This window comes from Pinus tabuliformis, chromosome 3_2 (genome assembly GCF_031772625.1).
Source record: "Pinus tabuliformis cultivar Carrire ecotype Pingquan chromosome 3_2, CPIR1, whole genome shotgun sequence".
NCBI lineage: Eukaryota > Viridiplantae > Streptophyta > Pinopsida > Pinales > Pinaceae > Pinus > Pinus tabuliformis.
This window is the reverse complement of record NC_142302.1, coordinates 1,222,229,270-1,222,301,358: the sequence shown is the minus strand read 5'-3', so window position 1 is coordinate 1,222,301,358 and position 72,089 is coordinate 1,222,229,270. Positions and strand designations below refer to the sequence as shown.

The 72,089-nt window shown below is 39.8% G+C and overlaps 1 protein-coding gene across 1 annotated transcript; it reads left to right on the top strand.

Moving 5' to 3' along the window:
- Window positions 1-22,324: 22,324 nt before the first annotated feature.
- Window positions 22,325-65,051, top strand: LOC149185139 (putative inactive purple acid phosphatase 2). The gene is made up of 2 exons (XM_089417777.1): window positions 22,325-23,359; window positions 63,392-65,051. The coding sequence occupies exons 1-2, from the start codon at window positions 22,625-22,627 to the stop codon at window positions 64,592-64,594; spliced, it is 1,938 nt and encodes a 645-aa protein (XP_089273903.1). The 5' UTR covers window positions 22,325-22,624; the 3' UTR covers window positions 64,595-65,051.
- The last annotated feature ends 7,038 nt before the right edge of the window (window positions 65,052-72,089 follow it).

Below are 72,089 nucleotides of genomic sequence, written 5' to 3'. Positions count from 1 at the left end.
ACCAAAGTACTATGGTCCTTACAAGGTGTTGCAAAAGATTGGTACTATAACATACAAATTGGAGCTTCCTGCATCTCCCTTAGTGCACCCATTTCTCCATGTTTCATGCTTAAAGAAGGTTATAGGTGACAAGCTCCTAGTTCAAACAATATTTCCAGAACTTGACACAGAAGCAAAAATCATATTGGAACTTGAAGAAGTCACGGAAACAAGAACTCGACAGCTACAAAATTGATCAATTTTAGAGTATCTCATCAAGTGGAAGAACTTACCCGCTAAAGATTCCACATGGGAGGATGAGAATTTTATATAGAAGAATCCAGAACTACTCAAGTGTTGAGGACAACACTTTTTTTGAAGGAGAGGGGCATGTCAAGTCCTTATACTACTAGTGTAGCCCCTTATTGTTATTAGTGCAACCCCATTATTGTATTGTTGTGCCCATGTAGTCCCCATATTGTTATTATTGTGCCCCATAGCTACTAGTGTAGCCCCTTATTGTTATTAGTGCAACCCCCTTATTGTATTGTTGTGCCTATGTAGTCCCCATATTGTTATTATTGTGCCCCATAGAATCCCACTATTGTTATTGTTGTGCCCTTACAATATTATTTTTATGTAGGCTCTGATTATATTGTGACCCCTTAGACTCCTATATATAGAAAGGAGGTCTTGTCATTTGTATCATCCAAGAATTATTCATTTGTGTAATGTAAAGGAGGTTGCCCCCTCGAAGAGGCTAATTTTGAAGTCATTGATCTATCTCTTATTCTATTTTGTGAGCTGGTTGCCTAACACGTAGTGTGGTCCTTCTCATGTATTGGTCTTTGTAGCTTCCAACAGGGTAATGTTGTTCCTTAAAGTCATCCTTAAAAGAGTACCAAGTGGGTGCAATTAAAAATAATGTGGATTCCTCCATGGCCTTTTACTCATGGTAAGTTTCCCACCAATCCTTGACATGCCTTAAGAAGTGTAAAGGTATTATTTTCTCTATCGAAAAAAATATGGACTGGGAAATATCCTTTTAGAAAATTTAACCATTTGTCTAAAGCATCCACATCTGTCTGGCCTTCAAATATAGGAATATTAAAATTAATTTGTACCTTAAAGGGGGAGGTGCCTCCAAAGTGGCCACTTAATGAATATGTGTTGCCTATTGGCATCCATCATAGGATCTGGGAAAAATTATCCATCATCTCATTCCTTTGTCATTTGGGGGGCTTCCTTGAGCAACAATTTAATATGATCTCCTCCTCCCTCATCTTTCTTTTCTTCTGCCATGAGAGGCAGTTGAGGTTGACGAGAACAATCTTGCAATGACTCAAGTAGTTCAAATCCTAACTCCTTATACCCCAAACTCGTTGGGACATGCACATAAAAAAAAAAAGCATACCACTGATCTGAATTTATGCAGGGAATGAATGATATACAAATTTATAACGAAAACACAATGATACAATGAAACTTGCATTCTATCAATAAATGGAAAATGCTAAAACTGTATAAACGCAACATGAGAAAACAACATCCCTAAATAACATCATTTAGGGCTTCAAACTGACTCTAGAAGTTTAGGACCTAAAAAAAACTTCCAAAATAGAAATTGTGCTATGAGCAAGTGGATTTTAGGTGAGTGGCCACCAATATCCACCAAGATCAATCATCAATTTTGGAATAAATAAATAAATCTAAGTAAAATTTTACTTCATAAAAGGAATTAAAAAAGCATCAATTTCTCCACTTATTCACTTCCTCTTTCTCCACTTATTCACTTACTCTTTAACACATAAACGAATCTAGTTTTATCTTAAAAATATAAATATCTAAGTATAAAAAGAGCGATCAAGATTCTTAATGTTCATTTTTTTCAATTATTTTGTTAGTGTGAAATTTATTGGAAGGTGTACCAAAACACTTCACTTAAGTCACTAGGTGACAAGTGACCCTAACAACAATTTGATGGCTGCTTACGATTCAGATCTGCAATAAAAATGGAAAAACCTGCAACAAAAACATATACGATCCAGAATAGAAAGCAACAGTAAATATATCCAATGCAATAACCCAAATGGAAATACTTTAATTGAATAAATTCTTTATTGAAAACACCTGGTGAAGGAGATCTACAAAAAGGGTCTATAAATCCCCCTCTGTGGGATGGGTCCTTTGATGTCCTTGATGCTTTAGTAATCGATCTTCTCTCTCAATATGTGAAAAACCCAAACAATGTGAAGAACTCAAATGGGAGCTCAAAAGAAAAGAGATGATAATGGTGATGATGATAATGATCATGGTGAAGAATGAATGGAAAACCCTCCTATTTATAACAAAGTATTGAGTTAATCTCGAAAATGGAGAATAATAAAATAATATTGACCAAATCAAGATCTAACTACTAGGAATACTTTATTATATTTATTGGAGAGGGAAAAGATATTTAAAATGGTTAAATATCTTTATTTAGAAATAATTAACAAATAAAATGATTTATTAATTATTTTGCAAGGATTAAGAATGATGTGAAATTGAAATAATTATTAAATAGTGATTTAACAATTATTCCAATAATGGAAATAAGGAATAATAAACAAACAGTAATTTATTTAATTATTCCCCTGGGATTTAGTCAAATGTAACAAGGAATAATTATTTAAACAATGATTTAATAATTATTCATAGAGAAAACTAAATAAATAATGATTTCTCTAATTATTCCCATGGGTTTTTAATTTAAATCAAAAAACAATTTAATAAAAGTGATTTATTAAATTATTTTCGAGAGTGAAAGTGATTTTACTATTGTAAAATTAATCCTACATGGTGTATTTCGATCTACCTAGTTAGAAATGTCTAGTTGATCATTTTTTGGTGATAGCAAATTTAATTTCATGTCATGTGTTAATTCCTTCAAATTACAAAAAATTACACATTTACAAATTTGCTTCCTCTTAGGGGTGGTAGGAGAGGGGGGTGGAGAGGGGGGCTTTATATGGCCCTAATGAAAATTGTTTATAAGATATGAACGAGGATTGGAAACTATGACCAACAACCAGGGTGAATTGCATGGTCTGCTATAAGGCCTACTACTCACAAGAGCTACCCATGTAACTCATATAATCATCCTTGGAGTTTTTCTAATTGTAATTCAACACATTCTCACTAGAACCTAGCCAAAAGACAATCACCTTGAAAAGTTAAAACCTTTTGAAAAGAATCAAAGCATTGTTGGATGAACTCCCTCATAAAGAGTTCTTTCATATTCTATGGAAAAAAAAAACTTCAAAGTTGTAAGTGTACTAACCTTGCATGCCAGCTTAAAGTTAGGTAGCTCAAAACCAATGGTGTCTAGGCTTGGTGCAATTTACCATAAATCTAGTCTTAACCATATGGCACTCATGAATAATATGACCTATATCCATATAATCATTCCTACAACAAGGCAAAAACTCCATGCTCTTAAGCTATTAATAGAATATCAATCCCCATAGGTGGCTGAGAGCCTAAATCAAGACTCATCACATTGAAATACAAACTCTTCATCTGAAGGTCACAAAGAGAGTACACAACACAACACCTGATTATGGCATATGAAACACAGTCCCAATTTTTTGCATCATTTATTCTTGAAAACTGTAAGTGGGTTGGCAACTTTTATCTCTAGAATAATGTGGGAGATATTGTCTAATCCCTTAGCTTAGTGGGTGGTGCTTTTTCCAAATTTGGAAATAATTCCTCATTTGGATTGTCCCCTTGTTAATATAGTCATAACATACAACCATAGAAAGGAGGAGAAAAGTATGAGAAAGGTGATTCCAGGGTAGAACTATTGGTGCCCTTGGCATTGTCAGTGACCTCTAAGACATTGTCGGGCAAGGGACTTACATAGTTGGATCAATTGATTTTCAAATTTGTTTTTCTTATTTCAAATGCTTGCCTCGATCTAGGGTCTTTGGCTCCTTTAAACCAATTATGTCTCATCCTTTGGTTGGGTGAATAACTATCCCTCTCCACAGTGCTGCTTTGAAACCTATTTCTGAAAGCAAAATACCTATATTGACATTGACTGTCGTAGAGGATTAGGAGGAAGGCTAAAGGTGGAGTTGTAGTCAGAATGAGGAGAAGCCACACAAATATGGTAGAAAGTAGCTAAGGTGCTTAGAAAGTGAATTGTGGAAGTCCAGACATAGTTACATAGTTGAAGCAAAAAATAGATGTCTCGCAGGTTGACTTGCTTGTCCTTGATCTGAAAATCACTCATGAGTGATCCCAGTTAATTAATTAATGAATGAAGGTATTACAGACTCATGTGCTGGTGTGTGTGTCTATGCTATTTTAGGCAACAGATCGATCAGATTGCAAAATACACAGACACTGGAAAATGGAAAACAGTAAGGAAAAACACAGTAAGCAAATGCAAGAACACAACGCAAGTCAGCTCGGCTCTATGTTTCTCTACTTCTTGCTTCACTTTCGTCCTTTCTTTTTCTCTCCTCCTCTCTTCTCCTGTTCTATTCTCTGGTTGTTCATGGCTAAAACCCAATCTGTCTCATGACTGCTCGCTTCCTCTTCCGTCCCTTCGGTTCGCTTGCTGTTGTTCGCTTGGAGTTCCCTGCCTCTGCATCTTCGCCAACATCTCACATGGAGTGGCCACTTGTCCTCTCACGAACTGCGCTAGCTCGTCCTCAACGGTTTAGTAGTTTCAATTACACTGTGGAATGACTCATACGCCAACTCAGCGGTCAAATCGGACGTCAAATTCTTATGTGTCGCAGCTTAATCCCCTGTCGAATCCGGTTCCTTCATCAGGCGCAGTCTCCACCGTCAAATCTAGAGCCCCCAGATCCTACGACATTTGCTCATTTCGTGTGGTTGACTTGCTCGACCGTTAACGCGCGATGAGCGGCGGTTTTCTCTCTCATCCGCTAGACACGCGTCGAGCACTGAATGGAATCGCTCATTTTTCTCCAAATCTGCTTACCGCCCAAGGGTGACTCTGATATATACCGCTGGTTTTCGGAGCGCAGGTCCTGCCTTTCGCCTTAGTGCTTTCCCCACAGTTTCCGGGCTTCCCATGAGACCGAGCGCTCGGGGCCTTTCCTTTTCGAGGGGTTTTGCCCAGCGATCGCGCATCAAAAATGCCCTCTGTTTCCCGATCCGGGCTTCCCAAGTGCCAGTTTTGCCTCCTGCGCAGTCTCCATGGGCCTCGGTCAGTGTGCTTTGACCGAGGTCCTCATCCTTCCTCGCTAGATGCAAACTACCACCGTCCAGAGGTTTTCCTGATCGCTCTTTATCCATAATTTTTGAAGTCTGTCCTGATTTGATATAGTCATGGCACTTTGATTATTTTTCATGGATCCAATTAGGATCACGGCCTTCCCACTAAAAAATCTTTTAGATGACCAAAAGTTGGTTTTCAAGCATCGACTAAGTGAGGGTACAATTGTCTCACTTGTCCAATCTCTATCCACTTTGCACTACTCGGCTTTGAACCTTTGAGCCCAATTCTGAGGTACTCAACATCTCTCCTGCGTGTCGTCCTCACCTTCCTGTCCAACACTGTGTCTTCCTGCAATTCATTAAGATATTCAGGTAACAGGTCATCAATAGAAGGCAATTGACTCTGCTCTTCGGGATCTTCAATTAGTGAAGGTTCAAACAATCTCAAGAAATCTGCATTTACAACTGAGTAGATGTGCATGTAAGCTGGTAGATCAAGGCGAAAAGCATTCTCACCAATCTTCTCAAGTATCCTCAAAGGTCCATACCTGATAGGCTTCAGCTTTTTGCCTTCACCTTGCATCCTGTCCTTGCTGATATACAACCAGAATTGGTCACCAACTTGGAAACTATTCTCCATCCGATGCTTGTCATGCCTTGCCTTGTATTTGGCTTGGCTCTTTTCCAGCTGTTCCTGTATTTCTTGGTGGATCTCTTGGATCTGTTCAATGAACCTAGTTGCCTTGTCCACATCACTGTGTCCCTCAACTGTGGTGTCTTTACCAAAGAAAAAATCCAAAGGAGACCTTGGTGTGAAACCAAAACAGGTCTCAAAAGGAGATTTATGTGTAGAAGAATGTTTTGCTCTGTTGTAAGCATGCTGCACATAACACAAATGTTCATCCCAAAACTTAGGATGTTTGTTGCAATATCCCCTGAGTAATTGGATCACTGTCTTATTAACTACTTCTGTCTAGCCATCAGTTTGTGGATGAAAAGTTGTTCTTTTCTTCAGTTTGGTGTCCATCAGTTCCCACAGACTTGACCAAAACTTCCCCACAAATCAAGTGTCTCGATCAAATACAATGGAAGTGGGTAATCCAAAATGAACCCATACATGTTCAAAAAATAGTTTTGTAGTTTGTTCAGCTGTAATCTGTTTATTACAAGGTATCAAAATACACATTTTGCTGAACCTATCCACAACAACATATAGATAATCATGACCTTTCCTAGATTTAGGTAGTCCTCCAACAAAATCCATGGAAACACTTTACCAAGGGTGAGAAGGAACTGCTAATGGAGTGTACAAACCTAGTTTTCTGTTGCTGGGCTTGCTTTTAGCACACATAGTACACCCTCTTACATATCTAGAAACTATCTCATTCATTTTTGGCCAATAACAAAATCTTTGCAGCTGTGCAACTGTTTTACTTACCCTAAAGTGACCTGATATTAGAGAAGTGTGTGCTTCTCGAATTATCTTTACTCTCTCATTTTGTGGAATGCATAACTTCCCACATTGGTATAAGAGTCGGTCATTTACATGATAGTCCAATTCTTCTACTCTTTTGCCTTGACTTAAAGTTGCATATACATCTTTAAAGTCTATGTCTTGAGCATATTGTTCAATGTAACTCTCATGTAACACAGAATTATGCTTAAGTATAGTAGATGCATTTATAATGGGTCTAGATAACATGTCTACAACTTTATTATGTATGCCCTTTTTATATCTGATGACTAAATGAAACTGTTGTAGAAAACCCATCCATCTATAGTGTCTTGATTGCTGCAACTTAGTTTGGGAGTGTAGATATTGAAGTGGTTGATGATCAGTATGTATTACTGTCTCTTTGCCCATTAAGTAATGTTTCCACTTTTTCACACTCTGTACTAATGCATACAATTCTTTATCATATGTAGGATAGTTAACTACTGCATAATTAAATGTCTCAGAATGATAACATATGGGTTTACCGTGTTGTGTCAACACTGCTCCCATGGCATAGTCACTGGCATCTGTTTGGATCTCAAATGGTCTCTGAAGATCAGGCAGTGCTAGTACAGGTGCTATACTAATCTTTTCTTTCAAGGTGTCGAAGGATTTCTGTTGTTTGCCTCCCCTAAAACACCTTGTTCAATCCTATTAAAGCATGTAAGGGAGCTGCAATTGAGGAAAAGTTAGAAATGAACTTCCTCCAATATTGTGCTTGTTATCACTCAGGTTGTTCCCTTTGACTCCCAAGGGAATACGACCGAGGTAACCACTAACCAATCTTTGGGTCACAGGTTCTAGCCTACCTATAACCAGAGAGGGCTCTCTCTTTATGATTTAACTTTGTTTGTATAATATTTTAGGCTAGTTATGATGCTCAAGGTTTTGTTTTTGGAATTTGCTGGATGATGACTTCAGTCAAGATATATATGTGCTTACCAGGTTGTTCTAGGCCATTGGGCATGGAGTCAGTGGTGTTTAATTTGTTTGGAATATCTGTGTTGATAGAGTAGTGATGCTGCAGAGCCAGATAAGTGTCTGAGAAACAATGCTTTGAAACTGTGATTAAGTGTGATGCAACCAGGCTATGAAAGGCAATTAAGAATCTTTCAACAAACTGGTATGGAGAAACAGTGAGAATATTATTTAGAAGCAGTGAAGAATTTCTACATAACATTCATATTTATAGAATTAATGAAAACATGAGCAATTAAGAATTCATGTCCATGATCAATTCTGAAGAAAACATTTTCAGCAATAAAGATTGAGCACAAGGTGTAACCAAACATTTCTTGTACTATTCCTTTTCTCTACTGCTAGTTTAGTGAGACATGTGTATGATTTAATAAACAGAAGAAGACAAAACATAGATTGAGAAAAACTTATTGTTCCATCAGACAGCATAGGAATTCTGCGACAGCACGCATAGCATCACCAAGACATCAAACATTCAGGAAATCACTGAGCTTTTCCAGCCTTTTGCATTAGATAATCTGAAAATATACAATACATTTGCCTCGGAATGAAAATCACCAACCCCTCATACGTTGCCAGGGGAGGTATATATACATAATTTACATAAGAAAATATCTAGCTGAAGAGTAAATGCTTCATTAATGTCACGCCAACTCCTGGAGTGTTGTAGCTGAGGAAGTAAATGCTGTAGTAACTCTTCAGTGCCTTAGCTGTCCAAAATGGTCAGAAAATGTTGACTTTGTGGCTGTTGGAGTCGGCTGAGGATATGCTGTCCAAAAATTGCGTATTTCTTATCTTTTGCTTACTGCCGCTGTCTTTTGCTGAGTCATCCTTTCGGCTGCCTTAAATGCTGTCTTTTTTCTGCTGTTTGACTTTTTCTGAATTGTAGCTGACTGGGACCGAGCGACTGAGGCTATTGTGGCAAAATTTGAAGCATTGCCTGCCACCAATCCTCCTTGGGCATTTGGTGTCTTCGAATCTTCACCAAAGTTTCATCTGCCTCTGTATATCTATAAAAATTTGGAGGAACCTCAAAAAGGTGGTGGATTTCATTTTCAATAAAAAACATATTTTCAAGTTTGTGCAGAAGGCCCTGCCCTGTTGGAGGCCCTGCTTCCTCAGAAGTACTGCCAGATGCAGTAATTTGATTTTCAACAAAGGTTGACATCCTGTTTGCATATTGCTCACGGGGGAGCAGTCTTCCTGTGCTGTTTAGTAGGCTGGGCAGTCCCTTTGCTTGCAGTGCTCCCATTTTGAGCTTGTACTCATCCACCTCAGCCTGTATTTCATAGCATTTTCTCTCTACAGTCTGTACATAATTCCTGAGAGTCAGCACCTTTTTAGCTGTAAGGACAGCCTCTGTTCTGTTAATAATGTTGATGGCTGCCAGTTCCTCCTTTGTTTGTCTGTTCAAAAAATCTATCATTCTATTGGCCTGCTCAGGCCTGTTTCCCAGCACTGTTCTGGCCTTCTGAATCTCTATCTGTGCTTGGCCAATTAAATCCATTTGCTCATGCACAGTCTTAATTGACTTCCATTGTTTAGTGATGGATTGGTCAATACGGGCCCACAAAATTCTTTTTATTTCTGCCATAGCAGTCTCTAGCTTGAGCTCTTTTTCCAAGGCCTTTATTTTCTCTTTCAGGGCCTTTATTTCTCTGCCTTGCTCTGCCACAGTCATCTTTGATTTATCATATTTGGCCTCTAGTTCTGCCAACTTTTCCTTGGCCTGGAGCTCGATTTCTTTAATAGCCTTAGTCAACTCTTCCATGCTTGTACTGGAGTCTGGAGCTGTTGTTGTTGCTGCTTCTGTTGTTGCTGTTGTTGATACAGGGGCTACTGCTGCCTCTGTTGTTGTTGCCGTGGTTGAAGTAGTTGGAGGAGCTTGGAATGTGGATTCTCCCTGCTTATCTTGTAGTGCCCCTTCAAGTTCCTTCTCCAAATCAAGGACCTTCTAGTTGAGCTGCATTATAAGATCCAGCTGCTCATCGGCCTCCTTTTCCTTCTGTAATTCTGCTGTTTGAGGGTGCTCGGTAGGCAGCAGCTTTAACCTTTTCTTCAATGCATTGAGGTCATCTTCCTTTTTCTTCATGAGGGCCCTCACGCCCTTTGGGTCCTTGGGATCATGTCCCGGGTCTATAATGATGTCCTCTAATGATTTGATCATGTTATCTTTGGCCATGGAGGACATTCTCTCAAAATCCAACTGAATGTTGGTATTTTTCAGTGATTCTTTTAATTCATGGGCCATGGATGCCCTGTCCACCAAGGTAGCATAGACCATTTCTCCAGTTTTCTTGTGGAGTTCTATTTGGTCCATGGGGTGAATGTCTTTTGCCATGATTTCCACCCTTGTTCTCACATAATCTGCAGTTGATTTGGGCTGCGGCACCTTAGGTTTGAAGTGGCTGAGGAGCATTTTCTCCTCTTGAATGTCATAGACAGACATCAACCTTTCTTGCTTGGCTGGTGTTGCTTTCAGAAACTGTTTATACACTTCAACTCTCAACAAGTCATTTTGTGCCTTTATTTGCTTGAAAGAAGCCTTAGTGCTTTTAGGCTTCTTGCTTTGATGAGAGGAGAAGGATACCTCCAAGCCAAGCTGTAATCCCTGCTCCTGCTGAAAGGAGTTTGTACCTATTTGCTGGCTGCCTTCCCCATCTTTCCTTGAACTGTCCAGGACTTCTTCACTGATTTCTTCTATCTCTGGGGAATCCACCCTTTGCCTTTTGGCCTCAGGTTGCTGGGAGGATCCACTAGCAGGAGTGGACTCTTCTCTGTCTCTTTTCATACCCCTCTCCTCATGTGCTGGGGTCTACGAAATAGGTGCTGTAGGTGGTTCAGTTTGCGGTGGAGGGGTTTGCTCTTGTTGCTGCCCAATTGAGGAGGCAGGCTGTTCTTTCACTGTTTCTTCTTCAGCACCCATTATTCCTTTCCCTTTATCTGTACCTGGTGCTGCTGTAGAAGGTGCCTGTGTGGTTGGTGCAGTTGTTGTGGCCGAGGTCCCTTCTCCCACTGGATGTGGTGGCTTGAAGATCACCTGCTGCACAGAATCCAAGTCAAGAGTTTTTTCCAAATCCTTGACATTCTTTTGCATTATCTCTTCTTCAGTTAATTTTTCAATTAAAGTGTCCTGCAGCCATTCTTGCTGATTGGCATACTGCTCAATGTGTGGATATTTGCAATGCTCATAGCCTAACAGCCTGTACTTTACTCTTCTAGCAGTGATGAAGCCTTCAGGGTCATAGGGGACCCACCAGAAGCTTTTTGAGAGCATGTACTTATCTTTGAGGATTAGCTCAGCATCTTGCCATCCCTCTTTCTTATTCATAATGAAGGGGCCTAGGTGGTGCTTGAACTTGAGATGGGCTTTCTTTTTGGAGCTGTGAAAGTGAGTGAGATCAGAGTGAACGAGCTGCCTATAATACTCCAAGGCAAACAGTCTCATGGGCACATATTTTGGGAGCCTATATGGACATAGCTCACAGCCATAGATTCTGATGACTGTATGATCCTGGTATAGGTACCAATCACCTATTTTATAATTCTTGGAGAGCTGCAGGACTTTCTGTATTTCAAATGACATTCTTGGAGGAGGGGACCTCATCAACAAACAAGAGACTGGGTAAACAAATTGATCAATGAATTCACAATATGAATATGGTGAATTTTGGACTCGGTGGAAGACAGATGTCCAGAAGATAACAGATCTTTCTCCTTTAGAATCCAGCTTTTTAATGTGGCATGGAAAAGCCTCGGACTGGTAATACATGAACAGGTGGTAGATATAAGATGAATACTTGAAGATGCCCTCCCTGTCTACTTTGAAAAGTTGCTCATGTATCTTGTTGGCTATGAACTTAGCAAAATTATATTTGTAGGCAGGAGGTTGGCCTGGGCTATAAGCAGATAGTAATACCAGCACTGTCTCATCCACATATTCACTGGTCTTATAGCCCAGCACATATGAAATCATGTCCAGCAGAAGTTTGCCTACATCAGTAAAATAGACATATAAGTAGGGAGGTGGCCCTGTGGGCTGGCGGTCAGGCCTCATAAATGTCTGGGTGATCTTTTGCCTGTCCTTAGTGGTCATCTTGGCACCTGTATCCAGCAGATAGTTCATGGAGAAAGGAAATAGCAGCTGAGTCTGTTTGAAGTTGAGCATCTGATTGATGGACTCAGCATTAATGTGAAAGAGGATGCTCCCAGATGGAGACTTGACAGCTCTCTGACTGGCATCATAATTCTCAGCACATAGCCGAATAATCTCTGGAAAAATATTTACAGATGGGAGAAAGTAGTATGGCAGATTTGACTCCCATATCCCATATGTATCCTTACCATTTAAATAGTCATCTCTCAATTCCCTGAAGGTCTGCAAGTGGTCTCTATCACCCACAAAGTCTTGGATGAGGTAGTCCCTGTCAGCAAGAGGCAGGGACTCCAGCTCTTTATTTGGTGGATTCATGGGGGCAACACTGAGAGCTGTGGGTGCAGGGGCAGCCATTTGCAATTTCTGAATAGAACAATAAGTGCAATAGGTTGCAAGGCCTCTCTAGAAGTCAATCGGCAGATAGGATGCAGGTGCTGCTGAATGCACTCTTTAAAGAGGAGTTGGCTGGCTAGGCAGCCTTGCCTCTGCTCTGCTTTGGTGAATTCACAGGGATTGTGAATCAATGAGGAAGAATTGCAGAGGAGGGGGTAGGATTACAACTGGTGAAATTTAGTTTTTCAAATATGTACCCGGCAAAAGGGAACAATGCCGGGTGATTTGGATGATAATTTGTGAATTTAAGGCCGCGAATTATGGTTTTATCATCAAATTTTGGCGCAGGGGGCAATGTAGGTTGATTTGGTGCAGAAATGATTAAATGACAGTCCTTAATGTTGGATTGAGCAGGTGCTTAATGGACAATTTGCAGAGAAATGGCATAAACACGGGTTGAATAGGTGAATTTGGGCAAATACCTCGAAAAACGACGCCGAGAGCTGCCGGGTTGGATAGTGAATGAAGAATGCACTTGATTTGGCGAGTGGCGGCGTCTGAATCTTCAAATTCGCAGCTTGGCGGCAATTTTCACAGTGAACGGATAAAACGGCTCTTGTTTGTTTCCAACGAAAATGACATAAAACGGCTAAACAACGCGTTTTTAACAAAAAATTTGGAAAATGGGGGTTATTGACGCTTTTCCCCGATGACGTCAGCATGACGTCATGGCGGGCCCGGGTACAGAGGGTGACATGGGCGCTGAGCTGGAGGCCAGCGTGGCAGGACACGGTGGCGGACGGTGTGGGGTGGCAAGGTTACGTGGAGGGCCACGAGGCGCGAGGGCGGGCGGAGGTGGCATGACGTCACGATGACGTGGGGGCCGATGTGACAGCGGAGGGGCGGTAACGAGGAGAGTGGTAAGCGGTCTCCCCGCACCGCTTTTGGGCAAAGGCGGTATCGGGGAGGGGGGCTCCGAACACCCCCGCCGCTTGCCACGCGTCCTGTGTACGGGGAGGAAAACCGCCCTCTCCCCGGACGTTAAAGGGCGGCGGGTTGAAAATCATAAAAGACCGCCCACCGTTGGATGAAGGGGGGCGGGAGATGGACGGCTGGCGGGCGCCCCGACCCGTCGTGCATGTTGGGGGGGACCCGCCGGCGTATTAAAATATCCATTTTAATAATTTGGGTTTCAAACTTTGGTTTTGGGGTTTTCGTGGGTTTTTGGTTAATCTGTCGGATTTTATAAAAACATAGGGATTTTGGGTTTTGAGAGGGGGAAAGGGCTTGCAGGGGCATTTTTAGGAAAATAGGGTATATGAGGGTTAAAGGTGGGTTATTAGTCTAACCAGGGGTTAGAGTAATTCCCAACACAAGGGTTGACTACAGTCCCTGGTGGACTAAAGTCTCCCATAGACATACTATTTAGCTATAATGCTAAAGGGGGGATATTTATACATTGTTTGGGGTTTATACACCATGGTGTTATAGTAGTAGGGGAAAAGGGGAACATAGGGGATTTAGTGTAGATAGAGTTAGCAGTTAGTATTGTAGGGGAAAATGAATGGGAAGTGATAGAAACTAAGTTTTTAGGAAACAAACTTAGTTAGGGAGTAGATCAAAATGAAAAGAATTTTTACACAAGAAATGTGGCTTCTTTTCAAAGAGAGAAGTCACTTCTGACATGAAGTTTGTACAAATGAAGAGTGTAAGGAGGACTGATCAGGCAGATCCTGCAGTGCTCATGGGGAGGTTAGTAAAAAACTTTGAAGGGGATGGGGGGAAGTCAGTGATAGTTCAGTAGTTTGCCCAATGAGCCATTGGTCTTGCCTTTCCTGCTGGTGACATCATGGTGATTTTTCCCAATTGATATGCTCAGATCATGCTTTCTGCAACCTTCAACTGCCTACCCTACCTAATATGCCTAACATTTTTTCTTCCTTTGGATGGGTGCACTTAGTCTTGCAAACCCTGATAATTCTCTTTTCTTTTTGCTGCCCTCCTATTTTAAGTCTACACTTATGACTTCCAAGGGCCCAAATTTAGCAGTTGGGCTCCTTTCTTTCTCTATCCACCTAGTCATCTATCAAGCTTGAGCTGTTTGAACAGGTACTTCCTCTCTAGTCTACAACCTGCAATTTAAAACATGGTGAGGCCCAGCTTGAGCTGTTGGACCACCCATCAAAATAGTAGTAGCAATTTGGACTAGCCACTTTCATGGTCTTTGTTTGGGGTTCATTTATTTTATTTTTTGACTGACCAATTCATTTTCTTGCCCTTTGATTTTTCTTTTAAGGCATACCCTCTTTACATTTTTTAAATTGTCTGCTTTCTTTCACAAAAATGGAACCTTAGCAACATGGAAGGTGAACATTTTTGGCACTTCCACTGTCAATCATGAGAAATGAAAACCTATTGGTATAGGAGGCTAACAGTGCTGCTCCTAAGAAGCTTCTAACTTCTGTAGTAAATTTGGGTTTAGGCCAGTTTACAATGACTGCCACTTTAGAGGGATCTATCTTCAATTCACCACCCCTACTATATGACCCAAATAATTTAGAGATGTTTTGCCAAATTCACATTTTGAGAGTTTAACATGAAGTTTTTCTCTTTTCAAAACATCTAATGTCTGCTTAACATGCTTTAAGTGTTCTTCCCATGTTTTGCTAAAAATTAGAATGTCATCCAGATACACAATAACAAAATCATCAAGAAATGGTCTGAGTACATCATTCATTAATCTCATGAAAGTAGCAGGAGCATTAGTTAAGACAAAAGGCATAACCAGCCACTCATACAATCCCTGCTTTGTCTTGAAAGCAATCTTCCATGCATCTTGTTCTGCAACTCTGACCTGATGGTATCCACTATTCAAGTCTAACTTGGAAAAATAAACAGCTTCTTTCAATTGATCCAAAAGATCATCTATACAAGGAAGGGGATAACGATTTTTTATTGTTATCTTATTGAGTGCTCCGTAATCAATGCACATTCTCCAGGAGCCATCTTTCTTTCTCACCAAAACGATTGGTGACCCACATGGTGATGTGCTAGGTCTGATGAACCCTTTCTCGAGCAACTCCTGCACCTGCTTCTTGATTTCAGCATTCTCTAAAGCAGACAACCTGTACATTCCAATGTTAGGTAATGGAGTATCTTGCCGCAAAATAATATCATGCACTATTTCCTTTTTGGGTGGCAGACCTTTAGGTTCTTGAAACAAGATATCATATTGTAAAACAACCTTTTCTAAATCAGCTCGTTGTTCAGCATTATAGACTTCAAATACATTGGTTTTATCAGGTTTCTTTTCCTTTACAACCATCAGTAAGAATTGTTTACATGAAGTTATCATTCGTTTCATCTGCCCTGAGTTTATGAGAGTATAATTATTCTTGAGCTTATGAGCTCTTACAAAGTATTTGATTCCATCTTTAACAAGTAGATACTTGTTCCCAGCTCTATAGAAAATAACTTTTCTGTCATACAAGTAAGGACTTCCTAAAACAATTCCACATATATCCAAGGGAATTATGTTTAACTCAACCTCATCTACAAATGCTGACCCAAAATAAAACTTGAGTTTACAATGTCTAGTCACTTGTAGTTGTGCTTTATCATTCAACCATCCTAATGGGTATGGTTTCTTGTGAGGTGTAGTGACTAATCCCAATTTCTTTACAATTGCTTCAGAAATTAAATTTATTTGTGAGCCACTATCAAACAAAGTATCAATCTTTTGATGTTTGGAAATAACTCGAATATGGAAAAGCTCATGTCTTTTTCTCTCATTTTCTTCATCAGTAATAGATTGTGCAAAATTACTAGTAGATGCTTCAGAATTCTTACCTTTTATACCTGTGGCTGCAATAGCTGTTTCATCTCCTGAGTTTGACCCCAAATCCTTTTGAATAGCTGCAACAGTGTTCTTCTTCTTGCCCTCGAACTTCTTAGGTCTCAGCTCTAGATGCAGAATCCAACAGTGCTCATCATCATGCCGATCCTTTTTACAGTGAGTGCATGAAGCCTTGCTCTTTTGTGCAGTATTAGCCTTCCTTGCTTTCCATTTCTGCTTTCTTTCTCTTTATTCTTGCTTGCAGTGGGTTGGGATGATCCCCCAGACTCCCATTCTTTCCTCTAGCTTCTAGATGAGTAGCTTGTACAGATACCTCATCTATACTAGTGGGATTAAACATGAAGATAGTGTGCCTCATGTAGCTGTGTAGACCACCAACGTACTTCAACAGAGTCTCAGGTGAGTCTAATGAGATGCCTAGATTGAATGCTCTCTTTCTAAATTCTTAAGTATACCCTTGCACACTTTGCCCTTTCAATTGTCGAAGAGTTTGCCAACTCATCATGGCTTGCTGCATGTAGGCCAATGGATAGAACTGTTTTTTGATTGCAGAAACAAATTCACTCCAGACAGAGATAGTCTTACCATGTCTCTTCAGATTAGCTTGGGTCTTGCCTTCCCACCAAACCAAGGCAGTGCCTCCAAGGCGTAGGCTTTCCAGATGAATCTTGCTCTTATCTGATTCTATACTCTGCACTCTGCAATAAACATCAATTTGTCTAATCCAATTGTCCAACTTTTCTGCATTCAACTCTCCATCATATATAGGCAAATCAAATTTAACATATACTTTGATCAAAGATGCTTTCTTTTTATGTTCAGGGCTATTAGGAGGTGTGAGAAAGTGTTCTTCTTTCCCTTTGCCTTTTGAGTGGTCATGGAAATGAGATTCATCTTCTCCTTTGTCTTGTTTGGAGCCTGATGTATCTTCATCCTTGTGTTTTCTAAAGTCCTTATACATTTCTTCTACCATGGACTTTATGGCTAGGAAACTATCTATGAATTGAGGGTCTGGCCCTACAAAACCTTCTTCTGACATTGTCTTCTTAGGATAGACTCTCCCAATTTCAGGATTAGTTTTGACCAACTCTCCTTCTCCTAATTTGAGCTTTGATCTAGTTAGCATTCAACAACTAAACCAACACAAGCTTGTCTAACCTTACAACCTAGAGCTCTGATACCACTTGATCTGAAAATCACTCGTGAGTAACCCCAGTTAATTAATTAATGAATGAAGGTATTATAGACTCATGTGCTGGTGTGTGTGTCTATGTTATTTTAGGCAACAGATCGATCAGATTGCAAAATACACAGGCACTGGAAATGGAAAACAGTAAGGAAAAACACAGTAAGAAAATTCAAGAACATAACAATTAATTAGGAGTTCACCCTATTCTCCAGGGCTACATCTTCAGTCCAGCTTTCAATGGTGGCTTTTTTTTATTGTGTCTTTAAAGCAAAGATTTACAAATAAGGAGCTCAATTTGAGTCTCCTAAAACAGAGAATGTTTGGTAGGGTGGTTCTTGGATCCCCTAAGCCACTAGAGTGCATAGACTCTTTTCCTTGCCAACTCTTGACCTTTCTGGTCTTTAATGGGAGGAGCCCAATGTGGCGCTCAATTCCTGGCAGATCCTCTCAGGGATTGCTTGTCTACTCGATGCTACCTTACGTTGTAGGTCAGCTCGTCTCTCTATTTCTTTGCTTCTTGCTTCACTGTCGTCCTTTCTTTTTCTCTCTTCTCCTCTCTTCTCCTGTTCTGCTCTCTGGCTGTTCATGGCTAAAAGAAAATCTGTCTCATGACTGCTCACTTCCTCTTTCGTCCCTTCAGTTTGCCTGCTGTTGTTTGCTTGGAGTTCCCCGCCTATGCGTCTTCGCCAATGTCTCACAGGGAGTGGCCACTTGTCCTCTCACGAACTGCGCCAACTTGTCCTCAACGGTTCGGTAGTTTTGGTTACACTGTGGAATGACTCATCTTCCAACTCAGTGATCAAATCGGACGTCAAATTCTTATGTGTCGCGGCTTAATGCCCTGTTGAATCTGGTTCCTTCATCGGGCGCAATCTCCACCGTCAGATCTGGAGCCCCCAAATCCTACGACATTCACTCATTTCGTGCGGTTGACTTGCTCGACTGTTAGCGCGCAATGAGCAGCGGTTTTCTCTCTCATCTGCCAGATATGCGTCGGGTGCTGAATGAAATCGCTCATTTTTCTCCAAATCCGCTTACCGCCCAAGGGTGCCTCCGATATATACTGCCGGTTTTTGGAGCGCGGGTCTCGCCTTTTGCCTTAGCGCTTTCCCCACGGTTTCCCAGCTTCCCATGCGACCGAGCGCTTGGGGCCTTTCCTTTTCGAGGGGTTTTACCCAGCGATGCGCGATTAGCGCTAAGCACTAATTGCTAATCGCACATTAGAAATGCCCTATGTTTCCCGATCCGGGCTTCCCAAGTGCCAGTTTTGCCTCCTGCGTAGTCTCCATGGGCCTTGGTTAGCACGCTTTGACCGAGGTCCTCGTCCTTCCTCGCTGGCTGCAAACTGCCACTGTCCAGAGGTTTTCCTGATCGCTCTTTATCCATAATTTTCGAAGTTTGTCCTAATTTGATACAATCATGGCACTTTGATTATTTTTCATGGATCCAATTCGGATCAGTCCTAAATTTGAAGATAAAAGATTATATATCGTCCAAAGTCCAAGTGTTGGAGGAAAACCAATCCCTCAAAGAATAGTTGGCCAGGGATGTTGATGAGATGGAGGCCTTGTATAACCACCTCTTATATCTCTATGATCAAATTAATCTTCTGAAAGCAAGGCTCAATGAAAGTGATGATGCATCCAGGACCCTGCATGAGCAGCTTTTGGACCTTAACAGGCCAACAACAGGGGAGGAATATAAATGAACTTGATGTATGTTGCCATGCAAAATTTGCCTTATGTTAGGAAGTTTTTGTTGTTATATAGTTTTAGGAATACTTTGTATTTTGATATAAATTGTAGTCTCATTAGTATGTTACCAATAGACAATAACCCTTTGGACTGGTAGGAAGATGCTTATAATGTAAACTTTCTTGCATAAACGTTGTGGCCAAGCACATATTTAATGCAAATCTTACCCACTCTCATTTAAAAAAAAAAATTGCTTCTCCCAATGCTTGTTAAACCCAAGTTTAAAATGGATCTGGAGTAGTTCAATAATTAAAATGATGTCATATACATAAGATGAAGCGCATATATATATATATATATATATATATATATATATATATATACTCATTATTCATTACCCTCAGTACAAATCATAAAAACCAACTAATTCTAATTTTATTTTAAATAATTTTTTTTACCATTAACAATAATAAGAATTTTCAGAGAATCAATAATTGATGACTTAGAAAAATCGACTTCCACTATTACACGAGATACAATTATTTCATAAATGCCACTAATAGGTCGGTTATAACACACTTGGAGAAACAAACTGTTCACTAAACCACTAGAGCTAAAATATGTTGACAAATTATTATTATTTTTTCTGAAAGAAGCGGTTAGAGATTTTTTATTAAAAAATACAAAATATACATTACGAGCCAAAACCCTTACATAATTCATCTAGCTCCATCAAAATCCTGTTTTTTGAAGACCATTACACATGAAACCTAAGCTTGTGGCATTTTTTTGCCAATAATTCTAAAGAGATGCCTACTATATACCCTAAAGAAAATCTCCGAGTACAATCTATACTTGCACTGCGTTGAAAACAAAATTTAGAAGGGGGAGTTCCAAAAACTTGTTGCCAAGGCATATCATGAGAATTAACATGGTTGTTTTGACGTTAACTAAATTTTTTTCTTTTTCTTTTTCTTATTCTTATTATTATTTTTAATTATAAAAAGAAATACGATATAAGCTAAACATATATACATTTAAAAAAATATGGAGCAAGATTCTTAGAGATTTAGTCTCACTTTACCATAAAGATTCTTAATTTGTAAGTAGGTTTTGTTACAATATCATGACTTATTAATACTACATGCCCAAAAAACCAGAACTCACTTCATATGATATTTTTTTAATTAATTAATTTAATTAAAAAACAAAAAAACAAAAATTGATTAACTATTTTGGAAATAAATCTCAATTTTTTGATTTCTCTATACTATTAAGAATATTATAGAATATTTGATGGAGGTTAAATTCCTATAATTTATCTAATAATTATTATCCATAATTAAATTAAAATTTTGAAAGTCTTATTCCAAAATAGACATGCCTATCCACATTATGACTTAACATCTAAAAATACCTTATCCCGAACCCATAAACGATATAAAAATAATATAAAATAAAATTATAATTTAATTATTTTTTATAAAATTTTAAAAATTAAAATACATTTACATGTAAGTTTTTTAATTTATGTACTTAGGTTAATTATTTTTCAATTTAATTCACTTCCTTGTAACTATTAGGTTTAACAACTAGGTTATTGAATTTAACGACTAAATTATGATATACACCTCCATACGCTCGCTATTTCGGGTTGTATTAAGAGTAAAACAGAAAAATACGCAACGGATCTTCTGTGATATTCTTTCAACCACGGATCTTTTGGTAATATTCTTTCTCGTGTTTTGCTGGGATCTTATAAGGTTTCGTACTCGATACTGTTCATATGAAATGAATGATTTTAATGATATTTAGGAAGTCGAGCAATTTATAGGACTCTGAGAATAACAATTTTAATTTATTTTCATATTTTTTCGATGGTGGATTTTTGGCTATGAGTTTTAACTAGAAGGCTAGTAATTTGATTGATCTTATTTTTGTCAAATAAATGGTGCATGTTGTTAATCTTTAGATTGTTTTTATATTGAATGCAGATATCCTTATATGCTGCACACTCTATGACAAAGTGCCATTCCGTCTCTACCGCACCCTCATCACAGAAATGCAAGTTCTCTCTTTCCAAACTTCCTTGGGGTTCTTCCACCTGCGAGTTTTACATCTAAGGCAATGTGACCCTGTCCTCAACTGTGCCATTAGCACCCTTGCTTTTCCTTTAATAGCCGCTCATAAATATGTTTTCTCACCATGGTCACACGCTGGATTGAACTCTTTGAGGTAGTGTGCTTTTTTACGCCCATTGTGATTGGTCCACATGGGAGTCCTAAATTTTTCCATCACTATTTTTTTTATTTCCTCATTGGTGCTAGGGCATTCATGCAGCTTGATATTCCACTTACTCAACCACTTTTTATTTTGCTTCGTCCAAGTTTTCTTCCTACGATCTAATCCCTCTTCCATAGCTATCTTGGGCCAACATTGGTTATCCATGTTTCTACTCTTATTTAAATAGCTTATTAACCTGGTTATCGCTGTTGTCTCCAAAGGAAAAGTGCCTGCTTAAGCCAAAAGGATTTCGTACAGGATTGTGGCATTAACTTTGAGATTGCTAGTAATTAGATGTTTATGTATTCTTTCTAATTGCCTTCGGTTGCAAGTTGACAACTGTAGAGAACAACTGGCGTAACCAACAAACCAAAAAAGGTTTTCTTGGTTTTCCAATCCCAAAGTTCAGCGTTTCTGCACCTATTTTGGAGTAAGTATGAGGCTCTCCATCCTCCCTGAATTCTCTTCGTCCTACAAGACTCCCAAGTGAGCTTCTAGTGGAATTCAATCCCAAGATATTTGTATTCTTTCACTATCTCCAGAGAACTATCTTCCAAAAGAAAAAAGTTTGGTTTGTCTTTTCTACTTAAAGAGAGAATCATGATTTTAGTCTTGTTAATGTTCACTTGCATCCCCACCTCCTGACAAAAGTGGATTAAGTGTTCTCTTAAAAGAAAAATGTTTGGTTTGTTTTTTCTACTTAAAGAAAAAATCATGATTTTAGTCTTGTTAATGTTCACTTGCATCCCTACCTCTTGAGAAAAGTGAATTAAGTGTTCTCTTAATCCATACGCTGTTTTTGAGATTAGGATAAGATCATTTGCATATAGAAGCAACTTTACCACATCGCTTGCTAAATAAACCCCTTCTCCATCTGCGTAACTTAACTAGACTTCCAATTCATCGATATATAAACAAAATAAAATAAAGAATAAAAGAAATCCAATTTAACACCAATATCACTGCCAAAACATTCACATTCCTTAACTCTAACCCTCTCATAAAATCTATAAACTGCTCCTCTATACTCATCTAAATTATAGTATCGTGTATCATATTTATAGCAAAAACACCCAATGTTACGGCTAAAGGTTTTTCTATTGAACTTCAATGGTAAACTTCAAGTGTTTATTGTTTCCTCCGTGCACCAATGGTTCCAGCAAAAATTTGAATTGAAGAACCGAGTTTGGTTTTTGATAAGGATCATTATCTATGTCAGAGGTCCTGTGCTCCCAAAGCAAAAGCACAGGGAGATATCGTCATTCACGACCACGTCAATGCTTATCTACTGGGCAAACGGGCAAGTGCAGGCTTCTTCTCAAAGCTCAAGCTCTGATTTGATTTCTCTCGCTCTCTATACTCCACAATTCTGTCGTAACTTGGGGAGTTTGTGTTGCATTCGCAATTTTGCTTGCCAGGTGAAATGGGTCGAAGAATGAAATTCGAGGAACAACTGATAATTATATTTGTAGTGGTGATGAATCTGATGATCGGGGCGGCGAATGGGTTGTTAACTGTGGAATCCTCTCCAAAATTATTGAACCGCTCAGGAGCCAATGTGACGCTCACGCTCACCTGGACTGCAAATTCATCTGCCTCTTCTTCCGACATGGACTGGCTGGGGATTTACAATCCTCCGGATTCAGCAGACGAGCATTTCATAGGTTATATCCTGCTGTCTTCCTTCTGCCCTAACTGGATGAAGGAAGAGGGGTCATGTTATCTGGATCTTCCTCTCATCAATCTGCGAAGGCCTTACGAGTTCCGCGTTTTTCGATGGGACAACTCTGAGATATCCAACAGGACTCCAGTGGACGAGGATCACAATCCCCTGCCCTCCACCAGACATCTTCTGGCGAAGAGCGAGGCTGTTAGTTTTCGTAATCTCAACGATCCAGCGCAGCTCCACCTGGCCTTCACCTCGAATCAGGATGAGATGCGTGCCATGTTCCTGACGAAGGATGCCATAAAGAGCTATGTCAGATATGGGTTGGATGAGAAGGAGCTGGGCAGCGTGGCAGAGGCTAGTTCCGTCACCTATACGCGCTCCGAGATGTGTGATGCGCCTGCTAATACTAGTTTGGGATGGAGGGATCCAGGCTACATTCATGATGCTGTTATGCGGGGATTGGAGCAAGGCAAGCGCTATTTTTATCAGGTATTTCCTCTGATTCAGTTCAACACGTTCTTCTGATATGCAACTGGCAGAAATTCTAAACCCGGGCCAGGTATTTTTGCTCCCAATCAGACAAAAGGCCAAGGTATCAAATATTGGAACCCAAGATTTCTGTCACAAACTTCACAACCTCAGGGTGCATATCATACCATGGGTTTAGATCGTCTCTGTTGGTAGCCTGATCAGCCAGTGAAGTCCTACTCATGTGATCTCCATCAGCCCTTACCTATTGAAGCGTTGACCTTTTAAGATCAATTCTTAGACGGGGATTTCCTTTCAGTGCCAACACTTCACTCGCATAAGGGATAGTCAACCTCTCTAATTCAACTGAGTTAAGTTTTTTCTAACATTCTTAGAAGGGTTGGTTATACAGGTAGGGATATAATCATATAAGCCCCTTCATTAAAAGGGTTGGTTATACCCATCTTACGTGTCTGAGCTCTGCAAAGGGTTATGATCATCCCCACCCCTACCTAGGCTGTAGATTGTATCTTGCTTTTCTCAGTGCAGATTTCATTGAAGGCATATTATGCAGATTGCCAAGAAGTGAGTGGTATACAAAAAATGAGCATCCTGGATACTTGTAATTAAAATTCTGTTGGGAAAAAAATATTTCATCCTAGGGGTGGATTAATAACCAGTTAGGTCTGGTCTTTCAGCAAAATGCTGTCCAAGTTAATTCAAATAAAACGGGAGCTATGCACAAATTTTCAGCAAAAACCAGAGAAGAAACAAGGGAACTGATAAATTTGGTAGAAAAAATGAGAGAGAAATTCATAAAACGTTCTCAACCCTTGATTTTTCACAAGTTAGATCTAGCCTATTTTGTTATTAAATGCTTCTGCTCAACACGAGCAAGTGGCAACTGTTCTACATGAGATATTCAATGGGCAGAAACATCTGGCCATGCTATGGAGGCCAATCTTCATGCTTGTGGGGGTTATCTATTCTGCCAAACTAGCCCAAGACTTGCACCTGGCACCACCTACTTTTTGCAGCACTGGTGCAAGCACAAGCATGAGCATGCCCTACCCTGGTAGGGGTGATGATGACATCTCACTTTTACTGACTCGGCAAGCCACTGTTAATAAGTCTAGCTTCTTGGCAAAACACTGTCCAAGTCCATGTTCATATTTTCACAGAAACAAAATCCAAACAGAAATAAACACCGTGTTCATATTTCAGTAAAAAAACAGAGGAGAATCAGGTAATTCATAAATATAGAGAAACAGAACAATACATGCATATTTATATAACCATCTCAGCCCTTGATTTTGATGAGTTAGGTCTACCCTTCTGGTAAAACACTGTCCAATTGCGTGTTCAGATTCTTATGCAAACAGAATCAAGACAGAAGTAGAATCATGTTTGTATTTTCAGCAAGGGAACTCATGAGTCTGGAGAAACAGAACAAATATAATGAAATTTCAAATTCATGAAACCATCTTAGCCCTTCATTTCTAACTATTTTTTTGTCGTTCAAAATTTTCTATTAATTCTTCAAAATATTACATTGGATAAACATGAAGGCCCCTGGCCACTGCCCTCCCAGCCTCACTCTGACTGGATTTGTTGGCCAGGAGAGCGATGCAAAAACAAAGTATAAACTGCCAAACTTTACACAATAATCAAAAGCAGAAAGACCAAATAGCCCAGAAAACATAGAGAATAAGAAGACAACTGACAGTCATCATAGATCATGGGGGAAATCTGGTGCATGACCCGCACAAGGAGCAACAAGAGGTCCAGGATCCCGATGGGCATAGAATTCCACATGAGTTAGGCGTGCCTCCATCTCATCTAAGCAGTCATTGGTGCACCTCTGGCTCCTTCGCATAGACGCTAAACTGTCAAGAATATTGTTTGCAATACGAATTTGTGAACAGTGCCCTCTTCAGTGACAAGTTTGCAATCTGTTTGAGTGTTTGGGTTTTGTCACAAGGATATTGCAGGTAGAAGCATGGATGACAATGGGTCTTGTAGCCTATCATCTGTGGTCTATCTCTAGACCTGATGTGAATTGATCTTGATACCTGTAGCTATTTATTGAGGATTCGAACTCTGTCATGCCTCTGCCGACTAGACCCAAGAAGTGCAAGCCTGTCACTCACTGTGCAGGCGAAAGTGATTTTGTATCACCTTGGCAAGTAACTTTGGGCAACATTGAAGTGACTTTTGGCCCTCTATTAGGGCTCCGTTTCATGCTCAATTCAACCTTGAAGTTTTCCAGCAATGTTGAGGTAAAGCAGAAAATTTGCTGATCACTGTTTTTGAAGAAACCCTTACCAATATTTAGCATGCAACCGAATCAATATTTAGTATGGACTACAAAAGACCAATCGTTGTCATTACATCCTAAATGTGTTTGCATAAGGTTGCTAGGACTTATGAATTATCATAATATTGAGACTGAGATCTGCGTGCTCTCATATCATATGTCATTTTGCAATAAATGATATTTGTGGCTGTAGTATTGAATATGACAGTGATCGTGGCAGATGCTGGACAGTGGTAATATAGAGAAGTCTTGCTAGGGTTTGGATTGATTATATGACAGTAGCAACCTTGATGGCAGCCTTAACCTTGATAAGTAGCAGTGACAGTGTGGCAGTATGACAGAAACCTTGTGTGACAAATGCTTGATAACAATAATGACTTTGATGATGACACTTGTAATATCTTCATATATATGGCAGTTTGCTTCAGATGACCTTGATGTATGACATGGTTGTGTTGGAAGATCTCTTGTGTAGCAGAAACCCTCATGTTTGTATGACAGTGATGACCTTGATAACAATGGTGATGTTGTGAGAGTGACACTGATTGCATGACATTGACTTATGTCAATGTGTCTGTAATAGGGATAGCAGTGAGCATCTTATTGATGGGGATGATCTCTGATGCATGACAAATCTCTTGTGTAGTAGTAACCCCCATGACAGTGATGAACTTGATAACAATAGTGATGGTTGTGACCTTTGTATTCTTGGCATGACAAGTGACCTTGGTAGATGACATGTCTCTATGATGATGTGACAACAGAAATGACAACAATACTGAAGTGATAATTGTTTTGACCTGGCAATGAACCTTGCTACATAAATGCTTGACCTTGACATCCTTGACAAAGAGTTTATGTTGCAAAGAACTGAAGGGCTGAGAGAGGCTGATAGAAAGATATTACTGTACATTGAGATTTGAAATAGGGTTGTAGTGACAATGATTGAGGCATTGACCTATTGTGGAAGTGACCTACTGATGTATGCAGTGATAAGATGTTATGATGTCAATGTATGACATGACTTGCGAAGTGTTCTCATTGTGACAACGTCTCCATGAAAGTTGTGATGATGTGATGCATAGCACTGAAATGTATGGCAGTAGTTGAAGTGCAGCAGCAGTGAACAACAGTGAACAATGGGAGCAGTGAGTAGCATTAGTTGTAGCAGTGGTAGCAGCAGCAGCAGTAGCAGTGGCAACAACAGACTGTTGGAGTAGTAGTGGCAACAATGGCATTGAGAGGGGACAGTTGTAATTGGGCCATTATCCCTGGTATGGGAGCCCAAACCCTTTTTCAGGGAGCATTTGCTTCCTCCCAGCTTTGCTGGTAAAACCCTTTGGGGAGTCTTGTACTTCCTTCCAGTTCAACTGGTAAACTTTGTATGTATATCATACATAACCAAAGCACTTATTGAGCGACAAATATTTTGTGTACTTTCTATGTGACGTGATGATGATGTTTTATGTTTGATTAATGCTACGAATAAATGAATCAATCTAACCAATTGTAAAAAGAAAGCGAAACACTGATTCACCCCCCTCTGAGTATTTCCAACACAAATATAATCAATGATACAATATAGGGTCAATGGTGGTAAAAATAAAGCTTCGACCATTTTCAACACTCCCTCTTAAGCTATACAGGGAACCATAGAGAAAAATTATGAATACAAATCAGAGTGAATGTATAAATAAGGTTTGCCATGGTAGAAAATGAAAGTAGGTGAATAATTACCTATCTCAATACAATGTCAATCGTGGTCAAACATAAGAGTAGATGCATCAATAGTAAATGCCTATCAAAAATATCAGGTCAGTCACAGACAAAAATGAGTTTAAAACTATTTTCAACATCCCCCATTGATATAAACAGGGGGCCATGAAGAAAAGACATTATATTACAAGCATGGTTGTTGGGGTGGGCATGAGAGCACCATTTCAAAACAAACAAGTCAAATGCCAAATGCCAATTAGTTGCATAATATATGAAAACATACATATTTGTGCCACCTGTAGATGAACACTACATTATCATGAAGTTAGAAATGCCATCCATAGTATATTAATGATTATATTGAACTTTGAACGAAAACATTATGAATAAATGGGCAAGAACATAAAAATGACAAGGAATGTTACACCATTGCTTATATTGGGATCCTCATCATTAGTATCATCCTTCATCCTTTGCCTCTTGTCCAGCGTTTGCCTTTACCTTGATCCCTTAGGGACATCAGTTAACACCACCCAATTTTGATGAAACTGCCTAATCCAAGCCTTAAGATATGGTAAAAAAAACTTGAGATGTCTAATCAATGATTTGGTTTGAGTGAAGGATACATTTTTGCTGAGACAAAGGAGTTCAACAATCAACACCACCCAACATTGGGGCACAGAAAGGGCCTGGTGCTCTTGGTAAAATGCCAATCACATACCCTCATAGGTGATGGAATCCAATGAAATGTTTAAATCCCATCAATCCTGAAGTCTTGAAAACTATTAAGTGTGCTGAATTTGGAATGGCATATGAAATTCTACTTTTTTCCATATGAAGTCCAATGAGGTCGAAACGATCTCAAAAATAAAGAAACAATTAATGGTAATGTTAAAAAATTAAGTAAAGGGTTTTTAGGAATTTAACATTACCATCAATTGCTAGCATTTTCGTCAAACCAACTCAAAAAATTAGTCATGGTTCAATGTGTCTAGGGAGCGCCTAGGGAGTGTGCTCCCCATTCCTGGAGCATCCCAAGGAGTGTCACGCTCCCCACGGTGGTAGGGAGTGTCCCAATTAGCCCTGGAGTGTGCTCTTGAAGTTTGGGAGTATGGTCCTAAGGGCTCTCCTTGGATCCTCTTGCTCAGGACATAGTGTGAGAGGGAGTGGCTCTTGGGAGGCCACTTTTAGCAACACTGATTATAGGATTCACATCCTCCCTTAATCTTGAAAAAGGGACACTTAGAGAAGAAGTTACATATTATCTACCCGAATACCATTTTTCGCACACCAATACAATTCCACATGCTAGTGAAGGGGGCCTTTGGAGAGGTTTTGTGAAGATGTTAGCGAGTTAGTCTGCTGAAGGCACAAAAGTTTGTCTTGATGGACCCATAAGAAGGAGAGGTATCGACATCTTCTGGAAAAAAAATACTTAGTGTGCTACCTCTTGCTGTAAAGCAAGGGAAGAAAGAGTGCATGGTTTTTGAAGAAGTGTTCAAACCAGTGTTCCACGGGGACGTGTCCCCCAGGGACGGGGAGTCTACTGGGGGTGTGTTTCCCCATGCACCCTTTTTGGGGAGTCTTGGGGAGACGCAAGGGGGTGCGTTTCCCTAGTGTGGGGGACGAGACTCCCCAAAAGGGGTGTGTTTGGGCGTCCCCCCTCAAAACTTCAATATCTAGTATATAGTATATGGTAATATACTAGTATGTTTTGCTTTCAATTTAGATTCTAGAATGATGAATGATGAATTTAATTTTTAAATCAATGTAGATTGTAGAATGATGAATGATATGGATCAATGTATTTGAATATTTCATTATTGATTTTTTTATTGAATCTCATGGTATGGATGAATAATGAGTATGTCATATGAATGATGTATGTATCAAAATGAATGATGAGGATGGATCAATGTATGTCATTATTTAATTCAATTATGAATTTAAATTTTATGTGTGGATCAAATTTCAATTTTCAATGTATTGGTATCCATATTACTATTAGTCTATTTAATATTTATGCTTTCATTATTGAACAATGAATATGAACTTGAATTATATAATTTTTAATTATATATATATATCTATATATATATATATATAAAATTAAAAATTATATACCCCGACGTCCCTCCGCACCCCCAAAATTTCATTAAAATTTGAGGGTACTCCCACACGGCCCCCCTGTGCGTCTCCCCGCACTCGCGTTTCCTCGCACTGGAGTCTTGGTGGAACATTGGTTTAAACCCTACGAAACCCTAGAAAAAGAGGAGATCCAAAATCATAGTTCTGCAACTACAAAGAAGCGTTATGCAATACCCATAGCCAATAACCAGATCAGGTGCCAAAAACTGAACAAAAGAGATGATCTGAAACTTTAATTGTTTGCCACAAAAAGTCAGTGATGCCCCTAGCCAAATACTCTTGGATCAACTGTTGATTTGAGTTAAAAAAATGATATGAAACCCTGGTTCCATAGTTACAGAAACTTCATGATGCTACTAGCCAAATAGCCTTGCATTATCTACTGAATTCAATAAAAAAAGATGATTTGAAACCTTGGTTCCATAGTCATAGAAACTGAATGGTGCCACCAACCAGATAGCCTTAGATCAGTTGTTGAATTGAGCAAAAAATATGGTATAAAACCCTGGTTCTACAGTCATGGAAACTCTATGATGCCACCAGCATGTTAGATTTCCTTTAAATTCAGTAAATTGATTTGTAATTTTCTAAGTGTAAAAATCTAGAAATATAAATCACTGGTATTCTGGAAACTTAAATCACAAACACACTAAGTTTTCTAACATGCACAACTAACCATAGAACACAAGATATACCCAAGAAACCCTAACACCGGGGAAATCCTGCAATGCTGTGTTTTTATTGTTGTTTTGCAGCAAAAGATTTCCTTCTGAGAATTACAACAAGGGAGAAGCTTCCTAGTTTATCACAAGAAAAATACTCATCCACTCTCTAGCTAAATCGATTCCCTCCCTGCATGCTATATCTGCGAAACTCATGTGCAGATCAACAATTCGACCCACACATGTGAGCGCACTAACTTTCTTTTGCGCACATTTGCAAATAGACCTGTGCGTTGGGATGCAAAGGCTCGACCCTCACTTAATTTCTTCTGCTCGGATACTGAGTCCTATGATCTGTTGAAACCCTCGCTCTTCCTTCATTGCTCTCTCACACTTGCTTGTGCTCAACTGATTTTTCACCAACTTTCTCTATCTCCTCTCATAATTTTGACCTCAGCCGTAATCTCCTTCTCAACAACTGAGATTAAATCACAAGTTAAGTTAGGAACTTTTACTTTTTCCTAAGTCTAACTTTAGGAAATAGTTAAATAAATTAATATTATGCTAAAGTGGTAGTCTTTTGTGTTCTTCTGTTAGTCTTGGCGTTTAGACAAGCATAACGTTTCTTCTCTACTCCAATCAACACTCTCATAGAGAGGAAGGTGTTCTGCATTACACCCAACATCTCTCTGAGGTAAACAAATCTGGTTCTTGGCAAAGCCTTGGTCAGGATGTCTGCTGTCTGTTTCTCTGTGGGGACGTATTGGAGTGAAACTATACCTCTTTGAACAATGTCTCTGTTGTGTTGATAACGTTTGTCAATGTGCTTAGAGCAATCATGAAATACGAGATTTTCAGAAAGCTTGATGCAACACTGATTGTCACAGTGTATCACTGTAGGCTCCAAATTTGTCTTAAACAAGCCCACGAGAGTCTTCCTCAACCAAATAGCTTCGCACCTCGCCAAACTGGCAGCGATGTGCTCGGCCTTGGTTGAGCTTAATACCACTGATCTCTGCTTCCTGCTAAACCAAGAAACATCTATTTATCCAACACTGAACACGCATCTTGATGTGCTCTCCCTGTCTGTGGAGCTCCTTGCCCAATTTGCATCAGTGAAGCCCTCAAGCTTCAAATCGTCAAGCTATCTATACCACAAACCATGTTTTACTGTTCCTCTGAGATATCTCAACACCTGCTTAGTAACAACCCAATGCACTTTGGTAGGCTTGACTAAAAACTAGCTCAGTGAGTTCATTGCAAAACATATATCTGGCCATGTGTTCACCAAATACATCAATTGTGAAATTTTTAATCTATTGCAACAACTAGAAATTACTCTCATAACTGATTATTATTAAGTGTAGTTTATTTGCTACGACAAATAAGGAAAAAAACCACAATTGCAATTTTCGCCATAAAAACGTTGCAGAAAATAAAATGTTGGAAATCGAGAAAATGATAGCACACACAATAAAATTGACGCCGTCATTTTTGGACGATTGTCCCTGAAAAACCCAAGGTGGGAAAGAAAACAGGTGCAACAGATGAGGGTTTTATTATTATGCAACAATGAATAATATGAGTACAATCTAGATGCTGAAAACTAGCAACTCTAGTGACTAAATCTCAATGTCACCCCACTTCTCTCCTGGAGGTATAGCTGCGTATAGTGCAAATTCATCTTCCAACCTGGAAGACAAATTGTTGATCTCTGCCGAAGCTGCTGCTTGCCCTTGCTTTTCCTTCTTGTCCTTCTTCCTCTTCGGACACTGGGTACTGTGGTGATCAAACACACCACACCTTAAGCATTTGATCTTCGACAAGTCTTTTTTCTTCTTTTCTCCTCCTTGTGAGCCTTGTCCTTGACTAGGACCTTTCTTTACCTTCCCCTTTGATGCAAGGGCAATGTTCTCCTCTTCCTGCACACCCTTCAATCCTTTGATGTCGCTGCCACTGATAGTGCTCTTCACTAGAGCAAGCCTCATTTCCTCTTGCATAAAGTCTGCCCAAAATCGATCCCAACCAGGTAGCTGATCTTGTCTAGTGATATCTTGGATGAAAGTAGCCCACTCTGGGGTGAAACCATTGAGAGCTGTATGCACCAACTCACTCTCTTGAGGCACTTCACTAGAGCAAGCCTCATTTCCTCTTGCATAAAGTCTGCCCAAAATCGATCCCAACCAGGTCGCTGATCTTGTCCAGTGATACCTTGGACGAAAGTAGCCCACTCCGGGGTGAAACCATTGAGAGCTGTATGCACCAACTCACTCTCTTGAGGTGCTTCTCCTACTGTGGCAAGCTCGTCTTGGACATCCTAAATCCTAGTGAGATAAGAAGTAACTCCTTCACCCTTATTCATCCTGGTCAACCTCAATTTCTCCTTCAAGAACATCTTTCGATTCTCAGAAGGATTCTGGAAAAGCGTAGCAATAACATCCCACATTTCTTTGGCCATATTCTTGGCCACTAAGTGTGAGACTATATGATCCCAAACGCCATCAAGGATCAACCGCTTTGCCTTGGCCATCTCCTTTCTGTAGTTCTCTAGTTGTTGCGGGTTTGCCGGTACGGCTGCAACTCTCTCTGCGTATGTTTTCAGACCATGCTCATCTAGCAGGAAAGACATTTTATCTTTCTAGATACAGTGGTTGGATGCTCCATCTAGCCTATCCTGATCTCGAAGTCCTGTTGAGGCCATTTTCTGCAAAACTCACAACTGAGAAATAAACAGGAATCTCCTCCTTTTCCTGCTTGGTTGCTTGCTCTGCTACTCGCACTCCCTCTTGGAATGCGTAGTTCTGCTAGCTGCTATTTCCTTTTGCAACTGGAAATCACATATTCCCTCCAGAAAATTGAATCTGGATACCCTCCGGGAAAAATCCCTCTGTGTGCTTTTCTCTTCCACTCGATGTTGATTTGCTACTGCAAAATTACTGCAAACCAACTGCGCCCAAATTTGCCCAACGAATTTTCTGATCTGCTAACCAAAACTATTTCTCGGCTACACCACTGCCTGCTGGAATTGCTACTGGACAAAATCGAACTTTTCTGCCACTTGCAATTGAAAATCGACTTCTTCCCAACAATTTGCACTCCCTGGCTGGCCCTTTGCGCAGACCCAAAAATTTTGCTCAAAGACTCTCTCTGAAGTTGCAAATTCCTCCTCGTCGCTGAGCCACTGACCTGTCTTCAAACACACTCTGATACCATGTGAAATTCTTAATCTATTGCAGCAACTAGAAATTATTCTTCTCACTAATTATTATTATGTGCAGTTTATTTGCTTCGACAAATAATGAATAAAATCACAACTACAATTTCCACCATAAAAATGTTGTGGAAAATAAAATGCTAGAAACTGAGAAAATGCTAGCGCACACAATAAAATTGACACCGTTATTTTTGGACAATTGTCCTCGGAAAAACCCAATGTGGGAAAACCGGTGCAATAGATGAGGGTTTTATTATTATGCAACAGTGAATAATTTGAGTACAATCTAGATGCCAAAAATTGGCAATTCTCAACAAGAAAATCTGGCAAAATTATTGAGGGAATTGCTCCCTCCTCTGGCAATCTCGGCACAACACCACTCAGAAAAACAGGCCCTCCAAGAACCCTGCGTAGCCTGTAACTCACACTCCTGGAATCTGCCTTTGAGTCAGACGCCCTGCCTGTTGTTGCTGCTGGAAGTGATCCTCCGACCCAAGTTGGAGTCCGGTGTGCACCATCTTCATGTACCTAGATGGTTGCTAGAGTGGTAGTTGTTGAGCTCAAGGGTTGACGAACCAGAGGAGTAGTTGAGTAGCCCTAGACTTGTGTGTGGAGAAGGACTTCTACAACAAATGATGGGAAGTCCTCCTAGCCTGTGTTCACTGTGGGAGATGGACATCTTGCAGTGATAGGTGGCAACCCTCCGTGCCCTATGTTGGTCTTCATTGGAGCAACGCAGGAAGACCATAGTGGGTTGAAGTCCCTGAGTAGCTGAGGAGCAGCAGTGGGCATATTGAGAGTTGTTCAAAAATGAAGTTGTGAACAACTCGATAGGAGTCTCGATGTGTTGTGCCCTTGATGGACTAAGGCACAACTAGTGAGCAAATTGATAACCGAGGTTTAGTGGCCAGATGGACTTGGAGCATTGATAGAGGTAGGAGCTGCAGATCGAGAATTGCAGGACTGGACAAGTACAAGGTACGAGCGAGAGGCGCTGAGAGAGCGCACTACATCAACTAGATGGTCAGTGTATCTTGTATGGGCAGATTGGTTGTTGATGCACTGACACTAAGCCCTAGTTTTGTGTCTTGTATCAGTGGATGTATGAGGGCCATTATCCCTGGTACGGGAGCCCTAGATTTTTGTATTATATGTTGATTAATTTAACGAAGTTAGATTGAAAATTGTAAAAAGTTGTCCATATTTTGTGCAGTGGTAGAGTTACTGCTATTTATATTCTACTGTGCAAAGTAGTATTGTTGTGATTCTTGGTTTGGTAGCATCAAAGATTCTAAGATTCTATCCTAGACCCAAGATCGTGGAAAAAAAACAGGGGAGGTTAACCCTATGTGGACCCAGTGGACACAAGTGGACCTGGATGGGGAAAGAGATGAATGGGGCTAAAATGAGTGGAAGGCAGTGGTGTATATGGTGTTGAGAAGCGGGACCATGTAGCCAAAATCGTGATTTCCCATGTAGTGCAAACCCCAAAGCTAATGGCCAGTAAAGGAGATCCCACGGGACTAGGATACAAGGATAACCACGAAATCGGGCAGTGGAGACAAGAGTACAAACCTAGCCCACTCTTTTCGCTGAATCCCCCCACCAATCATGCTCAAAAGTGCCCATGACAAGTAAAGAAAACTACTCAACTATACCAATGAAAAGCCATACCTTCGTGACTAAGAGGCCCAACCTCAAACATACAATCATAACAAATGGGCGAGGGACCACATGGCTGGCTCAGGTGGCAAGAGATGATGGCACATCGAGCTATCTGGTGGCTGCAAGGCGCTGCCGGCTGAGGACCATCTAGGAGAAAATTTATCTCCTATGCATACTACCCACAGGTGGTGGGTAACAGAGAACAACTACCAAAATTAAGTTTTCCCAAGCAGTGCCCTTCCTAAAGCCATAGGCCAATAGGGGAGATCCCATAGGACTAGGATTGATGATTAACTTCTTGTTGTAGCGGCTACAACCACCCTCCAAAATTTTTCCTTAGCTTTGTTTTGGAGGCTCCCTTCCAACCTTCACAACAGTTTGCCTTGCTTTGTTAAGTTCACAAGCTTCAGTGTTTTGCTTGCATAAAGGCAGCCTGTCGATCACATCTTGACTCATCCCCCTCACAGGTTGTTCACCTGGACTTGGTCTATCTGCACGCTGAGCAACTTCTCCAAGAAAATTGTGCATTTCTGGAGGACAACCAGCCTTCCCTCTAGAAATTGCGCAATCCTGACTGGCAGCCTGTTGGGCTCCAAGATTGCGCAATTCTGCCAGTCAACACTCCCAGCAGGTGTAATTTTCCCTAGCAGGGCTGCTCAACCCAGAAATTGCGCAAATCTGGGTAGTCGTCAGCTGCTTTGCCCAGAAATTGTGCAAATCTTTTGGGCAGTCAGGCCAGTTCCCAGCCAGAAATGCGCATTTCCTTCAAGCAGTCGAGCAGTGTCTTGCACTTGCAGTTGAGTTGACCGGTTCCCTCCCGGACCGAGCAAAATTGACTTGCATGCATGGGCTGCTTCTCCCAAGGCAACATGCAAAGGCATCCCTTGTTTTAGGGATCTATGTTTAGCAGTTGGAGGTTATATACAAGGATCATTTCAGAAACCTCCCACCAAGTGTCGCTTTTCCTAGATTTGTGGCATGTGCATCACAATCTCGATGTTATCAAAGCTCATCAACTAGACGCTGCAGAGCTCATTCTTCACATCGACCTTGCAGTGCTGACGTGCCACATCACATCTAGGAGCAGTCAACACATTCAACTCAATTGTTTTGGGTTAAGCCCGCTTTCCATGCCTTGTGTTGCATTTTTGTCGCTTTTTGTGTTTTCGCTTGTATGAGTAATGTTTGCTTGATTTCTTTGAACGTCTACTGTCGTTTACATGTATATTAGCTTATCCTAGCACCGTTTTAGTTTTCATCAACATCTCACTGTTTTCGCATGCATGGAATTGTTTTTTGCGAATGGTCGCCAATTCGGCGACTCGCCTCACCCACATGCATGTGATTCCATTTTCTGAATCTGCCATTCACCATTTGCATGCATGATCATTCACCTATGCTTACGCTTAGTATCAGCATGCATTCACACTCACATTCACTTTCAGTTGCCCGTCGGCTAGTCTGGCCAACCTCAGCCTGGACTCTGCCTCACCAAGAGCCTCACGAAGACAACATTGCGCAATCTTGAGAGGGAAGGCTCTGCCTTCCTCCCTAGAAATGCGCATTTCTGCCCAGCAGCTGTTCCCCAGGCCTGCTTTGTGCAATGTTGAGGGACAATGACTGCTGGCCAAGAAAATTGCGTAATGCAGTCACTGAGCCTGCAACCATTGCTAGCTGGGATTGCTTATTGCGCAATCCCAGCAGTTAGCAGCTAGACTGGATTGTGCATTGCGCAGTTCCAACAGTTAGTCAATCTCCCAGCAGCCCAGACTGTGCCTTGTGCAGTCTTGGCAATTGGTCTCCCGACCTCCCAGTCGAAATTGCGCAACCTTCATGATCAGTCACACAGGTATGTTGCAAGTCAGTTCTCAAGTTCATTTTGGTTTTCGACTGACAGATTGCTTGCCATGAGTGTTGCCATGTCCCCAGGTATTGCAGGTGCTCATCTGCCTCTCAACAATGCAGGCAAAATGGTTTCCAAGAGAGCAGAGTCAAAGACACTATTCAGAGCACACCTGGAGATGCAGTTGATCAAGTGTCTATGAGCTTGCCTACTCACGAAGACATCAAGTTGTTCGTAGACAAGGACATCAAGATATGACAACAGCAACATCACAACGAGCAACATCATGAACAACAACTGAAGGCAGCATACCGAATGCAGCGAATGCAACAAATGCAAGAGGAAGGTTGTTGACAACACAGAGGTGGGACACAGTTGCAAGATCAAGCAGATCCACTGATAATGAAAGCAACTTTGGAGACTCAAGCTATGAGGTGATGACGTGACATGAAGGTCACGCAAAGACAGAGAATGGAACAGAGAAGGAGTTGCATGTGTTGAAACAACAACTTAGGAAGAACATGAAGTTGCATAGACAGACGAATGAGTTGCAGTAGGAACACGAACAACAGTGGGCGCAACATGCACTCACAGATGAAACTACGCCTGTATAAGTTAAAGATCCATCCCAGTAGCTGACACGGAGTAGACATGGTGAGCAGTGTTGTTGATTGCATGCAAGGGATTTAGCAACATGCATGTCATTGTGCACACGCATGCAATCCAACCCTTTCAACACACTCACCAAGGCGAAGACAAGAAGCAAGCCCAACTGGAGCTGTACATGTACTTCGGCAAGTTGATGCGCATGACCACCAACACACACTTGAAGCTCAACACGTACACTATGCATGCGCATGTTAGCAGACGAGTTGGATGAAGGGGCCGAATCAATGCACCGATTGCAACCGAGGCAAGAGTTCGCTTCAACAAGATGTCACCATGAGGTGCATGCACACCATCACGAATGACCAAGCTTGGCAATAGTCACCACCTTCACCATCACAAGCATGTCAAAGAGTTGGTCTCATCACAGCGGACCGAGTGCCAGTGATGTCTTGCATGACTTGCTCAAGCCATGTTGTCTCACATGAGTACATGTGCATTGTAATGTTGAGTCATGTCAAGTGTAAGTCAAGAGTCAATAGTTGGATGTAACAATCATAGAGTAGGTGAAGAGTCATTAGGGTAGTTGAACTGTCACAAAGGGGAATGTCAAGGGTCACCCCACCCTTTGCTATAAATAGTCCTTCATAACTCATTGTATGGGCTTTTGGTCAGCCAAGTTTCTGATAAGACTATCTTGGAAAGAGCTTGGATAGTATTGTAACGCGCCTTGGCTTTTCCACTGCACGGAGCTAGTCTATCTCTTTGGAGGAGCAGGCGGATGTTGCTGTAACATTCCACTGTTGGGGCTAGCGGGTTTACATGGATGTATTGTATGATTGGAACTTACACTTCTTTATATAATTAGAGCCAATACGTTTTCACACATGTATTCTATCTGTTGTAAGACTGATCTTTAACACTTGTAATGCATGTTGCTTTAACCTGTGTTCTACATCTGAACTGTTTCATTTGTTGTAATGCATAATCTATTAATGGAAATGTGTTGTATATGTTGTTAATGCTGTCCCGTCTGTGTCGACTGCTCTGCCGGACATCAGACAGACCTTTCATATGAAGCTCGCTGTAACAACTGTTGCACTCGTTCGGACTGATCCGTGAGTGCTGTACGTGTTATCTTACCTTGTATGTTGTGACTGCCGCATCCGTGTGGACTGCTCCGCCGGAAGCTGTGTATGTCCTGTGTGTTGTGTGTTCCTAGCTGAGTTGGGACTGATCCCTTTCAACCTGGAACTCACCTTCACCCTCATCTCAACCCACCTGTGTTAGAACCTCTCATACACCTTCCTTGACTCACTGTAGTGGTCACACCCTTGCTACTGACAGAGTTATCTTACTTGCCTCTATGCAACATTGCGGTCAAGGCATTACCATATGACCCACTGCTGGGACTCCTACACCAAACGGTTTGAGGTCTGATTGGGACTTCTTACCGGGGAGATCCCCTTACATGTTAGCGGGTCCAGCACTGTCAACACCCCCCATTTAAGGTGAGGGAACAAAACCACAGTCAAAATCCACCCTTCTTCCAAGTCACCCAATAATCCATGCCCAAGATTCCCAATGAAAAACAAGGATAAGCACCCGATTGCACAATGACAAACATACCTTTTGGGTCAGAATTCCCACCTTCTAACATATGCTCTCGACAGATGGGTGAAGGGACATATGACTGATGCAAGGATCAGAGATCAAATGGCACAATGTATCGACTACATTGGTGTTTGTCAGGGGGCTACTGGTTTCCAGATGAAGAGATATCTAGGAGAAAAATTCTCCTATGGGGTCAGTGATCTTAACCCAAATATTTTAAGCACCAAGAGGTTTGCACACATTTTTTTTAATCCATGCGATGCTTAATAGATCGAGGGTTTAGATGAATCTATGCTAGCTATTTATTTTTCCCAAGATTTTAAAATTTACAATAACAAAGATTCCCAAGATTGCCTGTAGGATAAATTTTGGATAGATGTTTATGGATGAAAATCTAGCGTTTGCCTCCTTAAACATCTTAAATGCAAAATATAACATTTGTTTTGGTAAAACTTCCCTAAATAGCATTATCGTCATCCTTTCCAAGCAATTTTGTGCCCTAGAAACCCTAAACCCTAGCTAAGCTTCAACTTGAACTCTATTTTGAGGGCTTACCTTATTCCTTTGTTGATCTAATCATTAAGTAAACCATTTCTCTAACTTCTACATGTCTAGGCACTCCCTTTTCATTTGATACCAATAGGCCCAGTTACCATATTAAGTAAACCATTTCTCTAACTTCTACATGTCTAGGCACTCCCTTTTCATTTGATACCAATAGGCCTTGTTACCACTCAAACCAGCAGGGGACCTAAAAGGGGTTCCTAAGAGGGCAACTGCTAGGTTAAGGGCAACAGTGGAGGCTTAGCCCACTGTCACCATAGCTAAGTCTCCCTGCTCTTAACGGACTTTCACCGATGGGAGTACCGGTATTGTAGGGATGCTCTTTAAGCAAGGGACTTGGTCCTCTAGGGGTAAGGGGTGAGGATTGGAGGATTGATGGAGAAGGAATAGGCTTATAGACTAGGTTCTCAATCCCTATAATCCTTGGGAAACATGGATTCCCAAATGGTCCTTGACAAATAATCTTTATTGAGAAATGGGACCACATGGGGCCAAGTGGACCTAGTCCAGGTTTGGGAATGGAATCTAGCAACCAATGATGTTCCTATCTTGGACAAGGTGAAAGGAAAGGACCAAACAAGAATATTTACTTCAAAACGTTAAATTGATCCTGTTAAGGTCTAGCCATGGGGAAGCCTAGGAAAAATTTGATCCTAGAGCTAGGGCTTGGGATTCTTGGAGATCCCACCGTTAGATTTGCCTCAAATTTGGAGGAGGGAGGGGACCCACTAGCTCAGTAGCTTGTAGGAGATCAAAATTTTTCTTTGGGTCAATTCTCGGGAAATTGATGCCCTAGGTGACCTAATGGGGCTAGACCTTGGGAAAAAGGGGAAAAGGGTAAAAAGAGGGTTAAAATGATCGCCCTTTTGGAGGGATCAATGCCTAATTCACTTGGGGATATGGAGTCAAGGATGATGATAAGTAAGAACTTGGTTTCTTAATCAAGGAGGGCTGGAAAGTCAGCTTCATCCAATGTTAAGAGAAAGAAAAGAAAAGTAACCTTCAAGCATTTATACTTCAAAGCAAATGATGCAAGCTTATCGAGACAAATAATCTCTAGGACATTTCATTCATATAACATTGGCCCATACATTAAATTAGCTAAAACACGCTTAATTCCACATTTCAATTATGCAACAACTAGCCTTAATTTTAGCAGTGTAAAACAACAAGAATAACAACGTCAAAATTTACTTACAACGTTATGGAATATATCCAACCAGCATTTCATTTTCAAGACAAAGCTCCAAGACAAGAAAAATAGCCCAAATCCATATGTCAAAATTCATCCATCCCCAAAAAATATCCTCCAAGGAAAAAATGAGAAGTTCTCTATGATTAGAGAGATCCCGAGTCAAGTGATGATACAAATGAATGTATCTAACATCAATATATTGCTTCCTAAGGAGTTCGAATTAGCCTATGTGCCTACATGAGCCCCTAATGATAAAATAATGTGCAAATAAAACCCCTATTGGTGACAAACCCACCAAACTAGCTCACAAGTGTAAAGATAAGCCTCACAAGGGGCGAAATAATCATATGTACTTGTCGTGGGGCTCTCCAAAGGCCTAATAATGTCTTGAAGTGCCATATTGAAGAATAAATTCCTCGGAATATGATGGACAAGGGGGTGGTCCCTTGTTCTCCAAGTAGAAGACCTGTGGTGCTCTTAGTGGGTCTGAGGGCACATAAATGACCCCATGGGTCTCCATATGAATCGAAGCTGCCTGTAGATCCTCTGCAAGGGTCCGAGTGGTGGAATGAATACTGTCATGACATCGTACAAGTCCCGGGACATCTGCCAAGTGTGTGGGGCTCCCGTGGGGGCCCGTTGGGCATAATGTACCAAGCATATCACCATCATCCCAAAAGTGGATTGCTAGTAGTCTCTGAGCATCGATGAAGATCCGTGGAGTGTTGTCTGCTGTTGTGGAGGCCAATGGTTCTCGATGCACACCCTATATGTGCCAATGTAGACTTTTAGGCATTAGGATCCTGTATAGGGAGACCAAACCCAAATGGAAACCACCTGTAATCTTGCATAAGATCCAATGCATCCCATAGGCTTCCAGCACAACCAGTCATTAAAATAATCGGGTAAAAGAGTTTACAAATCATGGATAACAAAGTGGGCACTTCATAATGGCATGCCCTTCCGTAGTGGGCTTTGGCATCTGCTAGTGTCTCCAAGCTCCAAAGCGGGTTAACCAAGTACCTTATTAGGTGGTTTCAAACTCTCAACCCTTAAAGGGGATAGTATGTCCAAGGTCCATCCCTCTAATGGGGGTAGCAAGTGATAAATAAGTGGAATGGAGTAGGGAATGAGGGGCAATTCTGGGCCACATATTGGGGCATAGGGGTAGCTAGATAAGGGGAAGCCCACACATGGGTATGTAATGTGTTGGAGGGAGCAATCATGGCACATGATGTGTCTCGGCCTTGATTTTTTCACCCTTCTTCATATGCCTTTTGCCTTTTATGAATTCTCTTTAATTAATTGCTCGGGGCTGAAAGGACAAGAGCATGATGTGTAAGCTATAGCAGTGATTACCCCTTTTGGGTAGGGCAGTCATTGCCCTCCAGGGGTTGGGACAATCATGGGTTCCTAGATGATAAAGGAGGCTCCTCTAAGGCCTATGGAACCAGGGTGATGGCCATGGATTGGGGTAGAGCTCATGCATTGGCTTTTGCCCATGTGCTAATTATTTTGTCCTAACCATTTTTAGCATTTTGTGGTACGATTTCCTGTTAAATGTGGCCAATTATGCTTTTTTCTTTTTCTTTTAATTGCTTCAGCCTCTGGGGCATCATTCTAGGCCTATCCCAAGGTGGGGGAAAGGGGATAGGGAAGCTGGCCCTATGTGGACCCAGGTGGGAGAAATGATGAATGGGGGTATAGTGAGTGGAAAGGGAGTAATATATGCGGATAAAGGAACGGGACCACGCACCCAAAGCCGGGTTTTCCCAAGTAGTACCACCCTAGAACCAAATGGTCAATAAAAGAGATCTCACGAGACTAAGATCCAAGGGTAACATCCAAAAGAGATCAAGGGGACAAGAGCACAAACTAAACCCACTCTTTCCGCCAAATCCCCCCACCAATCCTTACCCAGAAGTATCCATGATAAGTAAACCCAATACTCAATTACCAAATGACAAGATATACCTTTAGATTCGGGAGGCCCACCTTCAGGTGGTAGAGAAATGGCACAATGAGCTAGTAGGAGGCTGCAAGGGGCTGCTGGCTGAGGTTCATCATGGAGAAATTTTTTTCCTGGGGATATCACCCACGAAGTGGTGGGTAACATCTGGCTCCAACTAGGACGTGATCTCTCGAAGAAGTGGACGAGGCTGCTCGAATGGGAGGTCACGATAACTCCAACAATCTCTTGGTCACCATAGGCCTGTTAGATGCACATGTCAAAGATGAAAGCCACGGGGCAACATGTTTTTCATAGTGTCTTATGATCACCCATGCTTAATGTTAGCCCATAAACCAACAAGGTATAAAATATGCAATTTTTGTTGTTGTTGTTTCCTTTCCCCAAAATGCAATCTAATATGTTATGAGAAACATCATATGCGGTTAGTTCTAATGCAAAAATCATCATGCAATGCATCCTACCCTAACATGCATATAATGAAGCTATTATTAAGTGTAATCATAAAGGTAGTGCAACCAACATATCATCAAGTCAATATAAATATGGCTACCTATACGATTACTCATGCAACAAATCCCAAAGCGAATGCAAACCCAAACACATGGAGGATGTTGCGAGCGAGAGGTGGGAAAATATGATGCTCACACATGGATGATTATGTAAGAAGAGGTAAGAAAAGGATGTAATCTAGTCCATGAGATCTTCTCTTGTAACCAAAATATACTGATGTTGACAACCAAGCTCATAAACTTTTGATGGATGGAAACCTTTGGCATATCACTTCCACCATTGTCCTTATTATTTACATCATGGCTTATGGCCTTCATTGGGTTATGATGGGTAGGAAAGGGAGGCCGATGAGATGGAGAAGTAGGTTGCACATGATGATTACACTGGAGAGGGGAGACTATGGAGTGATCAAAGATTCAAAACCCTAAGGCGCGTCCAAAGAGGAAAAGTATAATCAATGAAGGAATTTTACTTGACACTATACTTAGGAGGGGGAAAGGCTCACATTTACTTGAGATCATATGACCAGGGGTAAAAGAATCACTTGATGAGGACTCAAGATTATGACCAATAAGAAAAAGGGAGAAAGAAGTATTGTATTCAACAGGTTGCACTTTCCCAAAATCATAATCTAAAGGCTCAAGTGATTTGAACATAGAATCATACTTAGGAGAAGTGGGAGCCTTATCAATCTCCTTGGTATCAAAGATTGGGTCTCTCCTAAAAGGAAAATTGATTACTTCCAACTGCCCCTCTTTATGCAAAGGAAAATAAAGATTCTCCTTCCCAAGGGTATCAATGGGTATGTCATCATAAATAGTGTTTGAGGGGAAGGGAAGACCAATCTCATCCTCATCCTCCCTATCGGTATCGTAAATGGGAGCACAATCAAATTGAGGACCAACAATTTCCCATTTCTCCTTTTCAATGTGAAAATAATCCTCAATGTCATCTTTCAAGGAGTCAATGGGGTCATCTCTCTCAAGGTTTTCAAAAGAGGATTCACCGGGAGTAATATCCTTGAGAAAGGTATGGTTGGTCTCAATTTCACTTTCCATAAATTCATCCTTCTCGGCGCACGTGTCCTCAAAATCATTATTTTCATCATGTGGACCCAAGGAGGACTCGTCTTCTTGCTCATTACCTAGATTCTTAATATCTTGATGATGCTCAATGAAGGCTTCCTCTTGGATGCTTAATGCAGGGTGTACTTGAAAATGCCTAAGAAAGCCATCAACAAACTCTTCAATAGATGAGATGCTCCTAGGTTCATGATTATGCAACCATGAGTTATGACCACCGAGAGATCCCATGAACAATAACATAAGGACATCTTGGTGGACAACCTTCTCTCTTGAAGCATGTGCATTAAATCTTTCTACGTGGTCAATTGCGGAGAGTGGATCACCATCAAACACGGGCATCCCACGTAGCATCCTTCCCGCGACATGATTAGGATGTCCAGGGATGCTAGCAATGTCCAAAGCGGGAAATTTATGAAAGAATGACAACCTATTTGAGGTATACATGAAACATATGTAGGAGTTGCCAGGGTGAAATTAAAGATGCCTAGAAAAATGCTTGCTTCACCCTACAAGCATTGACCTTAAAGTTCAATGAAGAACTAGGGCTTCATTTTTCCAATGGAGTCACGAGTAATGATATGTCAATTTGTCGTATGGGGAACAAAACACACGTTTCGTGTCCCCGACAATTATGCCAAAAATGTTATCACTCAAACCAACAAGGGACCTAAAGGGTTCTTAAGAGGGCAACTGCTAGGTTAAGGGCAACGGTGGAGGCTTAGCCCACTGTCACTACAACTAAGTCTCCTTGCTCTTTACAGACTTTCACCGATGGGAGGAGTCCCAGTAGTGTAGGGATCACTTGTAAAGTATATGTCAATGGATAGGTGGAAAGTGACCCTGGAAACCCTTTCCCAAGGATGGAGTGAAGAATGGAACTTGCTTGCTCTTTAAGCAAGGGATTTGGTCCTCCAGGGGTAAGGGGTGAGGATTGGAGGGTTTAGGGAGAAGGAATAGGCTTATAGACTAGGTTCTCAATCCCTATAGTCCTTGGGAAACTTGGATTCCCAAATGGTCCTTGACAAATAATCTTTATTGAGATGTGGGACCACACGGGGCCAAGTGGACCTAGTCTAGGTTCGGGGATGGAATCTAGCAACCAATGATGTTCCTATCCTGGACAAGGTGAAAGGAAATGACCAAACAAGAATATTTACTTCGAAAGGTTAAATTGATCTTGTTGAGGTCTAGCCTTGGGGATGCTTAGGTAAAATTTGATCCTAGAGCTAGGGCTTGGGATTCAAGGAGATTCCACCATTAGAATTTCCTCAAATTTGGAGAAGAGGGAGGTGACCCACAAGCGCAGTAGGCTGTAGGAGATCAAAATTTTTCCTTGTTGATTTTTAATGTACCTTGGACAAGTGGTTTCCCATGGGTTAGTCTCTACCTAGGGAGAAGTGTCCAAAATAATTCTTTTCTTAAGTGTGACTTTATAAAGTGAAAGTGACTTTATAAGTGGTAAAGCCAATGTTAAATTATAAAGTGAAAAGTGACTTTAGACGTAAAGTACAATGTGGGTACTTTATTTAATTGGTGAGTTAAAAATTAGAAAGTGAGAATTATATGCACATTTATTCTCATCCCTTGATCTAAATGAATTTGAGCCATTAGATCTTAGGGTTGCCCAAAAATCATTTAGGGAAACAAAAGGGGGAAAAGAAAGGAGTGACTACATTCATTCTTCATCAGCAGATTGGAGAAAGGAGGTTGAGAGCTGAAGAAAAGTTATGAAGGAGAAATTTGTTGCAGCAAGTTGAAGGAGTGATTTCTGGGCAAAGCTGGGCACGAAATCAAAGCATAGAAGAGAACAGAAAGTATAGTACGAACAACATTTAATGCTGTGAGCTGCACGCCGTTCGAGATAAATTTTTGAAAAAACATTTTTTTTGAAAAATTCGTATAGTTCGTATGGAATCTGTATAGTACAGTTCGTATCTGTATAGTACATATTTTCAGCTTCAAGTGGGCATGGAAATGAAGGCAAAGTGGCCACAATTTTCAATGAGTTTTGGGCTGAAGAGATAAGTTGTATTTTGCTGTTTTGTTTTGTCTGCAAATGTATTTTTCCTGAACTTGAAAGATAAATAAATTTGAAGAGCTCTCTAACAAGTTTTTCCTGAAGAAGATTGAAGGGGTTTTGCTTGGGTCTAAGTTGACAAAAATTCTGTGTGTTGCTGGTCTGTTTATGTCCATATTTATTTTCAGCATATGTTGTCAGTCCCATGTGTTTTAATTTGAAAATTTCATTTCTAGAATTCTATATGTTGAATGTATGTTTATGGGAAAGGGCATTTAACTGAATGGGAGTGATAAGGTGAAATTAAAACCGGGTTGGGATTGCATAAAACTTTTTAGTCATCAAATTTCTGGTCTGTTTATGTCCATATTTATTTTCAGCATATGTTGTCAGTCCCATGTGTTTTAATTTGAAACTTTCATTTCTAGAATTCTATATGTTGAATGTATGTTTATGGGAAAGGGCATTTAACTGAATGGGAGTGATAAGGTGAAATTAAAACCGGGTTGGGATTGCATAAAACTTTTTAGTCATCAAATTTCTGGTCTGTTTATGTCCATATTTATTTTCAGCATATGTTGTCAGTCCCATGTGTTTTAATTTGAAAATTTCATTTCTAGAATTCTATATGTTGAATGTATGTTTATGGGAAATGGCATTTAACTGAATGGGAGTGATAAGGTGAAATTAAAACCGGGTTGGGATTGCATAAAACTTTTTAGTCATCAAATTTCAACATTCCTTGGGTCAATTCCTGGGAAATTGATGCCCTAGGTGACTTAATGGGGCTAGACGTAAAAAGAGGGTTAAAATAATCACCCTTTTTGAGGGATCAGTGCCTAATTCACTTGGGGATATGGAGTTAAGGATGATGATGAGTAAGAACTTGGTTTCTTAATCAAGGAGGGCCGAAAAGTCAACTTCATCAAATGTTGAGAGAAAGAAATGAAAAGTGACCTTCAAGCATTTATACTTCAAAGCAAATGATGCAAGCTTATCGAGACAAATAATCTCTAGGACATTTCATTCATATAACATTGGCCCATACATTAAATTAGCTAAAACATGCTTAATTTCACATTTCAATTATGCAACAACTAGCCTTAATTTTAGCAGTATGCAGCAACATGAATAACAATGTCAAAATTTACTTGCAACGGTATAGAATATATCCAACCAGCATTTCGTTTGCAAGACAAAGCTCCAAGACAAGCAAAATAACCCAACTTTATATGTCAAAATTTATCCATCCCCAAAAAAATCCTCCAAGGAAAAAATGTGAAGTTCTCTATGATTAGAGAGATCCCAAGTCAAGTGATGATACAAATGAATGTATCTAACATCAATATATAGCCTCCTAAAGAGTTCGAATTAGCTTATGGGCCTACATTAGCCCCTAATGATAAAATAATGTGCAAATAAAACCCTATTGGTGACAAGCCCACCAAACTAGCTCACAAGTGTAAAGATAAGCCTCACAAGGGGCCAAATAATCACATGTACATGTCGTGGGGCCCTCCAAAGGCCTAATAATGTCTTGACGTGCCATACTGAAGAATAAATTCCTCGGAATATGATAGACAAGGGGGTGGTCCTTTGTTCTCCAAGCAGTAGACCTGTGGTGCTCCCAGTGGGTTTGAGGGCACATAAATGACCCCATGGGTCTCCATATGAACCGAAGATGCCTGTAGATCCTCTGCAAGGGTCTGAGTGGTGGAATGAATGCTGTCATGACATCATACAAGTCCTGTGACACCTGCCAAGTGTGTGGGGCTCATGTGGGGGCCTACTGGGCATAATGTACCAAGCATATCACCATCATCCCAAAAGTGGATCGCTAGTAGTCTCTGAGCATCGATGAAGATCCATGGAGTGTTGTCTGCTCCTGTGGAGGCCAATGGTTCTCGATGCACACCCTATATGTGCCAATGTAGACCTCTGGGGTTAGGATCTCGTATAGGGAGACCAAACCCAAATGGAAACTACCTGTAATCCTGCATAAGATCCAATGCGTCCCATAGGCTTCCAGCACAATCAGTCATTAAAATAATCGGGTAAAAGAGTTTACAAATCATGGATAACAAAGTGGGGACTTCATAATGGCATGCCCTTCCATAGTGGGCTTTGGCATGTGCTAATGTCTCCAAGCTCATAAGCGGGTTAACCAAGTACCTTATTAGGTGGTTTCAACCCTTAAAGGGGATAGTATGTCCAAGGTACATCCCTCTAATGGGGGTAGCAAGTGATAAATAAGTGGAATGGAGTAGGGAATGAGAGGGGCAATCCTGGGCCACATATTGGGGCATAGGGGTAGCTAGATAAGGGGAAGCCCACACCTGGGTATGTAATGTGTAGGAGGGAACAATTGTGGTACATGGGGTGCGCCGACCTTGATTTTTTCACCTTTCTTTATATGCCTTTTGCCTTTTATGAATTCTGTTTAATTAATTGCTCGGGGCTCAAAGGACAAGAGCATGATGTGTAAGATATAACAATGATTACCCCTTTTGGGTAGGGCGGTTTATTGTCCTCCAGGGGTTGGGACAATCACGGGTTCCTAAATGATAAAGGAGGCTCATCTAATGCCTATGGAACCAGGGTGATGGCCATGGATTGGGATAGAGCTCATGCATTGGCTTTTGCCCACGTGCTAATTATTTTGTCCCAACCATCTTTTGCATTTTGTGGTACAATTTCTTGTTAAATGTGGCCAATTATGCTTTTTTCTTTTTCTTTTAATTGCTTCAACCTCCAGGGTATCATTCCAGGCCTGACCCAAGGTGGGGACAAGGGGACAGGGAGGCTGGTCTTATGTGGACCCAGAATGGAAATGTGGACCTAAGTGGGAAAAATGATGAATGGGGGTATAGTGAGTGGAAAGGGAATAATATATGCGGATGAAGGGGTGGGACCACGCACCCAACGCCGAGGTTTCCCAAGTGGTACCACCCTAGAACCAAATGGTCAATCAAGGAGATCCCATGGGACTAATATCCAAAAGAGGTCAAGGGGACAAGGGCACAAACTAAGCCCACTCTTTTTGCCAAATCCCCCCATCAATCCATACCCAGAAGTATCCATGATAAGTAAACCCAATACTCAATTACCAAATGACAAGACATACCTTTAGATTCGGGAGGCCCATCTTCAAACATGATCAATACCGGCGGGTGAGGGACCACATCGCTGGCTCAGGTGGCAGAGAAATGGCACAACGACCTAGTAGGAGGCTGCTGGCTACCGACAAAGGTTCATCATGGAGAAAAATTTCTCATGGTGATATCACCCACGAAGTGGTGGGTAACAGGGCCTAGTTTGTTGTAGTCCTTATCTAGTCTAGGGTTAGCATACTTGCTCCTTTATATAGAATATTTGAGCCTATTCCATCATTAAGGTATCTTTCCCTAGATTACTTATATCACATTGAGCCCTGTAATAAGAATATACTTATAGGTGAATACAAGGAAGCCTACGTTGTGAAACTCCACTAAATAACATAAGGAAGATTGTTGAGGTGACTATGACAATCTTTCGTCATTGTTGCCATAGGGTTTGGTCCTCACCTTGAGAGTCCCCTCACAAGGCCTACTAAATTTTGCGGCAACAATCCCTATCCATGTAGTTATGTGGCTAACGCTAAAATAATATGAAATGGAAAAAAAGAAAAAATTGATATACAATATGTAATTTCTAGGGAAAATGCAAGAGGTGGTAGCAGATGCATAAAATAAAAATAAATAAATTCGCATGGGTTCACCTTAACCCAAATATTTTAAGCACCAAAAGGTTTGTAAACTGTTTTTTCAATCCATTGTGATGCTTAATAGATTGAGGGTTTAGATGAATCTATGCTAGCTATTTATTTGTCCCAAGATTTTAAAATTTACAATAACTAAGATTCACAAGATTGCTTGTAGGGTAAATTTTGGATGGATGTTTGTGGATGAAAATCTAGGGTTTGCCTCCTTAAACATATTAAACACAAAATCTAGCATTTGTTGTGGTAAAACTTCCCTAAACAGCACTGGTGTCATCCTTCCCAAGCAATTTTGTGCCCTAGAAACCCTAAACCATAGCTAAGCTTCAACTTGAAGTCTATTTTGAGGGCTTACCTTGTTCCTTTGTTGATCTAATCATTAAGTAAACCCTTTCTCTAACTTATACATGTCTGGGCACTCCCTTGTCATTTGATACCAATAGGTCCTAGTTTTTTGTAGTCCTTATCTAGTCTAGGGTTAACATACTTGCTTCTTTATAGAGAAGATTTGAGCCTATTGCATCATTAAGGTATCATTCCCTAAGCTACTTGTATCACCTTGTGCCCTGTAATAAGAATATCCTTACAGATGAATACAAGGAAGCCTTTGTTGTGGTGAAACTCCAGTGAATAGCATGAGGAAGATTGCTGAGGTGGCAATGGCAATCTTTCCTCATTGTTTCCATAGGGTTTGGCCCTCACCTTGAGAGTCCCCTCACAAGGCTTGCTAGATTTTGTGGCAACAATCCCTATCCATGTACTTATGTGGCTAATGCTAAAAAATATAAAATGGAAAAAAAATGATACACAATATCTAATTTCAAGGGAAAATGCAAGAGTTGACAACAGATGCAGAAAATAAAAATAAGTAATTTTGCATAGGATCTTGTTCATCTTAACCCAAATCTTTTAAGCACCAAGAGGTTTGCACACATTTTTTTTAATCCATCATGGTGTGCTTAATAGATCGAGGGTTCAGATGAATCTATGCCAATGATTTATTTTTCCCAAGATTTAAAATTTTACAATAACAAAGATTCCCAATATTGCTTGTAGGGTAAGTTTTGGATGGATGTTTGTGGATGAAAATCTAGGGTTTGTGTTTTGAATATAATTCATATAAAAATGATAAATGTAAATATAAATATAATAATAATAATAAATAATTAATTAACTAATAGTCAGTTAGTAATGAAGAGGCATGTCTTAGAGACATGCCCATTCATGAAAGGGCACCTCCCTAGGTATATAAGCGGGCCCTCATTGTAATCATTTGACACATCTTTTGTACATTCAACAATTCTTATATACAATTACTACTTGTCCTATGATGGATACTTAATATTTCAGTTCTTCTGAATTATTCCGCTGTGTATACGAACTCTGTTCGTAACATTGGTATCAGAGCCATGTTCTCTGATCACCAGGCCTTTGGCCATCAACTCTTCGTCAGTGTATTGCCGTTGGAATTCAGACTTTTAGCCACAGGGAGTTTTTGAAGTTTCTCCATTTCGCTAGGTCTTTGGCGGCTGGCCATTAAAATTAAAAGAATAAAACAAAAAATTATATATTAAAATAGAAGAAGATATAGAAAAAAGCAATTAAGAAAAATTATATTAAAAATAAAATATTCAAAAAAAATTCAAAAAAAGTAAAAAATAATTAAAAAGACTTAAAAAAAAATGTATACATAAAAAAAGCATAAAAAATATTATTACAAGGAAAATATATATATATTTTGTAAGTTTGGCAGGACAACATCTTCATCATGTCTAAATATATCACCCTAATCGGGGTGGGAAATTGAACTGGTGACTTCATAAAAAAATAAATACATAAAAAAGCATAAAAAAAATTATTATAAGGAAAATATATATATATATATATATTGTAAGTTTGGCAAGACAACATCTTCATCATGTCCAATATATCACCCTAATTGGGGTGGGAAATTGAACTGGTGACTTCATAAAAAATAAAAATTTAACTAAGGCCCCAGTCACCATTCGCTGCCGTCGGGCCTCCCGTCGTCACCGACTATCTGTTCGTCCGTCATTGGGCCTCCCACCAACAACTCTCCATCGCTCAGCGAACATCCATCCGCCTTGCTAACCACCGTCACGCAGTGCCTCTGCCAAGCAGTGACCTCTCTCTCCGAACTACATGGCACCGCCACCACCGCGCTGCATATCCACCGTTGCTCCTGTCCGTAACTCCCTCGACACTCCAGACTCCCACATCACTGACTAATTTTGCTGCTACAACTACTGGTGCCACCAACCACCCAAACACCGTCGACCTGCAACGGTTGTTACCCCATCTGTAGCGGTTTATTCTTTCATTAGCTCAAGAAATTTTCTGCTGATCAAAAGTTTGTACTGCTGTATACCTTTAGTTGTCATTCGTAGGATTATTAAAATACAAATTATCAATTCATTTTCCCTATGGAACGTGCAACGCGTTGTAGGCTAAGGAATATTAAATTGGTACATTGACAAATTTCATAAATATTTCAGAGAAAATAAAAAAGTATCGCTATTTCGTACAGTCACATCAATGTGTCCTGTTGTTTAATACAACCGTCGATTCATCTGCACAATACTGCTGCAACTCATATTTTATAAGTTGCCACAATTGGAGCCCCCTTCCGTTTAATTAAAGTCAAGGAAAAAATAAAAGGATATCTAATATTGAAGTAAACACTGATAAGTTAGAACTAGAAGTTTATAAAAAATAAGGAGATTCAAAGGGTAATTTGAGAGAGTTAACAAATTGTTTTGAAAAAAGTCAAATATTTAATTATTTCCAAGGGTTATTCAATAAGCCCAAGCTCGAAAAGCTAAGAGTGAAAATTTAAAAAAAGATTTGTTATATCATGTTTATGATAAATTAGTGTGGAAATTAAGTTATATGATAAGTTTTTATTTATTAAGGTTGTGGAGTTTGGAGATCCCCACAAAAAGGCAAAAGATAAAGAAATAAAGTAGAAATGTAATTAAAGAAAAAAGGTGAAGTTAAAAGTATAATTGAAGGATTAACGAACCTTATAAGATAAAAGTTATTCAAAAAGTCATATATATAGGAGACTACAAAGTTAAAAGAAATTATAAAAAGTGTTTTTATTTGAAAAATAAAAAATAAATAAAAAGAAAGGAAGGAGGTATTATTATAAAGGAAAATAGTAGTTTTTATAAAAGTAAAGAGGGTTAGTAAATTAAAAAAATGTTGTCAATAAACCCTAAGGCCACGTAAAATGGAGTTTAATTCGAACGAAGAAACTATGGATTCCATACATAATTCTACATTTTGGACCAGATGTCCATTTTGTTGAACAGAAGATCAGTATTTATCGATTTTTAAAATCACACAATACTTTGTCCAAAATGTTGAAGATTGTTTACTTTGGAAGAATATCAAGGTAATACCCAGACACAAATTAAAAGATTAACAGAAGAAATCACAAAACTTCATCAAAGGAACGAAGCTTTAGAAAATAAATATAAAGATCTCGAAGATGAGTTTTATAAAGAATCAATAGAAATTTGGCATCTAAAGGACCATAATAAAAAATTACTTGAGAAGGTCAAGAAGTCCAAAGATACCAGAAAAAAATTAGAGGAAGAAAATGAATGTCTCTAAAAGAAATTCAACGAGAGCCTATCAGAAAAGGAAGAAGAAAATTTGCATTTAAAAACCCTGAATTAAAGGTTATTAGAACAGATCAAAAGTATAAAAGATAAAGAGAAGGATACTAAGGACAAAGTTAACGATTCAAAAATTACGAACTTTCATGTCTAAGGAAACATAACCAAAACCTTCTTACGCAAGTAAAGAAGCTTAAAAGTGACAAGAAGGCACTAAATGACAAGGTAGAACAACTTACTCAAGAAGAAGTATTGAAGTCTCCACTCGTAACAGTCCAAGTTGAAGATAAAGGAACCAATACTGATCCAGTCAACATCATAACTCAAGAAGATGAGAACCAACAAAAGTTAAAACATATTTAGATGTTGAAATTCAAACAATGGAAATTCCAAATGATGATTCTATAGCCAACTCAACAACATTAGTATTTGAAGCGAATCAGAAAATTGCCACACCCATGATAAGGAAAATCAAATTGCAAGAACTCCTTATCGACATCTGAATCACAAGAGCAAACAACTAAGTCAGTCTACAAGTTAGTGTTTGAAGCGGATCAGAAAATTGCCACACCCATGATAAGAGAAAATCAAACTGCAAGAACTCCTTATCGACATCTGAATCACAAGAGCAAACAACTAAGTCAGTCTACATATTTGAATCATTCAAAACGGAAACAATAGATTTATGATCCAAGAAATACTGAAGTTTGCAGAATCCAGTCTTATGATAACAATTCATTACAAATTTCCAGTGATTAGAAGATTCCACAAAAGATTAATCTTCGATGGTCAGATCCATTCTCAGTCCGACAATTTTGTTTATCACTTAGAGGACCATATCATCTTGTATCAATGAAGATGAAAGTTCTAAGATGAGATGATATTCGAAATGGGAAAAGAGATCGGACCCTTTCATCAGTAAGCTTTGAGGACAAAGCTTTTTGAAAAGAGAACCAATGTTATGAATATAATTCATATAAAAATAATAAATATAAATATAATAATAGTAATAATTAATAATTAATTAACTAATAGTTAGTTAGTTAGTAGTGAAGAGGCATGTCTTAGAGACATGACCATTCATGAAAGGGCACCTGCCTAGGTATATAAGCGGGTCCTCATTTTAATAATTTGACACATCTTTTGTACATTCAACAATTCTTATATACAATTACTACTTGTCCTACGATGGATACTTACATATTTCAATTCTTCTGAATTATTCCGCTGTGTATATGAACTTTGTTCAACAGTTTGCCTCCTTAATCTATAGCATTTGTAGTGGTAAAACTTCCCTAAATAGCACTAACGTCATCCTTCCCAAACAATTTTGTGCTCTAGAAACCCTAGCTAACTTCAACTTGAAGTCTATTTTGAGGGCTTACCTTCCTTTGTTGATCTAATCATTAAGAAAACCCTTTCTCTAACTTCTTCATGTCTAGGCACTCCCTTTTCATTTGATACCAATAGGCCCTAGCAATGTTGCACGAAGCGCCCCCCCCCCCCCTCGCCCCACGGTTCCAAGCCCCGAAGCGCATCCCGTATGGAAGCGCCTAGGAAACTTGGCCGGAAGCACGCTTCCGAAATTCCGAAGCGTGGCTTTCGAATTTTTTGCCGCTTCCTGGAAATTCGGAAGCGTGGTACGGAAGCGCGCTTCATACGACGCTTCGGGCGGAAGCATACGCTTCCGGAAAAGCGTTTAAAAAATCGTTTTTTTTCAATTTTTTTTTTAAATTTTAGGTGAGTTTGCTTGTTGGGGGTGGGTCCACCTTGGGTTAGGGTGACGAATGAAGGCAAAAAAAAAATATAAATATAGCAGATGCTCCCTCATGGTAATGTTAAATTCTTAAAGTAAAAGTGACATTCTCCTTTATTTTTCATTTTCATCATCCTTTTACTTAAATTTTTAACATTACCATGAAATGACTCAGGATGTTTGAGAGTGGTTCCAGCCTCATTGGACTTCATATGGAGAAAATAGAATTTCATATCCTATTCAAAATTCAGCAGACTTAACAGTTTTCAGGAATTCAGGATCAATGGGATTGTGGCATTTCATTAGATTATGTCAAGTATGAAGGTATGCGATTAGCATTTAATCAAGAGCACCAAGCCCTATATGTACCCTAGTGTTGGTGGTGTTAATTGTTGAACTCCTTTGGCACGCGGCACGCCCTTAGCAAAAAATTACCTTTCAATCAAGTCAAAATCATCGATCAAGCATGTTAAGCTTTTTCTACCATATTTTAAGTCTTGAATTAGGTAGTTTGATCAAAATTGGGCAATGTTGACTAATATCCCTAGACAATCGAGGTAGAGGCAAAGGCTAGACAAGAGGAGAAGAATCTAGATTCTAGATGGTTGATGCATCTAAATGGTTGATGCTCGAATAATTAATCATTAATGTACAATGGATGTTATATCTATCTTGATTTATGCCAAAATATGCATGTTTTCATGTCTTCTACAACTAATTTGGTATTTGGGATGTTTGTTTTGAGTATAAATGCAAAAAAATATAAATATAAATATAAATATATATATATATATATATATATATATATATATATATAGCAGACGCTTCGCTTCCTAGGATTTTGGAAAATGACGCTTCCGCGTCCCCGCTTCCAAAAAACGCTTTCGCTTCGCCCCCGCTTCATGCAACATTGGGCCCTAGTTTGTCGTAGTTCTTATCTAGTCTAGGGTTAGCATACTTGCTCCTTTATAGAGAAGATTTGAATGTATTCCATCATTAAGGTATCTTTCCCTAGGCTACTTTTATCACCTTGAGCCTTGTAATAAGAATATACTTTTAGGTGAATACAAGGAAGCCTCCATTGTGAAACTCCACTAAATAGCATGAAGAAGATTGTTGAGGTGACAATGGCAATCTTTCCTCATTGTTGCCATAGGGTTTGGCCCTCACCTTGAGAGTCCCCTCACAAGGCCCGCTAGCTTTTGTGGTAACAATCCCTATCCATGTACTTACTAAAAAATAATCAATGAATGAATTGAATTGATTTACAATGAGCAGTGAAGCTCAATAAATAATACAACTGTATTTACAGAAACAACAAGTTTCTACTAAGAAATTGCTAATTAATATCACAGATGAGCATTAAACACTAAGATAGCATTATTCTAATACCCTCCTTTAATGCTCAATCTATTTACAACACCTATAGACCCTATGAATTTTACAAACTTATCAGGACCAAGAGGCTTGGTGAAGATGTCTGCAGGCTGCTCCGTTGTGGGAACATACAACAACTGAATGGATCCATCTTCAAAAAGCTATCGAATGTAGTGACAATGGGTTTCCACATGCTTTGTTCGTTCATGGAAGACTGGATTCTTGGCGAGTTTGAGCACTCCTTGATTATCACAGAATAAGGGAGTAGGACCTGCCTGGGAAACATGCATATCCGCAAGCATACGTCGAAGGCAAATTGCCTCACAAGAGGCCTTAACTGCTCCCTGATACTCTGCTTAAGTCGAGGAGAGAGCCACTGCCTGCTGCTTTTTACTAGTCCATGTGATAGTTCCGGATCCCAGACTAAACACATACCCAACTGTAGATTTACGGTCATCAACCGAACCGGCCCAGTGGGAATTTGTATAACCACTGAGTGTAGGATCTAAACTCCGAGTGTACAGAAGTCCATAATCAGGAGTGCCACTCACATAACGCAACACACGCTTTGCTGCTATCCAATGATCAGCCTTAGGAGCTGACATGAAGCGTGAAATGTAGCTCACTGCAAAACTGATATCAGGTCTAGTGGTAGTAAGGTAGATGAGGCTGCCCACTAATTGCCTGAATAAAGTTTCATCCACAAGTGGTGAGGATGACTGAGCTGAAAGTTTGAGCCCTGGTTCCATAGGAGTCGTGGCAGGTTTGCAATCCTGCATTCTGAACCTGTCCACAAGATTTCTGGCATACTTGGACTGAGAGAGAAAGATGTTGTTCTCAGTCTGCCAGACTTCAACCCCCAAACAGTAATGAAGAAGTCCCAAATCTGTCATATCAAAAGTGCTGCACAAATCCTGTTTGATCCCATGGATCAAATGTGCTGAACTGCCAGTAATGATAAGATCATCCACATAGACAACCACAAACAGAATATCATCACCATTATGTTTGATATACAGGTTTGCATCAGATGGACTCCGCTGAAAGCCATGATCTGTTAGGTACCGATCAATTTTCATGTACTAAGCCCGAGGGGCTTGTTTCAGACCATAGAGTGCTTTGACTAATCTACAGACTTTCTGTTCTTGATCGGCAACCTTGAATCCTGGAGGTTGCGTCATGCAGACTTCTTCCTGTAAGTCACCATTCAAAAAAGCACTCTTTACATCCATCTGATGAACTTTCCAATTGAACTGAGCTGCTAAGGCAAGGACAAGCCGTATGGTACTCATCTTGGCTGTAGGAGCAAAGGTCTCCTCATAGTCTATGCCTTCCTTCTGTGAGAATCCTCGAGCAACAAGGCGAGCCTTATACTTGTCTAATGTTCCGTCAGCTTTGTATTTTACTTTATACACCCATTTGCAGCTAATGGGCTTCTTCCCTGTAGGAAGATCAGAAAGGGTCCAAGTGTGATTCTTCTTAAGACTCTGGAATTCAACTTCCATAGCCTGTTCCCACTCAGGTGTATCCTTAGCCTCTGAATAGGTTTGAGGCTCAAAAACACTGTGTAAGTTAGCCATAAGAGCAAAATTTACTGTAAGTTGTTGTTTGCTCTTATTTCTGGAAGTTCTACTTTCAAGGAGCTCATTAACCTGGAGATCACCAATAGTTTTAGCCGACCATTTAGGCCGGAGAGTAGAAGAACCAATATCTAGAGTAGGTGGAGGAGGCTCAGGACCAACAGGAGTAGCGAGAGGAGGATTATTTTCTGGAGGGAATTCAGGTAGTGCATCATCAAATACTGATGTTGCATCATCCCTCCCATCAGGTGGACCTAACGGAAGAACACTGGGAGGCTGATCCTCATAACACTGCTCAGAAGGAGGGGATTGAAAGAACCCTCTATCTTCATCAAATACTACATCCTGACTGAAGATATGACGATCATTGTCTAAATCTATCAACCTATAGGCCTTGTGGTGATCACTGTACCCCTGTCATCATGAGTTTCTGGCTTTTGGAATCCAACTTAGAGCGCTTAGCAACTGGAATCCAAACATATGCAACTGAGCCAAACACTTTGAGGTGATTGATCTTAGGCTTACGGCCAGACCAAACCTCTTCTGGAGTCTTCCCCTTAACAACCTGAGTAGGTGATCAGTTAAGGAGATAGGCTGCAGTAAACATTGCTTCAACCGAAAATTTGTTCGGAACACTCCTGTGTTGTAACATGGAACGAGCCATTTCAACAACCGTATGGTTGTGACGTTGGACGACACTGTTCTGCTGAGGAGTGTAGGGTGTAGTTAACTGGCGTTTGATGCCATGGGTATCACAGAAGTTGGAGAAAATAGAAGAACAAAGTTCCCCTCTGTTATCTATCCTAAGAGTTATGATATTACAGCCAGACTCTTTTTCAACTAAGGACTTAAACTTCTGAAAGATACTAAATACATTAGATTTATGTTTAAGAAAGTACACCCACATCTTTCTACTGAAATCATCTACAATAAGCAAAAAATATTTGCAACCAGTAACTGAGATGTATTCATAGGACCACAAATATTAGCATGAATTAACTGGAGTACCTTAGATGCGCACCAAGATTCTCCATCCTTGAATGAAGACCGATGTTGCATGCCAGCTTGATAGGCGCCGCACACTCCCAACTACTGAGTCTGAATATCAGGTAACCCTGACACAAGTCCCTCCCAAGATAGCTGAGAGAGATACTGAATGTTGAGATGCCCATATCTCCGATGCCACAGAGTGCTGATGGGAGAAACATGAGCTGCTAGAGCCACTTTTGGAGAATCACCAGTGTCAAGAAGCCTGTATAGACCATGATCCTCTAGGCCAACAACAACCGTAAGATGAGTTTCCCTGTAATAATGGAACACTTGTGCGCACTGAACACTACATCAAGCTGAGGAGAGTTCCTCATAAATTGGCTGACAGACAACAGATTAATTTCCATACCAGGAACATAGTACACATTCAAGAAGATGAGTGTGCGCCCATCAGATTGGATCTGAACTATACCTCTGCTAACCACTGTGTACTCTTCACCTCCGGCAAATACCACGAAATCACTAAAAGATGAGAAGTCAGTAAACCAGTCACGCCTGTGAGAGAAATGACGTGATGCACCGGAGTCAATGTACCAGGCAGAAGACAAGGCATGATCTGAGGACCTCTTAGCCATAAAGGCGTAAACGGCAGATTCCTTTTGCTCGAAATGTTCTGCAACATTCGCTTGCTGATGAGACCCTCCTTGCTTCTTCTGTTCAGAAGCAATTCTCTGTCGGCAATCTTTCTTCATGTGGCCGAACTTGTGATAGTAATTACACTGCACATTTTTCTTCTTAGCAGGATCAGAGGGCTGAGAAGAACTTTAATGCTGAAAGAACTGAGAGGACTGATATGTGGCAGCAAAAGCATTTTCTGAAGAGGCTGATGAAGCACCATTGCCAAACTGCTATTTCCAACGATCCTGCTGCATGAGTTTGGTGCATAACTCCGGAAACTTCAAATCAACATTAGTGGAGGTAATGTTGAGTGTTTCTATGAAGTGCTCATAAGGTTTTGGTAGACTTTTTAGAGTGATGACTACCATATCTTCTTCCTCCATGGTCCAACCAATGGCTTCGAGCTGATCTCGAATGTCTTTAATCTTGTTAAGATGTTCCTGTAAAGACATACATTCGTCCATCATGATGGAGAACAACTGATTCTTTAGAAAGAAAGCTCTGCTCTTGTCGAATGTTTCATGCAATTCCTTCAAATGTTGCCAGATTTCGGCAGTTGTCTTGCGGGAAGGAATCTGTGGTAACTGATCATCAGTCACAGAGAGTTTGAGAAGCATAAGAGCCTCTTGATTTCGATCATCAAACTTATCTTGATCTATACCAAGTGTACCAGGACTGAGCTCTTTGCCCAAAATGCGCTGGTCAAGACGCCTATATTAAAAAATGTTCAACATTCTCTGTTTCCAGATGTTATAATTGATGCCATTAAAGCGCTGACTGCCTTCCAACATCAGATTGATTAGCGAAGCCATCTGCACGTTTCCCAAGACACAAAAAACACCAAAGGAGTCCAGCACAAATTTCAATGCAAATGCCGGCTGATCCGGACAAAATCTGACAGGGCGGGTGCAAATAGAACTAGAAATTGTTCTGAGAAGCTTAGGCAGGGAAAAACTTGGAGGATATTTGTATGCCCAGAAACTAACGGGTATGCAAAAAAAAATCTATGTTTTTTGAAGAATCAAAAAACATATACTGAGAAATTGATACGGGCAGGTTACTAGCAATTCGTGGTCTCCACAATTACTTCTCTATGCAAAAGACAAGCTATATAACATACCAGAATTTACATTGACTGTCCTCCAAAAATACGTAACCCACCAGGATAGTGAATATCGGCCCACGTGCTATCACGTCCGGTTTCAGTATCTCCACATTGACAAGATTCAGTCCCCTTGAGAACGCTACCACGACAGGCGACGGCTTGTCACTGAATGGTTGATGATCTTGCAGGACAACGATGACAGAAAGGAAGCAAAGCCGAAGACCGAAGAAGATTCGTCCGGGAATTCGAACCAAGGACTTGTTGTTCCTCCGCCGAATGCCCTACTGTTAATGCGTTGCAGATCCGCTCCATCAAATGTCGTCGTCGTGAATATTTTTCGGCTTGACGCCGAGCACGGTGCCGCCGAGACGTTTGATGGCTGTCAGCGTCGGTCTTTAAAAAATTTAATAACCGTAATTGCCTGGAGGGTGCAACGAAAGGCTACCAGTCTCGGTCTTGCCGCGAAAGGCAGTCGGTCTCGTGGTGGTGGCATTTGTGGTGTTTTTCACCAACAACCGACGTTGGGAGGAGATGACGATGACTCCAACTACTGGTGCCACCGCTGTGAAGTGACGATGATGGCCCTGATCTCTGGAAACGAGATCCAATGCCCCCACTATAATGGCGGCTTCGTGGAACAAATCCAGGGTTAGACGGGACGACAGAGGGCGGCTTCGCCGATTGCGGATCCATCACGATTGGTGGCTCTGTCACTCCAGAAGTCTCTAGTCACCACGACTATCAACACTTCAGTTTGCTTCTGATACGAGACCCAGATTTGCAACAGGGTTTTACCATCCCTCGAAAGAGGTGAAGTAACTTTTGGCCGCAGTGGGTGGAATCGAGTAGGTTGCAAAGCCTAACCTCGCACAAAAAAAATCCACACAATAAAAAAAATCCAAGTTCGAACATCTTCAGTAGTTCGAGCCTGGCCAGCACGAAGCACGAGGGGAGTGTATCGAATCTTTGGGATGACACCAAAAACCCTCACGAGACCACCGAAGGACAACTCAAACAGCGATAAAGCAAAGCAAGCACTCAGATGAAACAATGGCATCTGCAATGATGCAGCAAATTCAAACTCCTAGAGAGCAATTTCGAAATGAAGCACGAAATTTTTCACACAATGAAAATTTATTTCGAAAAATTACCCAAGCTCTGATACTATAATCAATGAATGAATTGAATTGATTTACAATGAGCAGTGAAGCTCAATAAATAATACAACTGTATTTATAGAAATAACATGTTTCTACTAAGAAAATAGAAACAGCAAGTTTCTACTAAGAAACTGCTAATTAAGATCACAGATGAGCATTAAACACTAAGATAGCATTATTCTAATAAAAACAAATGCAAGAGTTGGCAGTAGATGCAGAATATAAAAATAAATAAATTCGCATAGGTTCATCTTAACCTAAATCTTTTAAGCACCGAGAGGTTTGCACACATTTTTTTTAATCTAATCACGGTGCTTAATAGATCAAGGGTTCAGATGAATCTATGCTAGCTATTTATTTTTCCCAAGATTTTAAAATTTACAATACCAGAGATTACCGTGTGACCACTCAAGAACACCTGACTATTGCATAAATATAAACTGTGTGTGTTATTCATTTCATCTATAATGTGTCGTAATTAAATATTTTGAAATCCTATTTGTCATGGTTTTCGTCTCTTTCTTCCGTTTTTGTATTTAGCATAAAATTTGAAGATTGTACATGTCTGATTGAAAACTCTTAACGGAGGCCATTACTTTTATATGAGACCATTTGGTATTGCATAAGTTTAGAAATAAAACTAATAGAATTCTGTTTGTGGACATTGTTTCCCTGGTTTCAGTAATCATCAGCGTTGTGTAAAATAATAAAATAGATATTTCAGAAGGCATAGTGTGGTTATAGATTTGTAAATCAAGTAATTGTAGGTTTCAGGCCGAATTTTTTCTCATGTGTTTCAGGCCTAAGCCATGCTGAGCTTTGAAGATAATCTTTTAATTTCTATGTAACAGAATATATATACACCTTTTCTTTTACAGGTTGGAAGTGATGAGGGTGGCTGGAGTTCTATTCAGAGTTTTGTATCTTCAGATAAAGATTCAGATGAAACTGTTGCATTTCTTTTTGGTGATATGGGAGTCTCAGTACCATACAGAACGTTTCTCTGGACCCAGGAAGAGAGCAAGCTTACAGTCAAATGGCTGAAGCGCGACCTTGAAGAACTTGGGGATAAAGCTACGTTTATTTCTCATATTGGTGATATCAGCTATGCCAGAGGCTATGCATGGCTATGGGATGCATTCTTTACGCAGATTGAGCCTCTCGCATCCAAGGTTCCTTATCATGTATGTATAGGGAATCACGAGTATGACTGGCCATTACAACCATGGAAACCTGAATGGGCAGCCAAAGTGTATGGAACTGATGGAGGTGGTGAATGTGGGGTCCCTTACAGCCTTAAGTTTCAGATGCCTGGTAATTCTTCTTTTCCGACTGGAAACGCTGCCCCATCAACTAAAAATCTTTACTATTCATTTGACTTGGGAGTTGTACATTTCTTGTATATGTCCACTGAAACTAATTTTTTAGAAGGAAGTGATCAATATGCTTTCATAGAGCAAGACTTGAAAAAGGTTGATAGAAACAAGACTCCATTTGTAGTATTTCAAGGTCACCGTCCCATGTATACCACTAACTATGAACTAAAAGATGCGCCTCTAAGGGAAAAATTGATGGAGCATTTAGAGCCCCTTTTAGTTAAGTATGGAGTCAACCTTGTCTTATGGGGCCATGTGCACAAGTATGAGAGGTTTTGTCCACTGAAAAACTTATCTTGTGGAAGCATGGACAGTGAAGCTGATCTTCCGGTACATGTTGTAATTGGAATGGCTGGACAAGACTGGCAACCAAAATGGGAACCTAGGCTTGATCACCTAACGGATCCCATCTTTCCACAACCTGTTCAATCTCTTTACCGAAGCAGTGAGTTTGGTTATACAAGACTACACGCAACAAGGGAAGCACTGACACTTTCCTATGTTGGGAATCATGATGGACAGGTCCATGATGTTTTAGAGATCCGTTTGAAAGGTGTTAAGAAGGCATTTTCCAGCGGCATTTGGTTTTTGAAGGCAGGCAGCTTATTCCTGTTGGGAATTTTATTCGGTTTTATTGGTGGATACCAATTCTACTCTAAAAGAGAACGAGCTCAATGGGTAGGGCTGAAAAGTGTCGATTATTGATTGATAGCCTGGATGACAAAGAAACCATGCTAGTCTCGAAAGGTACCAAAACCGATTTTATTGATGGATATTTATAATTTAGAAGAGAAGCATGTTCATCGGACAAGGCTGAAGAGCTCTGCATTCTGAAGCAGATCATTCCATAAGCACAGAAGATAAAAGAGAGTATATTATTATCCAAAAATCATTAAAAGCAATTAGTAGACTCCAAATACTTGCATGGTTATAACAGCAGCAAAGGGAGGAATCAAGTTAGTATGCCAGGCTGAACCATTAATATAGGATTCTCTTAGCTATATCTGGGGCCAGTCCTGTTATGTAAAGCTATATGAATCTAGACGAGACATTTACTTTTTGCACTTTTTGCTGGAGTTCTATGCTCTTTAATGGACATGACCATTGATGTAAATAATTTGTAGCAACAATTGTGTTATTTATAAAGGATTTGCGATTTGAACGGGTCTTGTTTTTCTATGTAGGAGCTAATTTTGCAATTTTCATGCCTAGTAAAACCAACAAAGTTTTCTACAGATTCTGCCCACTTATAAGTTTACTGTGAGTGAATTGCGGTTATCTTGGGTGGTTGGACGGAATCACTGTTATCTTCCCCACCCAGGTTCAAAACCCCACTAGTTACATGATGAGCTATAATGCCCTGATACTTACTGTTGTAATGAATTTGTGCCTATGAATATTGTTGTATTGGTTTCGAACCTCGTAAACTTTTAAGTGAGTATACCTGTGGGCTGGCTTGGTACCAGCGACCTCACTGTAGCCCCCAGGCTGAGAGGGAGGTTGATTTCTTTCCTTGGAAATAATAAAAAAATAAATCACTGTGAGCTTTTTTTTCCTCGGATACAGTGGCTTAGTTGGTTAAGGGCCTGTTGTAGCATTTTTTGGTTTTGGTAAGTTAGCATCAATTAGTCAAAAAATGAAAATATATTTCAAAAACGGTTAAGTTGGGATATGGACAAAAAGAATAGTGAATCAAAAAATGTTAGACATATTTTGATGAATAAGTCCATATCAAATAAAATGTTAGAATAGATGCCCTAAAAAAGGTTGGCAAAAAAATAAAATGTTAGATTAGAAATAAAAGAAAAAATAATAAATTCTGAAAGTGTTTAAATCCAAATGCCAATACTTTTAGTCAAGTTTATTTTTGCAAATAAAAGTTGTGTGCAGATTGTTTAAATGCCACACTAGTTCATACAATCCAATCATACAGTGTAATCATGATTGTTTTTGATTAAAATTTTTGTCAATAGGTAGCAAATAAAATTGGCTCAACAGTTTAATCTGAGCCAATGGAAGCAATAAGGGATGGAAGTAGATAAATCATTAAAAGGAAAATGTTGAGTTGCTAGTCTAAATGCAGTCAGGTGACTAAGATTGTGAAAAAATGTTAGGAAAGTTAAGGTTAGGTAGACAAATGAAATACCATTGGAGCATGAAAGGATTTTTATCCTAAAGTCAGAAAATTGCATACATGTGCATATAATGAATGGCTTAAATTAAACATTATTTACAAAATATCAATGTTATGGTGTAATATCTATGCGTTATCCATTCATTCGCCAATACCCCACGCATGTCACATCCGTCATAACTCTTGACCCCACCATCACTTTCTGCCATGATATTAAACCTCATTCATGTTCTTCTTCATCCCACACATTCCCCTAAGATCCGAAGGCCTACATCGCTCTTCGGCCCTCCCTTGCTGTCCAAACGTTATCGGCGGGGGAGGGAGGGGGGCGCCGGTTCGAAGTCGGCAGTTTTGGAAACCGCCCTCCGAAACTGCTTTTCCCCCATCTTAGTTATTTGAGACTTAAAATCCCGAAACAACTAACCACTCGAACTTACTCCCGAACGCGATTTTCATTCAACAGTTTACCGCCGCTCCTACGTCGTCGTCTACGTTCGCTTCCATGCCACTTCCTCTATCCAATCAGCTACCATATTTTTGCCCGTTATCCATTAATTCCCCACCCCACACATTAATATTCTACTTAACCGTTTATCAACCCCGTTGGAGAATAAATGAGGATTTAACCGTTGATTAACGGACCCGCTCCATCTTATTCATTATAAGCCCTGATTTTCATAAAAACCGTCACATAGTGCATTTCCATAATTCACTGGATACTTGTTGTTTGCAACCAAAATGACAGATTCATCATTCAACGGAAGTTTCAAATCTGTTCAGAAGCACGCTGACATCCAGCTCCACCTAATCCATTTCACTGACACTGTTATTCTATTATCACTGTGTTTCAGCCCAATTCTTCAAATTTCTGTCACTTTCAGCGTGCAAATTCAATTAACAGAATGCCTCCTAAAGGAAAACAAGTTGTAGAAACCCTAAATCCTCTCATTCATCCACAAGTTGACTTCCTTCATACTACCCTGGTCGACAGAGATTGTAAAATCAATGAGTCTTTGTCTGAATTCGATTTGTTTGAAATCTACTATTCGATGGAGGGTCAATTAGTTGATCAAACAGATGAAATAGGACTTTGGGACTCCCACCTCCCTCATTACATCTTCCCTCAAATACACAAAGCACTTGAATTTGTCAGGAAATGCCATGAATCCCATGACTCCATTCAAAGAGCTATTATCTCACCTACAGGGTAAATTCTGTGCTCTATCAATGCTCAGTCCATTCACCAAATGTTGCAGGCCCCAACTATTGTGCCAACCCATCCTTTTTCTCATTAAAGTCTAACAAAAGCCTATCAAAAGCTAGATTTCACTAAAAGAGCTCAAATTCTAGAACTTTTCCTAGCTGTAGATAGCCCTCTGCCTAAAATAAACCCTCCCTATGATTCATCTATATTCCCAGATAGAACCAAGCAAATTACCACCTTTCTTTCTTATCTTCTTGGTTACAATTCTGATCAATATGTAAATGAAACCATCGTTGGTTTCTTATCTATCTTTTCTGTTGGTTCCAAACCCATTGTTCTTTATAACTTTAGCCAATTTTTAGTTGAGGCCATTCATGAACAATTTGTTCAGTTCAATACTGAAGAGGTATTCAAGTATGCTTCAGTACTTGTATATCTTTTTATATATTTTCAGGGGGACAAATTGCCATTCACTTTGCAGAAGCTAGATGAAGAAGACAACCAACAATCAATGATCTTTTGGACTTCTATGGGAATGAAGGAGAAGGAAGAATTTACATATAAACAATTCATAGAATTGTTTGTTCATACACAGGTTACCTTGGCTACTACACAATCACAACTTAAGCTTGAGAAAGTTTCCTCATTGGTAAAAGACACCAAGATCAAAGCTTTGGAAGATCTAGTGTTGAAGATGGGATATGATCCCTCTGATATAAAGGCTGCAGAAGAAATTGTCAAGACAAAAAATACTGAGATTTCAGCATTAAGGAAGCAGCTAAAATTGCCAGCTTCAGAGGACCCAATGACTAAAGAGATTGAAGAAACTGAAACTCAAAAATCTGACATGATGAAGCTCATCATGGAACAAAATCTGCAAATAAAACAGATGGAGGAGAAAATGGAGAAACTTGTCAAAGAGAAAGAGGAAACTGTAAAAAAGGCCAATATTCCGATGGACGTAGTTCCTCTTACAACAGTGTCTATAACTACAGCTTCTGCCTTAGGCACATCAGCGACTATAGGAACAACAGTAGGAGTTGAACAGCGTGCTAAAGTTGTTCAGAATCTGTCATATTCAGACAGAGGAAATGAAGAAATTGCAGCTTTAGTTTTACCTCCAAACCTTGATGATTTCTCTCCTAGATATTTAAAGCACCTTCCTAGGTATAATGGAGAAACTGGTCCCTCAGCTGAAAACCATCTTCAAGCATTTTTAGACTTTGCAGATAACATGAACATAGAACAAGAAAATGTTTACATGAGGTTGTTTATTTAGTCTCTTGAGGGAAATGTGAGAACTTGGTTTAGGCAGTGACCTGCAAATTCCATTAGAAATTGGGAAGAGCTAACAAATATATTCAAAAATCAATGGGGAGTGAAGAAAGATGCTCTTTACTTTTTGACTGAGTTTGAATAAATTAAAAAAAACTTTGGTGACCTTGTCTCTGATTTTATCAAAAGGTTCAACAAACTTTATCATAAGATGCCCCTTGATTGTAAACCCCCTGTAGCAACAAACAAATCTGGGTTCTCAAAAGCCTTTGAAGATGATTTTGCTATAATGTTAAGAGAAAGAACTTCAAGAACTCTTGAAGACATGCAAACTAATGCTATAGAGGCGCAAGAAAATAGGGCTGCATCAGCGACTTTAAAAGCTAAAGAGGAAAAGGCCCAAATAAAACTTAAATCTAGTCAAGAGGCCTCTTCTTCCTCTAAGACTAAAACTAAAGATTCTAAAATAGATGAGATAACATCACTTCTTGGAAATCTATCTAATAGAATTTCCAAGATTGAGACTCGACCTAGAACAGTTCAACAAACAGTCACTCGACCTAAAAATCAAAATCAAGGTCAATACAAAATAAATCCACCATTACAAATTCTTCAAAGGCCTAGTAATGATTAGTAGGTTCCAACTCCTTTACCGATAGATGATCAACAACCTGATGACAATACTATGACTATCACTGAAGACATTAACAATATGGATACCTCTTCTGGTCAAACCGCTATTACTCCTCTCTCTCAACAAAAGCAGGTTCAAGAAGACCAAGATTTCTCACAGGTTTCCAAATACCATGCCTTCTCTGAATTCCTATTTGCAGAGCTGAACAAAAGATATGATCTTAGACCTAGGCCTAACCCTGGAAGACCTCCCAAGGAACCTCCAAAAATTGAACCTCGTACCAAATCTGTTGAAACTCAAACAACTATTATTCGACCATTAAATCAGTCAACTGATACAGCTCCAATTGAAAAAACTGTCTTAACTGCATTTAATGTTGAAAGGGAGTTAGAAAGAATTAAAATTCCAATACCACTTTCAGAACTTTCTAAAAACCATGGATATAAAAATCAAGTCTCTAATTGGATACAGAACACCTCGGTTGATGCTGAAAGTGATGTTATTAGTCTTCAAGATGAAAAACCAGTAGTTGTCTTTGGTCCTAGCTCAGATATGATAGATGAAATAGTGCCCCCTTTCTATGTGACTCTAAAGACAAATGATTCAATGTTATACAATTGTATGCTTGGTTCTCGAGCATCACATAATCTCATGCCAAAAACTATCATGGATCATTTAAATCTTGACATAACTAGATCCTATCATGATTTGTGCACCTTTGATTAAAAAGGGTGCCTTGTCTAGGACTGATTAAGGATTTAGTAGCCATTGTTGCTTAAATCCCAGTAAAAAGTGTAGTGTTAGATATAGTTGTCATAGATATCCCTCCCAAATTTGGAATGCTCATTTCAAGGTCTTATTGTGCCAAATTAGGGGGAACTCTTCAAATGGACATGTCTTATACCACTATTCCAGTCTACGGGGGAGAACAACTTAGGTTGTATAGAGAGGTAAGATTTGTGCACATTGTGTGCAAAACAGATCAACCAAGGAACCATACCATTTATGCAATTGATCAAGATTTTGGCTATTTTCAACTCTGTTCAAACCAAACATATTTCTCTCAAGTAAAAATTGAAGATATAATTGAAAATCCTATACCAAAACATTATGATGTATGGAAGTTATTATTTGATGGTACTTGTACAAAAGATGGAGTGGGAGCTGGGGTAGTATTAATCTCACTAGAAAAGGAAAACATTACACAATCATGTAAACTTGATTTTGAAGTTACAAATAATGTAGCAGAATATGAGGCTTTCCTTATTGGACTGCGGTTAGCAAAAAGTTTAAAGATATAAAATCTAAGTGTTGTCGCTGACTCAGAGCTCATTGTTAAGCAAATTAGGAATCTTTGCCAAACAAAACATCTTAGGCTTATATCATATCGAAATGAGGTCTGGGACTCAGTTGAAAATTTCTTTAATGCTTTTAATTTTACTTATATCCCATGAGATGAGAACATTCATGTAGATTCCCTAGCTGTCTTTGCTAGTTCATTTAAAATTCATGATCAAACTGATTTATTCTAGCAAATACAAGTCAAATACAGACCATCCATCCCAGACAATTTAAAATACTGGTAGATATTTGAAGATGATCAACAGCTAAAATCTTTTCTGCAGGTTATAGATGAATTTTCAGTTCTACAAATTGATGAAGATAGAACATAAACAAATGAAAACACAAATGAAAATGATAGTTCAAATTTCAATTCAAAAATTTGCAATCATGACATCATACAATTGTCTAACAATTTTATTCCCAAAGGTCTCATTCCTTTAGAGAAATTATTTGATCAAAATGATGTCCTTAGAAACCCACAGTCAATTTCTCCACAAGATGACATAGAGGAAGTAAATATTGGAACAAATGATGAGGTTAAGAACATCAAAATCTGTGCGTCCTTAGATCCTCAAATCAAAACTCAATACCTTAAGTTACTTGAAAAATATAAGGATGTTTTTGCCTGGACCTATGCTGATCTAAAAACTTATGATACATCACTAATACAACATAAGATTCCTTTAAAACCAGAAGCTAAGCCTTATCAACAGAAACTTAGGAGGATTAATCCAGTTCTTCTACCAACTATAGAAAAGGAAATCAAGAAAATGCTAGATGCCCATATTATTGTGCCTCTTAGATACTCTAATTGGGTTGCCAATTTAGTTCTTGTTAGAAAGAAGGATGGAGAAATTAGACTTTGTGTGGACTTTAGGAATTTGAATAAAGTATCATTAAAAGATAACTACCCTTTACCCAAAATGGATCAGTTACTTTAGATGGTTTCAGGAGCACAAAGACTTTCCATGTTTGATGGATTTTCAGGTTACAATCAGATAAATGTTGATCCAACAGACAGAGAAGACAACTTCTACTACACCCTAGGGTACATTTATGTATTCTAGAATGCCCTTTGGCTTGTCCAATGCTGGAGCAACTTTTCAGAGAGCTATGGACATAGATTTTGTGGGCCAGGTAAACAAATTTGTAGTCATTTATCTTGATGACATAACTGTTTTTTCTAATTCTGATTAGAAACATCTAAAACACTTGATGAAGGTTTTTGACAGGTGTAGGAAATTCAGAATTTCCTTGAATCCTAAAAAGTCTCTTTTTGCTATCAAAGAAGGAAAGTTGCTAGGCCATATAATATCAGAAGAAGGGGTGGTGATTGATCCCAAACGTGTTTCTTCTATAGAAACATTATCACTACCTAGAAATAAGAAAGAGATTCAAGATTTTCTAGGCAAGATTAATTTTTTAAGAAGGTTCATCCCAAATTATGCTGAAATTGTAAAAGACATAATTGATATGCTCCGAAAGGATCATGAAGTTAAATGGACTGTCTCTTCTAGATATGAATTCGATCAAATCAAGAAAGCTATCTCTGAAGCTCCAACCTTGGCCAACCTTGATTATACCAAACCATTTAGTATCTTTTCCTTTG

Bases quoted from the DNA above. Each gene is read 5' to 3' on its own strand.
- LOC149185139 (XM_089417777.1), top strand. From the start codon at position 22,625: ATGGGTCGAAGAATGAAATTCGAGGAACAACTGATAATTATATTTGTA. The intron at 23,360-63,391 runs GTATTTCCTCTG...TTTCTTTTACAG, and splicing joins GCAAGCGCTATTTTTATCAG to GTTGGAAGTGATGAGGGTGG.